Source organism: Rana temporaria, chromosome 12, assembly GCF_905171775.1.
Source record: "Rana temporaria chromosome 12, aRanTem1.1, whole genome shotgun sequence".
Lineage (NCBI taxonomy): Eukaryota > Metazoa > Chordata > Amphibia > Anura > Ranidae > Rana > Rana temporaria.
The window spans coordinates 15,989,606-16,061,694 of NC_053500.1; the positions used below are offsets into that span (position 1 = coordinate 15,989,606).

Consider the following 72,089-nt stretch of genomic DNA (forward strand, 5'->3'; position numbering starts at 1 on the left):
TGATCTAAACCAGGCATATCCAAAGTCTGGCCCACAGGTCAATTGCGGTTTCTAACGGGCCGGCCCTTCTGGTAATTTGGACATTTATATGTTTTTTGGCCCCCAACGAATCTCTGAGCGCTGGGGACCACAAAAGATGTATATGCTGGCTGCTTTGGAGGGGACAGGGATGAGTGCCGTACATGCAGGAGTATTTCCTGTTTACACCACGGCCTCTGTAATAGGAAGTCCTGTCTCCTGCGCTGCCATTGGACAACTGTTCTGTCCATCATAGGAGGCGGGACTTTGTATTAAAGTAACCGCCAAGAAAACAAATTCTCCTGTATGTAATGTGTTGGCGCTCGCCCCGCCACCCTGCACTGATGGCAATGGTGAGTCTGCATTCATGTCAATAGGGATGCTGCATTGATGGCAATGGGGTGCTGTATTCGTATCAGTGGGGGTGCTGCATTCATGGCAATGGGGGTGCTGCATTCATGGCAATGGGGGTGCTGCATTCATGACAATGGGGGTTCTGTATTAGTGTCAATGGGGATTCTGTGTGGATGGCAAGGGGGTGCTGCATTCATGGCAATGGGGTGCTGCATTCATGGCAATGGGGAGGCCACATTCATGGCAATGGGGGTGCTGCATTCCTGGCAATGGGGGTTCTGTATTAGCATACCTCCCAACTGTCCCTGATTTGAAGCAATGTCCCTCTGTCCCTCATTCCTCCTCATTTTAATCTGATCAATATAATTGTATATAAAATGCACTTTGTATCTATCAAAAGGTGTTTCCCAGCGCTAAACCTTTCATCTGATTTCTAAATTGCTGCATTTGTAAATTCCAAAAGCCAATATAAAGGAACAGCTGTAAAAAAAAGTACTTGTGGGTTTATCAAATCTTGTTTTTTTTGTACAATTCTCCTTTAAGGGGGCGTGACAAGGGGTGTGTCCTATGCTGGCATACTTTTGCTGATAGGTGTCCCTCATTCCCATCTCAGAAAGTTGGGAGGTATGTATTAGTGTCAATGGGGGTACTGCATTCACATCAATGGGGGTGCTGCATTCATGTCAATGGGGGTTCTGCATTCACGACAATGGGGGTTCTGCATTCACGGCAATGGGGGTGCTGCATTCACGGCAAGGGGGGTTTTGTATTAGAGTCAATAGGGGTGCTGCATTCACATCAATGGGGGTGCTGTATTCGTGTCAATGGGGGTGCTGCATTCATGTCAATGGGAGTGCTGCATTCATGTCAATGGGGGTGCTGCATTCATGTCAATGGGGGTGCTGCATTCATGTCAATGGGAGTGCTGTATTTGTGTCAATGGGGGTGCTGCATTCATGTCAATGGGGGTGCTGTATTTGTGTCAATGGGGGTGCTGCATTCATGTCAATGGGGGTGCTGTATTTGTGTCAATGGGGGTGCTGTATTTGTGTCAATGGGTGTGCTGTATTTGTGTCAATGGGGGTGCTGTATTTGTGTTAATGGGGGTGCTGCATTCATGTCAATGGAGGTGCTGTATTTGTGTCAATGGGGGTGCTGCATTCATGTCAATGGGGGTGCTGCATTCATGGAAATGGGAGTGCTGTATTTGTGTCAATGGGGGTGCTGCATTCATGTAAATGGGGGTTCTGCATTAATGTGAATGGGGGTGCTGCATTCATGGAAATGGTGGGGCGGCATTCATGTCAATGGGGGTGCTGTATTTGTGTCAATGGTGGTGCTGCATTCATGTCAATGGGAGTGCTGTATTTGTGTTAATGGGGGTGCTGCATTAATGTCAATGGGGGTGCTGTATTTGTGTCAATGGGGGTGCTGCATTCATGTCAATGGGGGTGCTGCATTCATGGCAATGGGGGTGCTGCATTCATGTCAATGGGAGTGCTGTATTTGTGTCAATGGGAGTGCTGCATTCATGGCAATGGGGGTGCTGCATTCATGTCAATGGGAGTGCTGTTTTTGTGTCAATGGGGGTGCTGCATTCATGTCAATGGGGGTGCTGCATTCATGGCAATGGGGGTGCTGCATTCATGTCAATGGGGGTGCTGTTTTTGTGTCAATGGGAGTGCTGCATTCATGGCAATGGGGGTGCTGCATTCATGTCAATGGGAGTGCTGTATTTGTGTCAATGGGGGTGCTGCATTCATGTCAATGGGGGTGCTGTTTTTGTGTCAATGGAGTGCTGCATTCATGGCAATGGGGGTGCTGCATTCATGTCAATGGGAGTGCTGTATTTGTGTCAATGGGGGTGCTGCATTCATGTCAATGGGAGTGCTGCATTCATGTCAATAAGGGTGCTGCATTCATGTCAATGGGGGTGCTGCATTCATGGAAATGGTGGGGCGGCCTTCAACAATTGTAAGGTTTCAAACAACAATGGGGTGGCCCCTAAAAGACGCACATCTAAATGTCCTGAAGTGGTGGTGAGTGGCAACCTCAGTGTGGTCTGGTTGGAGCCCAGGCTGAGGTTGCCACTCTACTCACCCCCACCCTCAGGACACCTAGATGTGCGTCTTTTAGAGGTCACCCCATTGTTCTTCCTAACAGGTAAGCTAAGTCGGAGGAGTTTCAGGAGTCCTTCTCGGCAGCCTTCTTGTGGGTCAGTGACTCCAGGCGATGAGCGTTTTCAGAAGGAGAGGACGGCAATGGTCTCTGTGACACATTTGTCCGCATTCTTCTGACGAGTCCAGGTCTCCGTCACATTGACCATGTTTATAATACGGCGAATGTTGCGTTTGCTCTTCAGGTTCCTGCCATCCTCCAAGCCAGCGAAGGAATTAAACAACCCCCCGGCCAAGTCATAAGACACAAAGGAAAGCGACTTAACCTCGCAGGAAGAGTTGTTAAGAAGTGGGCGCTAATTTATTCATCAAGCCGGCGAGGGCAGGAGAGGTGACATCTGGGAAGTGAGAAGGATTTTCATGGGAAACTCAACTCCCTCCGCCGCAGACAAACTCCTCCAGCTTGTCCTTTGATAGGACTTGGGGGGGGGGAGAAGGGGGGGGGACAAATGGTGTCAGGCCAGCTTCTGGCCTTTGGTGTGGACGGGGCAGCTCCCTGGGGTGAGAACTCCATCTCGCACAAATTGGGGTTGATCGGGGGGGGGGGGGGGGGGCAGACGAGTAAAACTGGACTCTAACGAGACAAACCTTTTGTTGGGAAGACACAGGGGTCTGTTCGTCAAAGTTCCATCGTTTCCATTTGCAGTGTCGGTATCTCGCTGTAGATTATCAAGTGGGATCGGTGGCTCGCGGTGTGATCGTTTCTGGTCAGTATAATGCCGTAGTTCAGTGTTGGGGGTCACCTAATCTAAAAAATTTGTACAATCAACTTTAGATTTACCAAAATGATGTAATATGTAGTGTTGAGCGGAATACGCCATATTCGATTTCGCGATATATCACGAATATATAGAAGAATATTCGTGAAATATTCGCTAAAATCGAATATTCGTGATATTTTATAAAAAAAAAAAAATTTGCGAAATTTCGCTAATGCGAAAATGATTGCGAATTTTTGATAACTGTGGTAGGAGAACTCTGATTGGCTCTGATGCAAAAGAAGGGCGGAGAAAGTATTCGCGAATATTCGGAAATCGAATATTGGTGATATTTTATCGAAATTTCGCTAATGCGAATACGAAATTGATTGCGAGATTTGACAACTCTGATTGGCTCTGATGCAAAAGAATATTGGTGATATTTTATCGAAATTTCGCTAATGCGAATGCGAATGCGAAATTGATTGCGAGATTTTGACAACTCTGATTGGCTCTGATGCAAAAGAATATTGGTGATATTTTATCGAAATTTCGCTAATGCGAATACGAAATTGATTGCGAGATTTTGACAACTCTGATTGGCTCTGATGCAAAAGAATATTGGTGATATTTTATCGAAATTTCGCTAATGCGAATGCGAAATTGATTGCGAGATTTTGACAACTCTGATTGGCTCTGATGCAAAAGAAGGACGGAGAAAGTATTCGCGAATATTCGGAAATCGAATATTCGCGATTGCGAATATTCGGCAACATAAAAGGATCGCCTCAGCTTAGCTACTCGGCCCAGGGTCTCTAATCATACCAGCAATGCTTTTAGACGTCGATAGGATGTGATCTGTTTTAAAAATAAAATTGAAAAAATGCGAATATTCGGAATAGCGAATATTGGCCGCGAAATTGGAGATATTCGCGAATACTCGAATATGCTCGAATATACTCAAATATGCAATACGAATATTCGTGAGCAACACTAGTAATATGAGGAACTACAGTGCCTTGCAAAAGTATTCACCCCCCCCCCCCCCCCTGACTTTTTACCTATTTTGTTCCATTGCAGCCTTTAGTTCTATTTTGGAAATCTGAAGGAAATTTAAGGGGCCCGGAACATTATGTTCACATTCTTCAATGGCAATTTCAGGTCTGTGCGTCATCCAATATGTTTATAACATGACCGATTTTCGACAATCGTAGCCAATAATATCCATGCTCAAATATTTGCCACTGTCAACTCAAATCGGTAACGATTCACAATGAAGACACTGCTCACTTGGCTACACACATATGCGGGTCTTTTACCAAAACTTTTTGTAGATACATAGCCAGATTCAGATAGACTGGCATAATTTTGAGGCGGCGCAGCGTATCGCATATACGCTACGCCGCCGTAAGTCAGAGAGGCAAGTGCTGTATTCACAAAGCACTTGCCTCCTAAGTTACGGAGGCGTAGCGTAAATGGGCCGGCGTAAGCGCGCCTAATTCAAATGATGAACAGGGGGGCGTGTTTTATGTTAATAACTAGTGACCCGACGTGATTGACGTTTTTTAACGAACGGCGCATGCGTGGACATATCCCAGTGTGCATTACTCCAAAGTACGCCGCAAGGACGTATTGGTTCAGACGTGGACGTAAATTACGTCCAGCCCTATTCACGAACGACTTACGCAAACGACGTAAAAAATTTCAAAATTCGACACTGGGAACGACGTCCATACTTAACATTGGCTAGGCCAGCTTTTTGTTCGACTAACTTTAAGCCTTACGTAAACGACGTAAAAAATGCGCAGGGCGCGCGTACGTTTCTGATCTGCGTATCTAGCTCATTTACATATTCTACGCCGAAATCAACGGAAGCGCCACCTAGCGGCCAGCCTAAATATTGCACCCTAAGATACGACGGCGTAAGAGACTTACGCCGCTCGTATCTTAGCCAAACACAACCGGAGCAACACCAGAGGCCGCGTGATGGATGGAGATCAGAGGTCTATGAGACATGACAATCACCGGGCAATGTTTGTGATCTGACCATTGCTCACTGATAGGCTGACTGACATGTGACTGACATGTGACTGACATGTGACTGACATGTGACTGACAGCGTGAATGGAAGCAGAGGTTTGCCGCGGCGGCTGCGGATCTCTGCAGACACACAATAGTCATCTCTTCCATTATCCTCATATAATGACTTCTCCATTGCCTGCCTTTGTGTCACACCATCTCTATTCTACTCTCAGGACATCATATCTGCCCACATTAAATTGCCTTTAGTATGAGGGGAAAAGTGGGAGAAAGGAGAGCTGGGGAAGGGGGGAGAAAAGAGAGAGAGATATGGAGATAGGGATATATAGTGAGAGAAAGATAGAGGGAGACAGTGGCGGCTGGTGCTCACAATTTTTGGGGGGGGCGCAAACGAAAAAAAACAATTGCAGCCTCACTGTACCTATCAATTGTCACCACTGTGCCTTGCCATCAAATGCAGTCACTGTGCCATCAAAACGCAGCCACCGTGCCATCAAAACGCAGCCACTGTGCCATGCCATCAAAACGCAGCCACTGTGCCATACCATCAAACGCAGCTACTGTGCCATCAATTGTCACCACTATGCCATCAAACACAGCCACTGTGCCCCCAATTGTCACCACTGTGCCCCCAATTGTCACCACTGTGCCCCCAATTGTCACCACTGTGCCCCCAATTGTCGCCACTGTGCCCTCAATTGTTGCCACTGTGCCCCCACTTGTAGCCACTATGCCCCCACTTGTAGCCACTGTGCCCCCACTTGTAGCCACCGTGCCCAGTACCCCCCCTGGCACTTACCTTTATGGCTTCTAAGTCCCTCGTCCCGCCCTCGATGACGCTTCAGCCAATCAGGTAACCTGATTGGCTGAGGACGCCTGTCAGTCTTATCCTTGGACGTATGGCTGGTACGCTCCCCGAGGGATGAGGCTTCAGGAAGTCCGACTACAGCCTCAGGGCTGGCCTGATAGGCACTTCCACACAGCCAGTCAGCTGCCGCTATTCAGCTGACCGGCGGCTCAACATCTCGGCCAGCTGAATAGTGGGCGGCAGCGGCGAAATATACAGATTCCATACAGTGAATGAATCTGTATATTTTACTGGCGCTGTGAGCCGTGGCCAGAGGGGGGCGGCGCTCCTGCGTCCTATGACGCAGCACGCCACTGGAGGGAGATATAAGGGGAGAAACATAGATGGGGCGAGAGATATATGAGAAAGAGAGTGATGAGGAGATTGAAAGATGTCAGGGGAGAGGAGAGATATATATGGAGAGAGAGATAGAGAGAGAGAGAGAGAGGAGAGAGAAGAGAGATATGGAGAAGAGAGGAGATATATGGAGAGAGAGAGAGAGAGAGAGAGCGAGTTATGGAGAGAGAGAGAGAGCGAGTTATGGAGAGAGAGAGAGAGCGAGTTATGGAGAGAGCGAGCGAGCGAGTTATGGAGAGAGAGAGCGAGCGAGATATGGAGAGAGAGAGCGAGATTATACGGAGAGAAAGAGAGGAGAGAAGAGTATATGGAGAGAGAGAGAGAGAGATATATGGAGAGAGAGAGAGAGAGAGAGAGAGATATGGAGAGAGAGAGAGAGAGAGATATGGAGAGAGAGAGAGAGAGAGAGAGAGAGAGAGATATATGGAGAGAGAGAGAGAGATATATATGGAGAGAGAGAGAGAGAGATATGGAGAGAGAGAGCGATATACGGAAGAAGAGAGAGAGAGAATATGGAGAGAGAGAGAGAGAGATATATGGAGAGAGAGAGAGAGAGAGAGAGAGATATATGGAGAGAGAGAGAGAGAGAGATATGGAGAGAGAGAGAGATATATATGGAGAGAGAAAGAGAGATATATGGAGAGAGAGAGAGAGATATACGGAGAGAAAGAGAGAGAGAGAGAGAGAGATATGGAGAGAGAGAGAGAGATATATGGAGAGAGAGAGAGAGAGAGAGAGAGAGAGATAGAGAGAGAGATAGAGAGAGATATAGATATATATATATATATAGAGAGAGAGAGACAGTGGAACCTCGGTTTAAGAGTAACTTGGTTTGAGAGTGTTTTGATTTGCAAGCAACTCTTTTTTTTTTTTTCTGACTTGGTTTTTGCGAGTGTTGACTCGCCAGACAATCAGAATTCAAGCTAAATCGGCCTGCAGTACCGCATTTGGCCTGAGGTACGGAGGCGCATAAGCCAAGAAAAGCCGAACATTGGCCTGCAGTACCTCATTTGGTCTAAGGTACGGGGGCGCAGAAAACGAGCCAATGTGTCCTCGGGCCTTTTCAGCCTTTTTCGGCGCTCTCTGGCGCCCCCCACCTCTGCCCGCATTTGGTATTGCATCCCATTGAAGTCAATGCAGAACAAATTATTTTCATTTCCATTGACTTCAATGGGAAAACTGCGGAGGAGCGCAAGGTCTCTAATAATCCACCCAGGGCCGATTTTAGGGTCACAGACGCCTGGGTGCAGAAATATTGCTGGCGCCCCCACATGGGCGTGGTCATCTTACTAACTCCTCCCCTTTACAAATGTTTCTATGGCTATGACTCAAACACCGAGATGCTCCCCTAAGAAGTCTTCATTAGTATCCCTCAGAGCCCCCCGCATCAGCTGTCCCCATCAGAGCCCCCCACATCAGGTGTCCCCCATCAGAGCCCCCCACATCAGGTGTCCCCATAGATCAGTACTTGTCCAATAGATCCCTGTAGCTCAGGCGCGCTGGGAGCAGAAGCACATTACAGGGGGCATACGTGGCATCTTTGGTTACTTGGAGGGTGGCACTCGGAGAGCATTTCTGGGCGTGCACGGATGATTGGTAGCAGCTCCGGCCAACCCAGAAGCCTCTCATCACACCGCCTATGGGAGAAGAGCCGACACACGCAGAGGGGGCGGGGCAGACAGGAGATTGCTCCACGCGCACCGCATATAATTAATTAGTGGAGCCTAGTGCCGAAACATGTTTCAGTACTAGGCTCCGCTGTGGTACCCAGCCCGGATTCCGGGGACAGTGGGAGGTATGCGCTCTTGTCAGTTGCCAGCGGAGAGAGCAAGCGGGATGGGGAACCGCAGCACCCGCTACATGCGCTCCGCCTCTGGACACGGACAAGGAGAAGGGAGGGGAGCACTTTGGAGCTTTGGCGCCCCCACCTCTGCGGCGCCCGGGTGTGGAGCACCCCGCGCACCCTGCCTAGGATCGGCCATGAATCCACCAGCTCCATGATGTCATCATGGAGGAGTGGAAGAGGACTACAGTGACAACCTGTGAATCTCTGGGGACCTCCATGCCCAAGAGGGTTAAGGCAGTGCTGGAAAATAATGCGGCCACACAAAATATTTACACTTTGGGCCCAATTTGGACATTTTCATTTAGGAGTAAATAGATACCTAACATATCACGCTTTAAAATTGCGCACACTCATGGAATGGCGCCAAACTTCGGTACTTAAAAATCTCCATAGGTAACACTTTTTTTACAGGTTACTATTTGTGGGTTACAGAGGAGGTCTAGAGCGAGAATTGTTGCACACACTCTAACGCACGCGGCGATACCTCACATGTGGGGTTTGAACGGCGTTTGTCGGCGGGACTTACATGCGTGTTCGCTTCTGAGCGTGAGCTACCGGGGACAGGGGCGTTTTAAAAAAAATAAAAAATAAAATTTTATTTTTATTTTACTTAATTTTTTTTATTTTTTTACTTTTTTTATCACTTTTATTTCTATTACAAGGAATGTAAACATCCCCTTGTAATAGGAATCAGTGTGACGGGTCCTCTAGGCTTGAAAGCATGAGATTGTGAAAAAAAATTCACCGATCTCATGCCGACAGCCGCGATTGCGGCTTTGTTTACTTCCGGGTACCTGGGTGTGACGTCATAACGTCGCGCCCGGGCCTCCGACGGGAAATCTCTATTGTCGGCGGATTCTTTCTTAGGGCCCCCGATGGCACGGGAGAGCCCAGAGAAGCACCGGATGGCGGCGGGAGGGGGGGATGTCCCCTCCCGCTGCCTATAAGAACGATCAAGTGGCGGAACTGCCGCCATGATCGTTCTTATCGTGCACAGAATCGCCGGCAGAAGACGTGATATCTGAAAGATGCCTGTAGATTAGGGTGACCACATTTCCAAACTACCATTCAGGGACACCCCCCTTCCCAAAAATCAGCTTGTGCTGTAACGAATCACAGCACAGTGATTGGACACAAGAGGCGGGATTTCTGATTTCTCCAATCACAAGCAGGGGGCGGGGACTGTGCTCCTCCAGGCATTCCCGGCCAGGACAAGTACTGTCAGTGAGTAAAGTGGTGATGCGGCGGCCTTTTTTGGGGGGCATCAGATTGGCCCCGGGGGGGGGGGGTGGCTGTGTCAGTTTCATTCCGGGACACTGTATTGTCCCGGAATGCGGGACTGTCCCGGGCAATCCGGGACACGTGGTCAACCTACTGTAGCTGCACCCACCATTCAGATATCACCGCACAAAGTTGAGGACGTCACATGACGTCCTCGGGGGACAAGCGGTTATCCGGTTGCTGATCGCCTGATTGCAGATTTACTTCTATAGGGCGGTCGCGCTGTGCAGGAGCCACGTATATAAGTGATCCTGCATTTCTGGGTATGGGAGCCAATCAGCGGCTCTGGCGGACTCGATGTCCACCGGTACCCGCTGATCGTTATGTACATAAGCAAAACGGTGGCCTGCTATGTAAACAACGCAGATCGCCGTTCTGTCAGTATGGAAGACATTGATCCTGTGTTCACAGGGATCTATTACTTCTCTTAGTAAAATCACCTCCCCCCCCCCACAGTGAGAAAACACTTGTTAGGCCCACATTTAACTCTTTGATTGCCCTATCCTGTTATCCGCTTCCCAGCCAGTGTCATTAGTACAGTGACAGTGCATATTTTTAGCACTGATCACTGTATTGGTGTCACTGGTTCCCACAAAGTGTCACTTAGTGTTTTCCGATTTGTCCGCCGCAATACCGCAGTCCCGCTATGGAAAATGTCCCCGGATTTCATTTTTGGAATCTGGTCACATTACTGTATGGTGTACATTTGGACAGAAGTGTACAGGACTGGATGAACACTGGAGGATAAGCAAGTTGAGAAGCGGGGGGGGGGGGGGAAGGGGGGGCCTTTACAAAAAAAAGAAGAAATAAAGAAAAATATATTTAAAAAGGGGGGGGGAGCCATCCGGGGCCCTGGGGACCTCTGGGCCCTTTAATAAAGTATATATATATATATATATATATAAAATATGTATATACAATCTTTTTTTATAAAAATTACAAAAAAGGGGGGTTGCCATCCGGGACCTCTGGGCTGTTTAATAATAATAACAAAAAAAAAAGAAACCTCTGGGCCCTTTAATAAACATAAATAAATACAAATATATAAAAAAAACATATAAAAAAAATTATATATAAAAAATAAAAATAAACATTTATAAAAAAAAGGGGGGGTTGCCATCCAGGGCCCTGGGGACCTCTGGGCCCGTTAATAAAAAAATAAAAAATAAATAAATAAACATTATAAAAAAAAGGGTGTTTGTCACATGGGGCCCTGGGGACCTCTGAGCCCTTTAATAAATAAATAAATATAATATATATATATATATATATATATATATATATATAAAAGAAAAAAAAAAGAAATAAAATAATATAATTTTTTTTTTTTTTATAAAAAAAGGGGGGTTGCCACCCGGGGCCCTGGGGACCTCTGGCCCCTTAATAATAATACATATATATATATAAAATAAATAAAAGCCCTGGGGATCTCCATGCCTCCGTACCCCTAAAAAAAAATATTGGCCCTTTAATAAAAAATAAAATAAAAATATATTGGAAAAAAAATATTTTTTTTTATAAAAAATAAATAAAAAAAAGGGGGGTTGCCATCCAGGGCCCCTGGGGACCTCCGGACCTCTTAAAAAAAAATTGGCCCTTTAATAAAAAATTAAATACAAATATATATTTTTTTTTTTAAAGGGGGGGGTTGCCATTCGGGCCCCTGGGGACCTCCGGGCCCCTTACAGGTGTACTGCCTGTACCCCCCTGATGGCGGCCCTGAGGATAAGTACATGGCCCTCCACACATCAATCCATTGATCCCGACAGAAGTGTATTTTCTACGGACTGTCCCTTTAAATTAAAGGTCCCCGCGAGCGCTGGACACGTGACTGCATGGGCGGCTCTCCCAGCGCTGCCGAAAGGGCGGGGTTACGGACCAATACAGAGCACGTGACACGTACACTGGCGGCGCAGCAGCAGCAGCTTAGAGGGGCGGGCAGGGGGCGGTGCCCGGGATAAAGAAGTCACCCCCTCCCTCCCTCTATAGCGTCTATAGTGACGTCACGGCTGGTCAGCTGGTGGAGAGTGGTTGTCGCTGTGCGGGCTGAGCTGAGGTAAGGAGAGCGCCCCCCCTCCCCCCCCATACACCCGGTACGGGGCCCACAGGGGAGCGGGGTGCGGGGACCGGGGGGGGGGAGAGGTCCTTCGGGTTCTAGCGGAGGGGGCGGGGCTTGTCTGTGTTGTTGTCTCTGAAGTAGTGAGCGAGGATGGAGGTGGGAGGAGCCTGAGGTCCCTTCTATGGGGGAGGGGAGCAACAACAAGTGTGAGAGACACCACTGTACTGGGAGGGGCCTGGACTGTACTGGGGGTGACAGTGAGTGGGAGGGGCCTGGACTGTACTGGGGTGTCAGTGAGTGGGAGGGGCCTGGACTGTACTGGGGTGTCAGTGAGTGGGAGGGGCCTGGACTGCACTGGGGTGTGTGTCAGTGAGTGGGAGGGGCCTGGACTGTACTGGGGTGTCAGTGAGTGGGAGGGGCCTGGACTGTACTGGGGTGTCAGTGAGTGGGAGGGGCCTGGACTGTACTGGGGTGTCAGTGAGTGGGAGGGGCCTGGACTGTACTGGGGTGTCAGTGAGTGGGAGGGGCCAGGACTGCACTGGGGTGTCAGTGAGTGGGAGGGGTCAGGACTGTACTGGGGTGTCAGTGAGTGGGAGGGACCTGGACTGCACTCTACTGGGGTGTCAGTGAGTGGGAGGGGTCAGGACTGCACTGGGGTGTCAGTGAGTGGGAGGGGTCAGGACTGTACTGGGGTGTCAGTGAGTGGGAGGGGCCAGGACTGTACTGGGGTGTCAGTGAGTGGGAGGGGTCAGGACTGTACTGGGGTGTCAGTGAGTGGGAGGGGTCAGGACTGTACTGGGGTGTCAGTGAGTGGGAGGGACCTGGACTGTACTGGGGTGCCAGTGAGTGGGAGGGGTCAGGACTGTACTGGGGTGTCAGTGAGTGGGAGGGACCTGGACTGCACTGTACTGGGGTGTCAGTGAGTGGGAGGGGCCTGGACTCTACTGGGGTGTCAGTGAGTGGGAGGGGTCAGGACTGTACTGGGGTGCCAGTGAGTGGGAGGGGCCAGGACTGCACTGGGGTGTCAGTGAGTGGGAGGGGTCAGGACTGTACTGGGGTGTCAGTGAGTGGGAGGGGCCTGGACTCTACTGGGGTGTCAGTGAGTGGGAGGGGCCAGGACTGTACTGGGGTGTCAGTGAGTGGGAGGGGCCTGGACTGTACTGGGGTGACAGTGAGTGGGAGGGACCTGGACTGGGGTGTCAGTGAGTGGGAGGGGCCAGGACTGTACTGGGGTGTCAGTTAGTGGGAGGAGCCAGGACTGCACTGTACTGGGGTGTCAGTGAGTGGGAGGGGTCAGGACTGCACTGGGGTGTCAGTGAGGGGGAGGGGGCAGGACTGTACTGGGGTGCCAGTGAGTGGGAGGGGCCAGGACTGCACTGGGGTGTCAGTGAGTGGGAGGGGTCAGGACTGTACTGGGGTGTCAGTGAGTGGGAGGGACCTGGACTGCACTGTACTGGGGTGTCAGTGAGTGGGAGGGGCCTGGACTCTACTGGGGTGTCAGTGAGTGGGAGGGGCCAGGACTGTACTGGGGTGTCAGTGAGTGGGAGGGGCCTGGACTGTACTGGGGTGACAGTGAGTGGGAGGGACCTGGACTGGGGTGTCAGTGAGTGGGAGGGGCCAGGACTGTACTGGGGTGTCAGTTAGTGGAGGAGCCAGGACTGTACTGGGGTGACAGTGAGTGGGAGGAGCCAGGACTGTACTGGGGTGCCAGTGAGTGGGAGGGGCCTGGACTGTACTGGGGTGTCAGTGAGTGGGAGGAGCCAGGACTGTACTGGGGTGTCAGTGAGTGGGAGGGGCCTGGACTGTACTGGGGTGTCAGTGAGTGGGAGGAGCCAGGACTGCACTGGGGTGTGTCAGTGAGTGGGAGGGGCCAGGACTGGAGTTGCAGTGAGTGGGAGGGGCCAGTATTGGGGGGCGGTATCTGTGAGGAGGACTGGGACTGCACAGTATTGGGGAGTTTCCTTTTCTGATGACCTCCCCCTCCTCTCCAATCAGAGTCCCCCTTAGCCTGTCTAGCAGTGTGTTGTGCCCGGTCATCAGTGATTGGAGGTTCCTCAGTCATGTGACTGGTCCTGGCTGAGCTCTCCGTCCTGTGTATATATATGTGTGTGTCCCCAAAAGCCCCCCCCCCCCCGGTCACCAGAGGACACCGTGCACTCCTCCCCTCCCCCATCCTGACACCTTGTCACAGTACAAGTGTGAAAACCAACATCAAGAACACCCCTCCCCCTTCCCCCCCCCCCTCCTTCCTCCCCCCCCCCCCCTCTGTAAATAGTCTGCAGACTTCATGAAGTGCTCAGTGTGGACTCTGCCCCCCCCCCCCCCCCCCCGGGATTCTTCTGCTTCCTGATAAAGATACATTGTTTTTATTTATTCTCTAATAATCATAGAGGTGACAAAGATTACCCCCCTCCACATACTGACACTGCACCCCCCCCCCCCCCTCCACATACTGACACTGCACCCCTCCCCCCCCTCCACATACTGACACTGCACCCCCTCCCCCCCTCCACATACTGACACTGCACCCAGGGACCCCCCCTCCACATACTGACACTGCACCCCTCCCCCCCTCCACATACTGACACTGCACCCCCTCCCCCCCTCCACATACTGACACTGCACCCAGGGACCCCCCCTCTTCCCACATACTGACACTGCACCCTGCGGGACCCCCCCTCCACATACTGACCACTGCACCCCCCCCCCCCCTCCACATACTGACACTGCACCCAGGGACCCCCCCTCTTCCACATACTGACACTGCACCCTGGGGACCCCCCCTCCACATACTGACACTGCACCCAGGGGACCCCCCCCTTCCACATACTGACACTGCACCCAGGGGACCCCCCCCCCTCCACATACTGACACTGCACCCAGGGGACCCCCCCTCCACATACTGACCCTGCACCCAGGGACCCCCCCCCCTCCACATACTGACACTGCACCCAGGAACCCCCCCTCTTCCACATACTGACACTGCACCCAGGGGACCCCCCCTCCACATACTGACACTGCACCCAGGGACCCCCCCTCTTCCACATACTGACACTGCACCCAGGGGACCCCCCCCCCCTCCACATACTGACACTGCACCCAGGGACCCCCCCCTCTTCCACATACTGACACTGCACCCAGGGACCCCCCCCTCCACATACTGACACTGCACCCAGGGACCCCCCCTCTTCCACATACTGACACTGCACCCAGGGACCCCCCCCCCCCTCCACATACTGACACTGCACCCAGGGACCCCCCCCCCCTCCACATACTGACACTGCACCCAGGAACCCCCCCCTCTCCACATACTGACACTGCACCCAGGGACCCCCCCCTCTTCCACCATACTGACACTGCAACCCAGGGGACCCCCCCCCCCCTCCACATACTGACACTGCACCCAGGGACCCCCCCTCTTCCACATACTGACACTGCACCCAGGGACCCCCCCCTCCACATACTGACACTGCACCCAGGGACCCCCCCCTCTTCCACATACTGACACTGCACCCAGGGACCCCCCCCCTCCACATACTGACACTGCAACCCAGGGACCCCCCCCTCTTCCACATACTGACACTGCACCCAGGGACCCCCCCTCTTCCACATACTGACACTGCACCCAGGGGACCCCCTCCACATACTGACACTGCACCCAGGGGACCCCCCCCTCTTCCACATACTGACACTGCACCCAGGGCCCCCCCCTCTTCCACATACTGACACTGCACCCAGGGGACCCCCCCCCCCTCCACATACTGACACTGCACCCAGGGACCCCCCCCTCTTCCACATACTGACACTGCACCCAGGGACCCCCCCCCTCCACATACTGACACTGCACCCAGGGACCCCCCCATCCTCCACATACTGAAACTGCACCCAGGGACCCCCCTCCACATACTGACACTGCACCCAGGGGACCCCCTCCCACATACTGACACTGCACCCCAGGGGACCCCCCCCCCTCCACATACTGACACTGCACCCAGGGACCCCCCCCCTCCACATACTGACACTGCACCCAGGGGACCCCCCCTCTTCCACATACTGACACTGCACCCAGGGGACCCCCCCTCCACATACTGACACTGCACCAGGGACCCCCCCCATCCTCCACATACTGAAACTGCACCCAGGGACCCCCCTCCACATACTGACACTGCACCCAGGGGACCCCCTCCACATACTGACACTGCACCCAGGGGACCCCCCCCCCTCCACATACTGACACTGCACCCAGGGAACCCCCCCCCCTCCACATACTGACACTGCACCCAGGGACCCCCCCCCCTCCACATACTGACACTGCACCCAGGGACCCCCCCTCTTCCACATACTGACACTGCACCCAGGGGACCCCCCCTCCCCCTCCACATACTGACACTGCACCCAGGGACCCCCCCCCCCCTCCACATACTGACACTGCACCCAGGGGACCCCCCCTCTTCCACATACTGACACTGCCCCCAGGAGACCCCCCCCCCCCTCCACATACTGACACTGCACCCAGGGACCCCCCCTCTTCCACATACTGACACTGCACCCAGGGGACCCCCCCCCTCCACATACTGACACTGCACCCAGGGGACCCCCCCTCCCCCTCCACATACTGACACTGCAGCCCCCCCCCTCCACATACTGACACTGCACCCAGGGACCCCCCCTCCCCCTCCACATACTGACACTGCACCCAGGTATTCACAAAGCACTTGCCTCCTAAGTTACGGCGGCGTAGCGTAAATAGGCCGGCCTAAGCGTGCCTAATTCAAATGTGGAACAGGGGGGCGTGTTTTATGTTAATGACTGGTGACCCCACGTGATTGACGTTTTTAATGAACGGCGCATGCGCCATCCAGGGACATATCCCAGTGTGCATTGCTCCAAAGTACGCCGTTTTGACGTGAACGTAAATTACGTCCAGCCCGATTCGCGTACAACTTACGCAAATGACGTAAAAAGATAGGCTTGTTCCGATGTCCATACTTTGCATGGGCTGCGCCACCTAGGGAGCAGCTTTTATCTTTATGCCGGCGTATATCTCTTACGTAAACGGCGTAACTAATTGCGACGGGCGCACGTACGTTCGTGAATCGGCGTATCTTGCTCATTTGCATATTCGACGCGGAAAACAACGGAAGTGCCACCTAGCGGCCAGCGTAAATATGCACCCTAAGATACGACGGTGTAGGAGACTTACGCCGCTCGTATCTTAGCCTAATTTAAGCGTAATCTGGTTTCCAGAATACGCTTAAATTTCCGACGGCGTATCTACTGATACGCCGGCGTAAACGTCTCTGAATCCAGCTAATAGAAACGAGACCAAAAAGATATTTCAAGGGTTCCTCTGTTAAAAAGGCTGCTCTAGGACCACCATGACTCTAGGCCTCCAAATTAAACCCCCCCACCAATAACTCGCTGTAATGAAATCCTATTGGTCGTTGGCTTACCTATATTCTCTTTTGCAGATTAGGCAAGTCACAAGTCTAATCGCCATGGGAGGGGCTGTGAGTGCCGGAGAGGACAATGACGACTTAATCGATAACTTGAAAGAAGCGCAGTACATTCGCACCGAGGAGGTGGAGCAGGCTTTTCGAGCCATTGACCGGGCCGACTACTACCTGAGGAATTTAAGGAGAATGCCTATAAGGACTTGGCGTGGAAGCACGGGAACATTCACCTTTCCGCACCGTGCATTTATTCCGAAGTGATGGAGGCGTTGGAACTCCAGCCAGGACTGTCCTTCCTCAATCTGGGCAGTGGGACCGGCTACCTCAGCACAATGGTTGGGTTAATCTTGGGTAAGCCAAACCTCTATTGGTCTTCAAATACATCGGTATCCTGTCCTGCCATCTTTCTATTCATTGGGCTGGCGGAAGTAGACCCATCCATAAAACCGTTTCATTTCCGGAATTGTAACACTCCCATTGGTTGTGCTCTCAACCAAACTGTCAAACCATCCAATGGCGGGTGTCATAACTGATCACATGTGCAGCATCATTAGGGTTGTACCGATACTAGTATCGGGACCGATACCGAGCATTTGCGCGAGTACTTGTACTCACGCAAATGCTGCCGATGCCCTGTCCGATACTTGTCTATTGACGAGAGGGGGGGGAGGAGAGTGGTCGGGGGGCGGAGAGCAGAGCGGGTAGCAAGCGGCTGTAATAAGTTCTTACTGTCTTCTCTCATGTCGCGCTGTTCCCAGTGACCCCTCCCCTCCTCTCCTCTCGTTGTATGCTTGTGACATCATCTGAGATGGACAAGAGGAGAGGAGGGGCCGCCGGGGAATAGCGCAACATGATAAGAGGATAGTAAGGACTTATTACAGATATGAGCCGCTTCCTGCGCTACTCTTCATTAAAGGAAACTGAAAGGAAAGTGTTCCCTGCTGTGAGCAGTACCCTGTGCCCTGCCGTGTTCAGTACCCTGATGTGCCCTGCCATGCCCAGTGCCCTGCCATGCCTAGTACCCTGATGTGCCCTGCCCAGTACCCTGTACTCTGATGTGCCCTGCCGTTCCCAGTACCCTGATGTGCCCAGTACCATGTGTTCTGCCGTGCCCAGTACCCTTATGTGCCCCATACCCTGTGCCCAGTACCCTTATGTGCCCCATACCCTGTGCCCAGTACCCTGATGTGCACCATACCCAGTACCCTGATGTGACCTGTCGTGGCCCAGCACCCTGATGTGCCCAGCACCCTGATGTGCCCGGTACCCTGTGTCCAGTACCCTGATGTGCACCATACCCTGTGCCCACTGACCACCAATGTAAGAGAAATTCTTAAATTTGAAAACTGTCACATGAAAAAGTATCGGTATTCGGTATCAGTGAGTACACGAAAAATAGTATCAGAACTTGTACTCGGTCCTAAAAAAGTGGTATCGGGACAACCCTAAGCATCATGGCAGTTGTACATGAAACAGAGGCCAAGATGGCAGCTTCCTTGGCTGAAAACAATTGGGGAGGGGGGGGGGGGGTTTACTTCCACTTTAAATCCTGAAATTCTTCCAAGGTCCCTGTAGAAGCAGCCCTGCGAGGCTTCTAATGAAGGTGGAGAATATTCTATCTGTAAGACTATATAAATGTCCAGTATCTAGTCTGTACAAGAAAATATGTGTATACTTGCCTAATCTAAAGCCTCATACACACGATCAGACTTCCGATTGACATTACCGTGGACCTTGGCCCAAAGGGGCGTTGACCGTGAACTTTTTCTGCATACACACGGCAGCACTTTTTCCGCCAACATTCACAAAATCACGTGTTTTTTTCAGCTCTTTACCGCCACACTCTGGGCAACTTCTGCTATTGTTGTCGGATGTTTAGCATTGGTTCTGAGCATGCGTGTTTGTACTTTTGGAATTTAGTCTGATGAACTTGTGTACACACGATCGGATTTGCTCCATCGGACATTGGTTGCCGGAAAGTTTGTCTTCTCTGACAGGGAACATTTGTCCGATAAAAAAGTTTGTCCGATGGAGCGTACACGCGGTCGGATTGTCCGCTAAAACAGGTCCGTTGTCAAAAAGTCTGATCTTGTGTATGGGCCTCGAGTGCTCTGGTCCGATCACATCCTTCAGCGAAGACGATAGAACCGTGATCATGGCTGCAGTGCCTGGACGGTGATGTCAACCATAGACTTGCTATGGGGCATCTATTGTCGGATGTCACTCCTCTACCCTGAAGCCGGCGCTGGGAGCCAATCAATCGCCTGACCTGATCCTTGTATCCTTGGATTAGGCAAGCATACACCTCTTTCATTTACAGCAGGGGTAGGCAACCTGGGGCCCTCCAGCTGTTGCAGAACTACAAGTCCCATCATGCCTCTGGGAGTAATTGTAACTGCCAACCTTGCAGAGCCTCATGGAATGTAGTTCCACAACAGCTGGAGGTCCTCAGGTTGCCTACCCATGATTTACAGGATAGTTAGTATAGTGCAGGGATAAGCAATTAGCGGCCCTCCAGCTGTTGCAAAACTACAAGTCCCATCATGCCTCTAGGTGTCATGCTTGTGGCTGTCAGAATCTTGCTATGCCTCATGGGACTTGTAGTTCTGCAACAGCTGGAGGTCCACTATTTGCATATCCCTGGTATAGGGCTTAGTATTATCCTGGACTTCTCTTGCATAGGATGGGGGGGGGGGGGGGGAGAGATTGTATTAGCCTGGACTTCCTTAACATAGGTTGAGAAAAAATGCCTGGGGCTCTGTTGGAGCAATTTCCCCTAACTTCCTGCCCAGGTGACACCGTCTTTCACAGACAGGAAGTGAGCGAAAATCTGCAACCGGAACGCAACTATAAAAAAATCTGGCAGGCGTTTTAGTTTTCCCCTGGTGCTGTTGGTGACTTTCTTTCACTTTCTGTCTCATAAAATGTCAGCAGGACAGGAAGTTAAGGGGAAATCTCTCTAAACTGAGCCCCAAGATTTTTTTTGTGGCTGGGAACACGCAAACATATTGTGGAAATACGCATTTAAAATATAATCTAAAGCCAAAGGGCCAGATCCACAAAGATCTGCCTATCTTTAAGGCAGGCGTAGCGTATCTCAGATACACTACGCCGCCGTAACTTACAGCGTAGTTTCCGTATCCACGAAGAATTTGCGGCGTAGTGTTAATGTGTCGGCGTAAGGGCGCGTAATTCAAATGACAAAAATGTGGGCGTGTTTTGTTAATTCAACTTGACCCCACGTAAATGACGTTTTTTTTTAACGGCGCATGCGCCGTCCGTGGGGGTATCCCAGTGCGCATGCTCGAAATCACGTCGCATATAGTCAGTGCTTTTGAAGTGAACGTAATTTACGCAAAGCCCTATTCGCGAACGTTTTGCGTAAACAACGGAAAATTCGACGCTGGCCCGACGTCCATACTTAACATTGCGTACGCCTCATAGAGCAGGGGTAACGTTACGCCGAAAAAAGCCTTACATAAACAACGTAAAAAAATGCGCCGGGCGGACGTACGTTCTGAGAATCGGCGTATCTAGCTCATTTGCATACTCTACGCGGAAAACAACGGAAGCGCCACCTAGCGGCCAGCGGAAATATGCACCTTAGATCCGACGGTGTACTAAGACGTACGTCAGTTGGATCTAGCCCACATTCTGGCGTATCTTGTTTTGTGGATACAAAACAAAGATACGACGGGGCATCGTAGAACTTACGCGGCGTATCAATAGATACGCCGACGTAACTTCTTTGTGGATCTGGCCCAAAGTGTTGTGTATTGTATTTAAATACACTTTTACGATCAACCTCAAAATCCACTTCCTAACAAAGCTCACGTGCCGCTTCCTTCTTCCTGTACCTTCCTATTTCGAAGTGTATTGTTTGCTCCAAAACAGGTGCTCTTTATGGAAGCTGGCGCTTGCTGGTATGATTACCATGTACACAACGCTTTGGTGTGAAATTGTGGGGAAAGAATGGGGACCGTGTGACAACATTAACCGTTCCTTCTGTGCCCTCAGGACCATTTGGCATCAATCATGGTGTTGAGCTTCACCAAGATGTCATTGAATATGCCAAGCAAAAGTTGGAACAGTTTGTCCGCACCAGCGACAGCTTTGACAGGTAAGGCTTCCTCGGTGAGGAGGAGGGATCTTCAAAGGGAACCTATCAGGGCAGAGGTAAGGTGGTGGCCGTTGGTGGTAGAGATGCAGAATCTAAGCCAGGGGTGGGCAACCTCGGGCCCGCCAGATGTTGCAGAACTACAAGTTCCATCATGCCTCTGGCAGTAATTGTAACTACCAGCCTTGCAATGCCTCATGGGAAATGTAGTTGCACAGCAGCTGGAGGGCCCCAGGTTGCCTACTCCTGATCTAAGCTGTTATGCTGGTTCTTGTTTAACTCCATAGTAAGTTCTGGACCTGGAAAAAGTACGCAGGTCATGGTTTCCTGACAAATCTATGGCTGCATACTTCTAGAACTGAGTATTTATCTCTGGCTTCACCTCCCTTAACAATCGGATCACTTGTGCTCAGCTGGTATCGGGTAAGGACTCCGCCTACACATAGCACTTGGTCACTTTGGCAGCAGATAAGGGATTGGGTCACCTGATGTAGCCTTGTGTGTGTGCGCTCCCAAACTTGGTTACAGAAACTCGGGGGGGCTCTGTATATCAGGGGGTCTCAAACTGGCGGCCCTCCAGCTGCTACAAAACTACAAGTCCCATCATGCCTCTGCCTGTGGGAGTCATACTTGTAACTGTCATCCTTGCAATGCCTCATGGGACTTGTAGTTTCACAAAAGCTGGAGGGCCACCAGTTTGAGACCCTTGCTGTATATAAATGCTAGCATCTATTCTCGAGTTTGCACTTGGGGCCCATCTCTCCTTTCTTACCATGTTGGACCTTCCTCTCCCCACACCGATCGGTTCACAACCACGCTGGATCATCAATGGGGAGGGAGGCAGTCCCATCATTTCTTGTGTCTCTCTCTCTCCTTTCCAGGTTTGAGTTCTGTGAGCCTTCCTTTGTGGCTGGAAACTGCCTAGACATCTCTCTGGAGTCGTCCGCCTATGATCGCGTCTACTGCGGAGCCGGCGTGCAGAAGGAGCATGAAGATTACATGAAGAATCTACTGAAAGTGGGCGGGATTCTTGTCATGCCGCTGGAGGAAAAGGTAGTTCCCATTTAACATTTACAGCTCATCAGATGGCTTTGTGAGAGAATCGGTTTATTGCTATAAAGTGGAACCCTCGGATTACGAGCATAATCCGTTCCAGGAGAATGCTCGTAATCCAAAATACTCACGTGTCAAAGCGAGTTTCCCCATTGAAGTCAATGGAAATGAAAATAATTTGTTCTGCATTGACTTCAATGGCATGCAATACCACATGCGGCCTAGGGGGGGCGCCGGAGAGCCTCGGAAACGGACGGAAAGGCCGAAGGACACCTCGGAAAGACTCCGTTCCCGAGGTCAGCCGAGCCTACATGCATACAGGAAATTGGTATAAAAAATAAAAGGGACCTAAATGTATTGGCGATACTACTAAAATATAAAGAGCACACCTAGAGCACATATAGCACTGGATAGATTAATGGCAGGGAGCCCACCCCTCCTTTAAAGGTTCCAGGACACCCAACAAGGGCACAATGACAGCTAAAGGTATCCTATAGGTATTGCTATATGTGCTCCAATTTGGGAGACTTTTAGAAATGATAGGACTGCAGTACATTGGGGTGTCTTGACCTGGCCCTTGCGGTATATACACACAGGTTTTCAAATGTGTGACTAAACCCATTGTTTGTAAGGTGAACTGTTAGATGGGGTTTTTTTTTTTTTTTTTTTTGCAGGCTAGCCGGTAAGTGTGCTGGGAATTTTAGTTTGTTTTTGATGTGCGTTGCCTTTCCATGTGCTCCTTGCTGCAAAGGCTAGTTATAGGTTGGGGTGGTTGCCTTTTGCCTGTACAGTTGGTTGAATTTGATGCAGGGATGCAATGGACACATTCAGCTGCTATGGTGTCCAGTGCGTCCCTTTATCTTTAAGGAGAGGAACTCCTGCCCTCCATCTATCCATTATTATTATATATGCGCTCCAATTTGGGAGACTCTCAAAATAATAGTTAGGATTGCAGTACACTGGGGTGCCTGGACATGACCTCTGCAGCTTAGACCTGCTTTCTTAATGTGTGCAACTAAACCCCCCCCCCCGGGGGTAAGGGGAACTGTGAGGGTCAATGTTTTTGCAGACTAGCTGGTAAGAGCTGGGAGTTTTTGTTTGTCCTTAAAGGGGAGTTCCACCCACAATTTCACTTTTTAAATATAAATACCCCTGTAATACACAAGCTTAATGTATTCTAGTAAAGTTAGTCTGTAAACTAAGGTCCGTTTTGTTAGGTTGTTACAGCATTTAGATAGTTTTTAATCTAGAAATAGACCGTGGCCATCTTAAGTGTGGGCATCATGAAGCCAGACTGTATGACTTCCTGGATTTCAGCTTTGCATATCTCGCACATGCTCAGTGCACAAGCAATGTAATAGGTTTCAGTCAGGTTTGCAAGGACTACTGGGAAACATGATGCCTATCCCAGAAACCCTTGCAAATAGCCTAGGCTAATAAGGAGGAGGAAGTAATGAAGGACTACAAAATAAAGGTATTTACAAGCAACAAATTAAATAAAAATTGTCCATTCTGAACACTATGAGATTAGAGCATGCAGCACAGACAAACATAAAAAAATGGGTGGAACTCCACTTTAAGATGTGAACATACAGTACAGACCAAAAGTTTGGACACACCTTCTCATTCAAAGAGTTTTCTTTATTTTCATGACTATGAAAATTGTAGATTCACACTGAAGGCATCAAAACTATGAATGAACACATGTGGAATTATACATAACAAAAAAGTGTGAAACAACTGAACATATATTTCATATTCTAGGTTCTTCAAAGTGGACACCTTTTGCAGCAGACACATCTCTAGAACTGTTAAGAGGAGACTGTGTAAATATTTGGATTTGGACTTGTTTGGTATATTTGGATAATATATGTGGATTTGTTTCGTATATTAGGATTCCGTTTCGTTTATTTGGATTCGTATTGTATATTTGGATTTAAAACAAAAAAGCCAGAAGACTTAGACGGCTAATCCCCCCCGTTGAAGTCCTGTCGTGACGAAACGATCGTAGGGTGCCGTGACGTCATCGCGTTCCGTCCTGAGCATCGGCGGTGTTTTGCCTAAGTAGCGAGAGGCATCGGAGAGGAGATACTACAGCTCCTCAGCACATGTTATGCTGTGTGAATCAGGCCTTCATGGTAGAATATCTGCTAGGAAACCACTGCTAAAAGGCAACAAGCAGAAGAGACTTGTTTGGGCTAAAGAACACAAGGAATGGACATTAGACCAGTGGAAATCTGTGCTTTGGTCTGATGAGTCCAAACTTGAGATCTTTGGTTCCAACCCCCGTGTCTTTGTGCGACGCAGAAAAGGTGAACGGATGGACTCTACATGCCTGGTTCCCACTGTGAAGCATGGAGGAGGAGGTGTGATGGTGTGGGGGTGCTTTGCTGGTGACACTGTTGGGGATTTATTCAAAATTGAAGGCATACTGAACCAGCATGGCTAACACAGCATCTTGCAGCGGCATGCTATTCCATCCGGTTTGCGTTTAGTTGGACCATCATTTATTTTTCTACAGGACAATGACCCCAAACACACCTCCAGGCTGTGTAAGGGCTATTTGACCAAGAAGGAGAGTGATGGGGTGCTGTGCCAGGTGACTACCTCTTGAGGCTCATCAAGAGAATGCCAAGAGTGTGCCAAGCAGTAATCAAAGCAAAAGGTGGCTACTTTGAAGAACCTAGAATATGAAATATATTTTCCGTTGTTTCACACTTTTTTGTTATGTATAATTCCACATGTGTTACTTCATAGTTTTGATGCCTTCAGTGTGAATCTACAATTTTCATAGTCATGAAAATAAAGAAAACTCTTTGAATGAGAAGGTGTGTCCAAACTTTTGGTCTGTACTGTATACATTTTTAGCTAGCCAGCAAATATTCTTGTATCTCAATGTTTCTCTTATTTCTGACCTAGCTGACAAAGATCACACGGACTGGATCTTCAAGCTGGGAGACTGAGAAGATCTTGGCTGTGTCGTTTGCTCCTCTTGTACAGCCCAGTAAATCCGACATGGTGAAGAGGCAACCTCTCAATCTCCGTAAGTTTAAAAATTGCAACTCTGTAAAACCTTGCCCATTTGCCATTGTTTTGCCCATTTGTTTTAACCTAAAATGGAAATCCAGATAGAACTTGGAGCTTGGTAGGAAGCAGAAAAGGGTTTGGAGGTCTGTCTGGTGGTTGTTGCTGTGTTCCTGTCCTGTAGATTGCCCCTTACATTGGTGGTCAGTGGGAAGAATGTCCCTTACATTGGTGGTCAGTGGGAAGAATGTCCCTTACATTGGTGATCAGTGGGAAGAATGTCCCTTACATTGGTGATCAGTGGGAAGAATGTCCCTTACATTGGTGATCAGTGAGAAGAATGTCCCTTACATTGGTGATCAGTGGGAAGAATGTCCCTTACATTGGTGGTCAGTGGGAAGAATGTCCCTTACATTGGGGGTCAGTGGGAAGAATGCTCTTTACATTGGGGGTCAGTGGGAAGAATGCTCTTTACATTGGGGGTCAGTGGGAAGAATGCTCTTTACATTGGGGGTCAGTGGGAAGAATGCTCTTTACATTGGAGGTCAGTGGGAAGAATGCTCTTTACATTGGAGGTCAGTGGGACGAATGTTCCTTACATTGGGGGTCAGTGGGAAGAATGCTCCTTACATTGGGGGTCAGTGGGAAGAATGCTCTTTTCATTGGGGGTCAGTGGGAAGAATGCTCTTTACATTGGGGGTCAGTGGGAAGAATGCTCTTTACATTGGGGGTCAGTGGGAAGAATGCTCTTTACATTGGTGATCAGTGGGAAGAATGTTCCTTACATTGGGGGTCAGTGGGACGAATGTTCCTTACATTGGGGGTCAGTGGGAAGAATGTTCCTTATATTGAGTGAAAATTCCCCACCCCTTACAGATTGCTATAAAAATCATTAGTGTCTTGTCAAAGGGGCAGCAATCACTCAAGGAGCCCCTAACCATTTGTGGTTGAACCCTAGTCTAGAAAAGTCTGTTCTAATGGATTCTGTCAGTATATTCCTTTCCTATTATGACATTTGACAAGTTGCAGTGGGCCCATAGTGGGTGGTGACTGAACCAGTGAACACACCATGTCATTTTACATGCTTAGTTTTTAGGCCCATTTAGTGGAAAGCGCTAGCAGGGCAGCCTGGTGCAAGCCATATCACGTTCTATCAAATTGTGTCTCCTCGTTCTTACTCCTTAGCCTTACCAAACGTGCGCACTCTGCAAGACCTGGCCCGCATTGTTATCAGAGGCCGCATTAAGAAGACCATCAACCAAGAAACCAGAACCAGAGGGAGCGCGGTGCTGAAAAGCCAGCCTCGTTACAAGCGCAAACGCCTACGAAGGCGCCGAATGGGGACCATCGTCTTCCTAGACAAAGAGGTCTTCGCCAGCCAGATCCCAAACCCATTCGACGACAACAACAATTATGAAGAAGCCGAAACCGATCTACGGGAGGAGGAGGAGAAGGTGGTCTACGACATGAAAGCCGATCCGCCGGTCAACTTTCTCAGAGAGAAAATCCTCAGCCTTCCTCTGCCGGACCCTCTGAAAAACTACCTGCTCTATTACAGAGAGAAGTGAATGCTGGGTATTTTTTTTTCTTTTTTTCTTGCAGGCCAAGCCTGAGGCCCCCTCATAGGGCTTTTGTAGACTTGTCATCTCCACCCCAAGATGTGCGTGTGGATGATCATCCTTTTCTGGTTTTGTGGAGTCTGACCAACGTTTTGCTCGTGTTTTTCCTGCCAGCTGAGTAATAAAGTTTTCACATTTCAAAAGGAAAAATGGCCGCAGACCCAGAGAATCTGTGCCTAAAAGATCCTTGCTTCCGGTGCAGGGTTTGGATCCTTCTAGAGTACGTTCTTCCAAGACCTTCTTGAGCATAGTGTGCTAATCATTTTCTGGAATTTAGCAAAGTAACGTCCAGCCAATGTTGAGGGTTGGGTGGCTGTGAACATCGTGGCGTCTTTCATGTCAAAGGACTTTGCGCTTTTTTTTTTGGAAGACCCTTTTCCGGATTTTTGGAAGACTTTAGAGGTTGTTCATGGGCTTGAGCCAAGGTGGAAGTTATGATTTTTGTCCCCAACTTATACTAGAGGTCAGTGCATGGAGCCTTCCATGGTAAACTAGTTTATTACTTCTGCATTTCCGACTCCTTTTGTTGCTTTGGACCAATGGCCTCCTGAACCTCCAACGAGGAGAATGGCCTCCTGAACCTCCAACGAGGAGAATGGCCTCCTGAACCTCCAACGAGGAGAATGGCCTCCTGAACCTCCAAAGAGGACAATGTTGAGACGCCTTCAAAGCAGAACTTTCCAGACCCAACATCCATGATACAGGAGTAAATTTGTTTAATAAGTAGAAGCTTCCTTGTGTCTTGCTTAACAGTAACACACTTTAAAGTGCCAGCCTTGCCAACTTTAACAAGTAGTGTGTGGTTTTTGTTTTTGTTTTTTGTTCTTCTGGTCAAAAAATGATTTTTTTTTTTATAGTGATTATTAGGTGTAAGGTTATACGGAAAACACCCCTCCCTCTATATTTATAAGAGCTGTTTAAATTGCAATTTTTTTTTTCTTCCTATACGAAGGGTGGGGTGCGACTTATTAATATTAGTTGGTTAGCTAAATGCAAGGTATGTTGCAGATGATAAACGAAATGCAGCTTATGGTGTGTCCCTTTTTTTTTCACTTGTTTATGGCTTCAAAAGTTCACAACAATATTTTGCGGTATGTTTTATTAATAATAAAAAAAGTTTTCCAATGTTTAATGTTGCCATGCTAGCTGCAGTGCTCACCAACTTGCAGTCTGTTGCAGTTCTCCCATCTAGCCACAAGAGGGGGGCGTGTCTGGAGTAATCTCGGTTCGGTATGTTGCAGATGATAAACAAACTGCAGCTCAACAATCATAGTGTGCCCTTTTCAGAGTCAGGAATGGCTTCAAATATTCACAACAATTTTTCGATGCATGTTTATTATTAATAATAATGATAATAAAAAGTTTTTCAATGTTTAATGTTGCCATGCTAGCTGTGGTGCTCATCAATTTGCAATCTGTTGCAGTTCTCCTGTCTAGCCACAAGAGGGGGGTAGGTCTGTTGTGTAACATGCTACATTGATGGATCATTTTCTGTTCTAGGACTTGGAACCGTTTTTTGCCAGCTGTTGTTGTTTGTGTGTTTTTGGCTTTTTTTTTTTTGTTTGTTTGTTTGTTTGTTTTATTTTAAGTCTGTGATGCAGAGTAATCGGTTAAAAAGCCCTTCTTTTTTTTTTTCCTGAACTCTCTAACCTATTCCGTTCCCAAAATGCTTGCCTTTTATTGGACGTGACTGACGGGCGCTCTTTCAGTGCCAAAGGTTCCATCGTAACTCTGTAATGTCGCATTGAAGTGTTGGGCTGAGGTTGTTTCTGAAAGCTTGATCTTATTATTTTCTCTTGTTTTATTTTTTCATAGTGTTTTTCTGTAGTGTTGTTTAAATAATACATGTTCGGGTTTTTTTTTTTTTTTTTCATAAGTGTGTTGTGTATTTATTTTTTTCTGTTCAATTGAATTGGTTATACCTCTTCTTTCTTTCTTTCTTTCTTTCTTTCTTTCTTTCTTTCTTTCTTTCTTTCTTTCTTTCTTTCTTTCTTTTTTTTTTTTTTTCTTTCTTTCTTTTTTTCTTTCTTCTTTCTTTTTTCCTTCTTTCTTTTTTACTTCCTTTTTTCTTCTTGTTTTCCTTCTCTTTTCTTTTCTTTTCTTTTCTTTTTTCCTTTTCTTCTTTTCTTCTTTTCTTTTTTCCTTTTCTTCTTTTCTTTTTCTCCTTTTTTTTTTTTTTTTCTTTTCTTCTTCTTTTTTTTTTTTTTTCTTTTTTTCTTTTCTTTTTTTTCCTTTTCTTCTTTTCTCTTGGCCACCTCTGCTCTCAACAGAAGCAATCCACTCCTAGTGTGTAGTCTGCAGCACAAGGCTCGTGTGTCTTCTCACACTAAACACAATATAGAAGAGTCGACAACTCCAAAGACCTTGATACATTTTTGCATTTGCCAAATATGAGCATTAAAAAAAAAAGCAAATCCTGGTGGGTTTTGGCATCAGCCATAGCCATTACTATCTATGACTAAGGTTCACGCCGAAACGCGTCAACTGTTGTTGCTTTTTAATGCTCATATGTAGCATATGTAGCATATATATATATATATATATATATATATATATATATATATATATGTTTTTTTTTTAATGCATCAAGGACTTTGGCATTGCCAGCTCATCTCTCCTATACCTCCTCTTTCAATACTTTATTCTAGAGATGCCTTGAAATTTCAGAGCTGCAAATTGTGTTATCAGCATTTTGCCAATAAGAGAAAAAGTGCTGATAATGGAGCTTAAGCCGCATGCGATTGTATTGTGCTTATGGTGTGTGTTTGTTTTTTTTTTTTTTTGTTTTTTTATTATAGGTCATGTGACTTAAAACCTGCATTAAAATCATAACTTGGGTTTGTTCTTGCTGCGTTTTTCAATGCATTTTAAGCAAGATTTCTAACTCCACAACAGGAAGCGCAATGGACCAGTGTGAAGTCATACATAGAATTTAAAGCGGAGCTCCGCTAAAAAAAAAAATATTAAAAGCCAGTAGCTGCTGACTTTTAATATTAGGACACTTACCTGTCCTGGAGTCCAGCGCTGTCCGCAGCAGAGGATGAGCGATCGCTCGTCACTCTGCTCCCCCCCCCCCTGCCATTCTCGGTGAGGGAACCAGGAAGTGAAGCGCTCCGGCTTCACTGCCCGGTTCCCTACGGCGCATGCGCGAGTCGCGCTACGCCTGCCGATTGGCTCCAGCTGTGTACTGGGAGCCAAGTGTTCCCAGTACACAATGGGGGGGAGGTGACGTCATGCCCGCAGTCTGCCCGAGACTGTGTGGCTGGAAGTGGGTGCAAATACCTGTCTTTACCTGTATCTGCACCCCCCTCCTGAAAGATGTCAAATGTGACACCGGAGGGGGGGGGGAGGGTTCCGATCAGCAGGAGTTCCACTTTAGGGTGGAGAACCGCTTTAAAGGAATACATTTTTTCGTGAGCTTTTCTTGCGCTAATAAATTCATATTAATTACAAAGTTGTGTATGTAATAAAAATGTTATATATAATTATATTCATGATATTAAATTAAGTGTCAATTTATTGTCGGAACCCTTTTTAGTGCGAGAAAGGCTCAAGAAAAATGCATCCTTTTTTAAATTCTGTGTCTTCATACTGGTCCTTTTTGTGGTGTTTAAAAATCTTGCTTGCTGCATCTTTGGTCAGTTAAAAAAAAAAAAAACGCATTTCCCCTGTGGAAACGCATCAATAACGCATCTGTGTTACATTTTTTTTTTTTTTTGGATGGGGTTCTTGAGTCACATGACCTGTGAAATCACAGCAAAACTGCACGTGATTTTAGCACCATTATAGCCACCTTTTACTCGCAAAGCGCCATTTTAATTTTTTATGTTTTGACTGACGAAAATTTCAGTGCATCTCTGCTAATGCATCTAACAACCCCCCCCCCCCCCCCCCCCCCACTTTGTGCCTCCTGTGCTCCTTACACTAGAGCTGTGTCGCTCCAATAGCAGAGGTGTGTTACTGGCCAGATTACCAGGTGAAAACAGAGGGGGCAAAAAAGAAGAAAACAAATGTAGCCGCCACATCTAATGATTGGTAAACTGTAATATGTTACATTTTTGGTTTTGTGTGTAATACCACTTTAATAATTTTGGCCTCTGAAGCCTAATTCCCCCCAGATTTTTAGGTGAGCCTAAAACATCACCGATCGCTTTGCTGCAATGCATAAGTATACAGAGAGAGGAGGAGGAGGATATCTGTGGATTCGCCATGGCTAATCGTTTTGAGGAGGTACGATCATTGGCAGAGGTTTCCTCGGCTGATATGAGGGGGTCTGGTTGCTTCAAAAATCAAGAATATTCAACCATGGAGCGTCCCCCGTCATGTCTATTCTCTGCTGGCAGCCATATTTGAGGGGATATAGAGTGTGTGTGTGTATGTGTATATATATATATATAGTGTGTGTGTGTGTATGTGTATATATGTGTGTGTGTGTGTGTGTGTGTGTGTGTGTGTGTACACACATACACATACACACACTAGAGAAAAATCAGTGGTTCGAGTTTTTTTTATGATGGACACCGCGCCAGTCCTAAGGAGCTGCGGGCAGGAGTTATCAGGCGAGGCCGCGGCTTCAGCCTAGTCCGCTGCGATCCTGGGACTAGGCCAAAGCCACGGCCTCGCCTAAAAAATCCTGCCCGCAGCCTGCCGCGATCCTGGGAAAAGGCCGTGGACTAGGCCGAACCCGCAGCCTCGCCCAAAAAATCCTGCCCGCAGCTCGCTGCGATCCTGGGAAAATGCCACGGCGTCGGCCTAGTCCGCGGTGCCCGGCCTTGCGGCCTTTTCCCACGATCGCGGCAAGCTGCGGGCAGGATTTTTTTTTTAGGCGAGGCTTCGGCCTAGTCCGCGGAGGGCCGGTCCTATGGAGAAAAAGAAACATCTAAAAAATCGATTTGGTCAAAATCTGAATCGATTTGACCTCCCAACTCGATTCAAGATCCTAATCAATTTTTTTCCCCCCAGCCCTACTATATACACACAACTGTGTAAGTGTTTTAGGCCGGTGTGAAGAAATACTGTAAATGAAGAATGTTTTCCGAAATAGAAGTGTTAATAGTTTATTTTTATCAAAATGGAAAGTAAATGAAGAGAAATCCAACCAATATTTGGTGTGACCGCCCTTTGCCTTCAAACCGGCATCAGTTCTTCTAGGTAGACTTGCACACAGTTGTTGAAGGAACTCGGCAGTTAGGTTGTTGGAGAAATAAGCACTGATCTTCTATGGATGTCGGATACCTCAAGTCCTTCTGTCTCTTCATGTCATCCCAGACAGACTCCATGATGTTGAGATCAGGGTTCTGTGGGGGCCAAACCATCGCTTCCAGGACTTCTTGTTCTTCACACTGAAGATAGTTCTTAATAACATTGGCTGTATGTTTGGGGTGGTTGTCCTGCTGCAGAATACATTTGGGGCCAACCACACTCCTCCCTGATGTTATGGCATGATGGATAAGTATCTGCCTGTATTTCTCAGCATTGAGGACACCGTTGATCCTGACCAAATCTCCAACTCCATTTGCAGAAATGCAGCCCCAAACTTGCAAGAACCTCCACCATGCTTCACAGTTGGCTGCAGACACTCATTATTGTACCGCTCTCCAGCACTTCACCAACAAACTGACAAATATTTCACATTTTGACTCATCAGTCCAGATCACCTGATGCCATTTTTTTCTGCACCCCCAGTTCATATGTTTTCCTGCATAGGATGTGGAAACAAGGCTAAGATCCTCAACGCTTGGGGGAAGAAAAATGGCAGCAGGCGCTCTGGCCTGATGAGTGAAAATTTGAAATAGGTTTTGCAATCCCTTGGGCATTTATACAGCGGTTGCAAATAGTTTTAAAAAAAACACACTATGGGATCTATTTATAAAACCATTCACACTGTTGTTAATAATCTCACAGTGGTGTAGTGGTTATCACTTTCACCTAGCAGCAAAAGGGTCGCTGGTTCGAATCCCGACCACGACACCATCTGCTTGGAGTTTGCATGTTCTCCCTGTGCCTTCGTGGGTTTCCTCCGGGTACACCGGTTTCCTCCCACACTCCAAAGACATGCTGGTAGGTTAATTGGATCCTGGCCAAATTGGCCCAGTATATATATGTATATATGTGTGTACGACTGTGTGTCCCAAGCAAGTCAAGCTCCTACGGGGTAAAATGACCGCACCAGCCAGGAAGACACTGGCTGCAAAAAGCACCTAGAGGCGATTAAGTTCACATGTGTAGCCCTATACAAGTCATTCATTCATTCGTCTCTGTAGTGTCTAATATTTGTATTTCCTATGATTGTCATCTCCATCTGGTGTCCATAATGCAGTATTATCCTGAGTTTACACAATCGGGAAAATACTGCATTATGGCCACTAGATGGAGCTGACAATCATGGGAAATACACATATTAGACACTATGGGGATCCTTCATGGCAGCTGGGTACTTATTTTTATATAAAAAATATATATATAATGGAGCCAGTAGGGTTTTTTTATTTAGTATTCCCGTATCAATTTACAACTGAGGACAAATTTGTTGGTAACCCTACAGCTCCTTGAATGCTTAATTTCTCCTTTAGAAGTGATAAAAATGAAAATAATTTGTCTTATGTATCCACGTGCCTTTTGCGCAAAGCAAAAAAGTGTGAAAATAGATAATTAATTGCTTATTCTACAAAGCTATAAAAAAAAAATGTCCGCAGACAGATTTCTTGGTCCCCCGAAGAAAAGTTTTTATAGTTGAATCCTTTTATTTCAATTGGTTTTCTCTAATCCATAACCTCAATCTTGTAATCAGTCAATCCGCCTACCTTGGCCTCGAGGCGATGCGTGAGATCCCAGCGCTTTGGTGCGGATGGAAGGTCTAAGTAGATCCACCATCCAGCCTGTAAGTGTCTGAGAGGCTGAAAGCTGTTGTGGTGGAACGGTGCACCAAGTGGTACTAACGTTTCGGGGCAGTATGTGCCCAGGGAAAAATGCCCAGAAAGCAAACAGTCTGTGTTCCGGACATTCGTCCCTGCCCTAAATGTTAGTCGTAGCAGCTTTCAGCCTCTCATAGACTTTTACAGGATACTGGCAGTAGGGCTGGATGGTTAACTTGTGCATTCCACCTACACCAAAACTCAATGATCTGATGGACCGGGGCTAAACAACCAATGTGTGTGAGGCCTTCAATGGAGAAAAGAGGTCACTCTGCTGTTTGGTATCATTTTGTCCATCACACTGACCATGGACCAAAGAAAGCAAAGGAGAGCGTATGAGAGAAAGTTTTAGATCAGCATGTCATGGGTAATGCCACGTACACACCATCACTTTATGTGATGAAAAAAAATGATGTTTTCAAAAACGTCACTTTAATTGACCGTGTGTGGGGGGAAAACGTCGTTTTATGTCTTCTAAAAAACGACCAAAAAAAATTGAAGCATGCTTCAATTTTATGTGTCTTTTTTCAAAACTTTGTTTTTTACTTCACAGAAATTGACCGTGTGTAGCAAAAAACGTCGTTTAAAAAGACGTTTTTACACCCGCGCATGCCCAGAAGCTAGTTATGAAGCGAGCTTCAATGGAAAAACGTGGTGGAACGTAACCTCGCTTTGCTAGAACATTGTGAGAAAAACGATGGTGTGTAGGCAACTTCATCTTTGAAAATTGAAGTTTCAAAAACGTAATTTTTTACTTCACAGAAAATGTCGTTTTTTAAAGTGATGGTGTGTACGCGGCATAGGGCCTGGGTTCACATTGGTACCACAAACCTTAGGAGCTCATGTCGTATGATGTGTGAAAATCAATGTTTCCCTATGGGGGGAGTCTTAACTGATCTGACACAAGTCGGTCCGACTTTGAAAATGCTCCCTGTACTACTTTGGTCCGACATTGATCCTACTTCAGCCCATCGAATATCATTGAAGTCGGACCAAAGTCGGATCCTTGTCCTAACCATCCGACTTTTGACATCCGACATGTGATTACAGCAGCAGTAAAAGGAATTTATCTCACTCTGGGATTGTTTTGATTGGTCAAAAGACAAGTCAGACTATCACAAAGTCGAATCAAAGTAGTATCCTGTATGAACAGTCTCCCAAGTGTAAATAGCAAATCCACACAAGAAAGTGCTTGAAAGGAAAGAACCTCCACCACAGTCAAATCAAGGCTCTTACCGAATGGAGTTGATCTCCAAATTATAAGAGATCAAAAACAGCCTGGTAAGAGATATGGATAGATGGTGTCCGATATGAAACCCAGATGATGGAAACCTCGTAATTCGTATCCTTAGAAGGACTCCCGATATGCCATCCGAGGGTGTGTAGGAATAAAAGGGGCTCACATAGTGTAAAACCTTAATTTATTAGTTTAAAATAAGTGAAAATACACTTACAGTTCGTTCAAGTTTGCAGAGCATAAAAAAAGCCGGCCAGCTTAAGCATACACAGCCCGTATCCGGGTAGAGGAAAAACGCGGTGACGTCAGAACGCCGCCTCCCTACGTTTCGTCACGACAGGACTTGGTCACGGGATCATCTTCTTTTTGCATATTGTTTGTGGTATAACACTTTTTTGATCGCTGCTTTTCTCACATTTAAATAAGCACAATATTTTTTTCCTTACTAAAGTAGTATCCTGTTCATGAAAGTCTGATGGATGTTGGACCAATGTAGGACTGACGCTACACTACAGCAGTACTTTCATACTACTTTGCTCTGCGACATCTGTCCTACATTGGTCCTACATCCATCCGACTTTCATGAAGAGGATACTACTTTGATTCGACTTTGTGATAGTCTGACTTGTTCTTTGACCAATCAAAACAATCCCAGTGTGAGATAAATTACTTTTACTGCTGCTGTAATCATATGTTGGATGTCAAAAGTTGGATGGTAAGGACAAGGATCCGACTTTGGTCCGACTTCAATGATATTCAATGGAGTGAAGTAGGATCAAAGTCGGACCAAAGTAGTACAGGGAGCATTTTCAAAGTCAGATCGACTTGTGTCGGACCAGTTAAGACAGCTCTCATAGGGAAACATTGATTTTTCACACGTCATGGGACATGAGCTTCCAATGTCGGAGTGTTTCTCGGACCAGTGTGAACCCGGCCTGAATGTCGTGTAGTATCAGTGTGAACCCAGCCTCAAGGTTTGAAGACCTCCTCCAAGCAGGTTGATGTTCCTGTGACTACAGTTTGCGAATATTGAGAAGTTTAAGGTCCATGGGCAAGTAGCCAACCTCCCTAGACATGGCCAAGAGGAAAAGTGACCCCAGATTTAACAGAAGGATAGTGCGAATGGTAGACAAAGACAAGGAAAATGTCCAAAGAGATACAAGCTGACCTTTGAGGTCAATATACATTATTATCAGGGTTGGGTGGCACCATGCATCACCTTTTGGGTGACCGTGTGCTCAGAGTTAGGACTCCACTATTGAAGGAAACACAGAATTTTGTAAAAAAAAAAAAGCATATTGACAAATGGGCAAACGTCTTTGGACAGATGAGCTAAAACTGGAGCTTTTCGGGAATGCCACATCAGATCACGAAATGAAGTGGTTGGACACCGCGCTTAGTTTTTGCAGCTTGGGACACGCCTTTAACACTCAGTTTGAAAATGCTCAGGTGGCCTTTTACACTTCAAACCTGGAGAGATCGGGTCCCGCGGCCGTGGTCACGGGGGTTCGGACCGGGTCACGGGCGCGCCCGCGACCCACGGCTGGGCACTTAAAGAGGATGTACAGGTACGTGCTTGTGCCCAGCCGTGCCATTCTGCCGACGTATATGTGCAGGAGGCGGTCCTTAAGTGGTTAAGTACCTCGTGTTTTTTTGCCAAGGTCTCGTTTACACGTGGGTCCTTTTTTTAGAGGGTCCTGTTTACATTTTGTTTTATGTCAGTGTCCCATATACACGTAGGACCCCTTTGTTATGGTGTCTTGTATACATTTAGACCCCCCCTTTTTTTTTTTCTCCAGGCAGTGTCCTGTATACATATAGGTCCCCCCCCCCTTTTGTTACAGTGCCTTGTATACATTTAGGTCCCTCCTGTGTGTTTTTTTTTTCTCTCGCCAGGATCCTAAGTACATGTAGGCTCCCTTTTTATCGTGTTCTGTATACATTAAGTACCTTGGGGTAGATTCACAGAGCAAGTACGCCGGCGTATCTACTGATACGCCGGCGTACTTTCAAATTACCCGCGTCGTACCTTTAGTTTGAATCCTCAAACCAAGATACGACGGCATCTGGGTAAGATCCGACAGGCGTACGGCTTCGTACGCCTTCGGATCTTAGATGCAATACCGCTGGGTGGAGTTTGCGTGGTTTTCCGCGTCGGGTATGCAAATTAGCGATTTACGACGATCCACGAACGTACACGCGGCCGACGCATTCTCTAACGTCGTCTCTAGTCGGCTTTTTTCGGCGTATAGTTAAAGCTGGTATTTTGCGGCGTATAGATAGACTTGCCATGTTAAGTATGGCCGCCGTTCCCGCGTCGAAATTTGAATTTTTTTTTTTTTTTGCGTAAGTCGTCCGTGAATCGGGACAGACGTAACTCACGTCTAAGTTAAAAAAATGACGTCCTAGCGTCATTTAGCGCAATGCACGGCGGGAAATTTCAGGACGACGCATGCGCAGTTCATTCGGCGTGGGGACGCGCTTCATTTAAATGAAACCCGCCCCCTAATCGCCGATTTGAATTCCGCCGCCAGAAATACACTACGCCGCCGTTACTTACGGCGCGAAATCGTTGAGGATTCGAAATTCCGCCAGGTAAGGTACGGCAGCGTAGCGTATCTAAATGTATGTGGATCTGGCCCTTTGTGTTTTTTTTTTGCCAGGGTCTCGCTTACACGTGGGTCCTTTTTTTAGAGGGTCCCGTTTACATTTTTCTTTTATGTCAGTGTCTCATATACATGTTGGACCCCTTTATTATGGTGTCTTGTATACATTTAGACCCCCCCCCTTTTTTTTTCTACTGGCAGTTTCCCATACACATATAAGTTCCCCCTCCCCCTTTTGTTACAGTGCCTTGTCTACATTTAGGTCCCCTTTTTGTGTGACGTTACCCCATATATATTTAGGTTCCAATCATCTTTTTTTTTTTTACCCTCTCGTTTAGCTGTGTAGCAAGGGGGGGCTTTTCTCATCAATAAAAAAACTTGACTCCCATCCAAGAGCAGATTAGGATATTAGGCGCTCAGTGGGACACATTAGGAGGAAGGCTGCGTCCCGGCTGAGGGGTGTGTGAGTGACAATAATGAGAACCACATGTCCAGCAGCTCCCTCCTACACAGGCTGGGAGTCGGGGAGGGTGGTTGGCTCGGCAGAAGCTGCACAGCACACACTTGTCACCATGCCTTGGCCGCTCTATTGCCTGCTCTTCCTTCTTCTCACCCCCCAGCAGGTCCTGTCCTGCCCCAGCCGATGCCTGTGCTTCCGCTCCACCGTCAGGTGCATGCATCTGATGCTCGACGCCATCCCGGAGGTGCCCGTCCACACCAGCATCCTGTAAGTCCCATTCTCATTTTTATTGTAGAATTGTACGACTTTTACGAAAACGCGCGCAACCGATCTGTGCAATCCGGTTGGCGAGCACTTTTTATTACGCGTCTGCGCAATTGTCGGTTAAAGTAATGTGTTGCAATTATCAGAACTGCAACTAGGGGCAGATTCACATAGAATTAGAACGGCGCAGCGTATGAGAGATACGCTACGCCGCCGTACCTTACCTGGCGTAATTTCGAATCCTCAACGATTTTGCGCCGTAAGTTACGGCGGCGTAGTGTATTTCTGGCTGCAGAATTCAAATCGGCGATTAGGGGGCGGGTTTCATTTAAATGAAGCGAATTAACTGCGCATGCGTCGTCCCGAAATCTCCCGCCGTGCATTGCGCTAAATGTCGTCGCTAGGACGTCATTTTTTTTTAACTTAGACGTGAGTTGCGTCCATCCCGATTCACGGACGACTTACGCAAAAAATAAAAAAATATTCTAATTTCGACGCGGGAACGACGGCCATACTTAACATGGCAAATCAACCTATACGCCGCAAAATACCAGCTTTAACTATACGCCGGAAAAAGCCGACTAGAGACGACGTAAGAGAATGCGTCGGCCGCGCGTACGTTCGTGGATCGCCGTAAATAGCTTATTTGCATACCCGACGCGGGAAACGACGAGAACGCCACCCAGCGGACGCCGAAGTATTGCATCTTAGATCCGAAGGCGTATGAAGCCGTACGCCTGTCGGATCCAGATGCCGTCGTATCTTGGTTTGAGGATTCAAACTAAAGATACGACGCGGGTAATTTGAAAGTACGGCGGCGTATCAGTAGATACGCCGGCGTACTCTGTCTGTGGATCTGCCCCCTAGTGTGTATATATAATACACAGTAAAACCTTGGATTACGAATATAATTAGTTCCAGAAACACGCTTGTAATCCAAAGCACTTGTATATCAAAGCATTTTTTTTTACAGAGTATAAAAGAGAAGAGAGGCGCCTCTAAGTGTAGCAATAAGTTGCTAAATGTTGTACCTTCATTATATGTAACCATATTGCTGCACTTAGAGGCGCCTCTTCTCTTTTATACTCTGTAAAAAAAAAATGCTTTGATATAGTTGTGACATGACGCTACTCTTATATCAAGACATCGCTTGTATATCAAGGCAAAATTTATTAAAACATTTTGCTTGTCTTGTAAAACGCTCTCAAACCAAGTTACTCTCAAACCAAGGTTTTACTGTATAATAAAGATGCATAATTTTTCTTTTGTTTTTGCCAAAAATGTTATATCTCATTTTTAATAACAGTCATATTAGTTGTGTTTTTTTTTCTGATCTTAACGTGTATGTAAATCCCGCTACAAAATCGCTGATCCCCCGCCGTTACTAGTAAAAACTATTATATAAAATATATATTTTTATAGCACTGATCACTGTATTGGTGTCACTGGTCACCAAAAAGTGTCACTTGGGGTCAGATTTGTCCGCCGCATTGTCGCAGTCCCGCTAAAAATCGCTGACCCCTTTTGCTAATAAAAACAGTAAAAAAAAAAAAGTCCCTAAATCTTTCCCCTATATTGTAAACGCAATAACTTTTGCACAAACCAATCAATATACACTTATTGGGATTTTTTTTTTACCAAAAATATGTACCGTATATACTCGAGTATAAGCCGAGGCACCTAATTTTACCACGAAAAACTGGGAAAACGTATTGACTCGAGTATAAGCCTAGAGTGTCCATGCCCCATGCCTCACTGTGCCTCACTTTGCCTCACTGTGTCCATGTGCTCATGCCTCACTGTGCCCATGCCTCACTGTCCCCGTGCCTCACTGTGCCCATGCCTCAATGTGTCCATGTGCATGCCTCACTGTGCCCATGCCTCACTGTGCCCATGCCTCACTGTGCCCATGCCTCACTGTGCCCATGCCTCACTGTGCCCATGCCTCACCGTGTCCGTGACTAGACTTACGTTTAACATGGCAGTCTATAGAAGGGGTGCCCAGCTTTGAAAAATCAGTGCTCCCCGGCCGTAGGTGCCCCAGACAACAAACTTTGCCCTATAGGTACGGATCATATTTTAAAACAAATAGCCGGTTCCCCTAGACAAAACGAGCATCCATCTATGGGGAAAATGTGTTCTCCATGGGTGAACCTCCGCTTTAACATTGGATACGCCTCATATAGCAGGCATAACTTTACGCCGGAAAAAGCCTTACGTAAACGACGTAAAAAAAGCTAATTTGCATATTCTACGCGGAAATCAGCGGAAGCGCCACCTAGCGCCCAGCGTAAATATGCACCCTAAGATACGACGGCGTAGGAGACTTACGCCGGTCGTATCTTAGCAACATTTAAGCGTATTTCAGTTTGAGCATACGCTTAAAGTTGCGACGGCGCGGATTCGGACTTACGTCGGCGTATCTACTGATACGCCCGTCGTAAGTGTTACTGAATCTAGCCCTATGTTTTTATATATATATATATATATATATATATATATATATATATATACACACACCCTTTCATTGCCCCCAGAGTTTCAAGTTGCACATTGTGGGAGTTCCCATTACAAACATTGGGCCAGATTCAAAAAGCAATTGCGCCCATGTAACCATAGGTTACACGGCACAATTGCTTACTTGCTCCGGCGTAGCGAATGCTCCTGATTCAGGAACATCGCTACGCCGACTGCAGCCTAAAATCTGCGCGGCATAAGGCTCTTATGCCACGCAGATTTTAGGCTGCATTCTAGCGAAAACCGCTAGGGGGCGCTCCCATTGTGATCTGTGTATAGTATGCAAATTGCATACTAACACTGATTCACAAACTTGCTCTGGCCCTGCGTACGCAAATTACGTAATTTGCGTACGTCGGGTTTCGCAGAACGTTACACATCCTAATAGCAGGCGCAGCCAATGCTATAGGATGGCCACGTTCCCGCGTCGTGACGTTCAAATTTTACGTTGTTTGCGTAAGTGGATCTTTGAAGCAAATGACGTCCTTGTGACGTCATTTGCCGCAATGCACGTCGGGAAAGTTTCCCGACGGAGCATGCGCTCTACACTCGGCGCGGGAGCGCGCCTAATTTAAATGATTCCCGCCCCCGGCGGGGTCATTTACATTAGGCGCCCGTACGCCGGGCAAGTTAACACAGCGCCCCCGCAATTTACGGAGCTTCTGCTCCGTGAATCGCGGGCAGCGCAGAAAATTTGCGCGGGCGCAGGGCAAAAACGCTGCCCTGTGCCTGCGTAAGAAAGGCGCAGATTCTTACTGAATCTGGGCCATTATGTTTGATCTAGGCTGAGTGGTATGTGGAGTAGTGGTGGAACCCCTGTAATGGTGTACATAGCGAGACGGCAGCGTTCATAAGTTCAGCACCTGCGTAGCGTCTCCTCTCTCCAGCTCCATAAACATGAGTCTCTGTGAGAATTCCCGGCGGGTTCGGCGCTCTGTACGATGATTACAAGCAGACGGACTGGAGACTGGAGCGCAGCGCTTTTTGTCCGCGGGCCAGACATGTTCAGGAATGCATGATGTAAGGCAGCGACAAGTTCGCCTGTCGTCATCTGAATGCCTTCCTGGGATGGAGCCACGGCGATTTGCGTAAACGCCGCTGACAGTGTGACATGTGTAATCGCTTGGAGCTGGCTGGAGGAGCTGTGAAGAGGACCGGTCACTGCCGGGTTCATGGATATAATAGAATCTTCTACTTTCCATTATTATCATTTATGAAAGTTGACATTTGGGGCCAGATTCACAAAGAGATACGATGGAGTATCTACAGATACACCATCGTATCTCTGACTTACACTGGTCCTATCTATGCGCCTGATTCATAGAATCAGTTACGCATAGATAGGGATAAGATCTGACCGTGTTACACTGTGTTACACTGTCGGATCTTTTTTTAAATTTAAAAATGGCGCCGGGGGCGTTCCCGCTGATTTACGATAAATAATATGTAAATCAGCGAGATACGCAAATTCACGAACGTACGCGGACCCGTCGCATTGTTTTTACGTCGTTTCCGTAGTGGTTTTCCGTCGTATACTTACCCTTTCTTTTATCAGGCGCAGCCAATGTTAAGTATAGCTGGCGTTCCCGCGTCAAATTTGAATTTTCCTACGTCGTTTGCGTACGCCGATTTACGAACACGCGCGTCGCAAGTCCCGCTCACGTCGCAACCACTGACGTCCTATTGACGTCAGTGGGAGCAATGCACGCCGGGAAATTCCCCGGACGACGCATGCGCATTTAAATCGGCGCGGGAACGCGCCTGATTTAAATATGACACTCCCCTAGCCGCGGAATTTGAATTCCGCTGGGGGATTTAGGATCCGCCGTCGCAAGTTTGGAGGTAAGTGGTTTGTGAATTAGCCACTTGCCTCCTAAACTTGCGGGAGCGGATCTTAATTCACGTAGATCGAGCAGATCTATAGATCCGCTGAGCTACGTGAATCTGGCCCACGGTGTCTACTTTGTGTGGAGAAGACTCTGAAGCTGGGAGTTTTCGCTGCGTGACCCATTGAGATCGGACAGTTACTGGCCCTTCAACTAGCTGACCACACATGTCCCCAGGGCTGGTGCTACCACTAGGCAAACTAGGGAGCCACCTAGGGCGCCCGGCCACTGGCGTTTCTCTCTGCAGCAAGCAACTATGGTCCGTGATACCTCTCTCCTCCTACATGTCCTCCTTAATATAGATATATGTGTGTATGTATGCACATGTGCAAGGGCGACCCCCAACGCTAGTGGGCACTAATTAGCAGGCCCCACCCCTTTCTCGGAACCCCACCCATCCAGGCTGTCACCCCAGGAGGGCGAGTACAAGTGTGGTATAGAGAGGCACAATGACAGACAGAGTCATATATATTCAATTATTTTATCATGGCCATAGTATGACTTGTGTGTACAGGGGAGGAGTGCAGAGGGTGTGACAGTGGGCAATGTGGAAAGTATCATGGGTGTAATATGTGCAGGAGAGGATTGTGGGGGTATAACAGTGGGCAGTATGTACAGGAGAGGAGTACAGAGGGTAGGACGGGGGCAGTATGTACAGGAGTGGGGAGTACAGAGGGTATGATTGGGACAGTATGTACAGGAGAGGGGTACAGAGGGTAGGACGGGGGCAGTATGTACAGGAGAGGAGTACAGAGGGTAGAATGGGGGCAGTATGTACAGGAGAGGAGTACAGAGGGTAGGATGGGGGTAGTATGTACAGGAGAGGAGTACAGAGGGTAGGACGGGGGCAGTATGTACAGGAGAGGAGTACAGAGGGTAGGACGGGGGCAGTATGTACAGGAGAGGAGTACAGAGGGTAGGACGGGGGCAGTATGTACAGGAGAGGAGTACAGAGGGTAGGACGGGGGCAGTATGTACAGGAGAGGAGTACAGAGGGTAGGACGGGGGCAGTATGTACAGGAGAGGAGTACAGAGGGTAGGACGGGGGCACTATGTACAGGAGAGGAGTACAGAGGGTAGGACGGGGGCACTATGTACAGGAGAGGAGTACAGAGGGTAGAACTGGGGCAGTATGTACAGGAGAGGGGTACAGAGGGTAGGACGGGGGCAGTATGTACAGGAGAGGAGTACAGAGGGTAGGACGGGGGCAGTATGTACAGGAGAGAGTACAGAGGGTAGAACTGGGGCAGTATGTACAGGAGAGGAGTACAGAGGGTAGGATGGGGGCAGTATGTACAGGAGAGGAGTACAGAGGGTAGGATGGGGGCAGTATGTACAGGAGAGGAGTACAGAGGGTAGGACGGGGGCAGTATGTACAGGAGAGAGTACAGAGGGTAGAACTGGGGCAGTATGTACAGGAGAGGAGTACAGAGGGTAGGATGGGGGCAGTATGTACAGGAGAGGAGTACAGAGGGTAGGACGGGGGCAGTATGTACAGGAGAGGAGTACAGAGGGTAGGATGGGGGCAGTATGTACAGGAGAGGAGTACAGAGGGTAGGACGGGGGCAGTATGTACAGGAGAGAGTACAGAGGGTAGAACTGGGGCAGTATGTACAGGAGAGGAGTACAGAGGGTAGGATGGGGGCAGTATGTACAGGAGAGGAGTACAGAGGGTAGGATGGGGGCAGTATGTACAGGAGAGGAGTACTGGGGGTAGGATGGGGGCAGTATGTACAGGAGAGGGGTACAGAGGGTAGAACGGGGGCAGTATGTACAGGAGAGGAGTACAGAGGGTAGGACTGGGGCAGTATGTAAAGAGAGAAGTGAACAGAGTATGGTGGAAGGCAATCTGTCTCAGAACCTACACATATTTTTTCTCCTTGGAACCCGTCGCTGTTCTCTGACCTTCTGTATGGCTTTTGCTGCCAGCGTTTCGTGCTGCTAGGAAGAAATTGATGGAGTTCTTTATCGGTGATGTCACCGAATGTTTTCATGTTCGCACGCATCCTTCTCATGCACACATTGTGTGCTCGGCGGTGTTCCCGCGTCCAGCATGGCCGGATTCCAGGAACAGTTTATTCCGTGTGGATGGAGGTGAAACCTAACTGGACACCAATGTTCCATGCAATACATCCCGAACGTTCTCTTATGGTCCGCACGGCCACCAAGTAATTTGGCACAATAAAGTAAATCCAAACCCAAAACTTTATTTTTCATTTTGGATCGAGTCATTTTACAATTGTCACTGGAACAGGAATAGAGGAGAACCTTTCAATGGGGGGGGGGGGGGGGGGGGTGACAACTGTCTAAGAGAGGATTGTGTCTCCACAAGTATAACAAAAGATCTAACCGATCCAAAACTCTATCCAAAACGAAAAAAAAGTTTTGTCTTGAATATACTTTAGGAAAAAAATCCCTCTGAGCTTTATGGGCCGGATTCAGAAAGGACTTACGACGGCGCCGTCGTATCTATACGCGTATTCTGGAAAGCAGATACGCCTGAATTTTGCCAAGATACGACCGACGTAAGTCTCCTACGCCGTCGTATCTTGGGGTGCATATTTACGCTGGCCGCAAGGGCGCTTCCGTAGATTTACGCGTCGAATATGCAAATGACCTAGATACACCGATTCACGAAAGTACTTGCGCCCGTCGCATTTAGCTACGTCGTTTACGTAAGGCTTAAGTCCGGCGTAAAGTTACCCCTGCTATATGAGGCGCAAGTAATGCAAAGGTATGGACGTTGGAACAGCCGTCGTATTTTACATCGTTTACGTAAGTCGTACGTGAATGGGCTGGGCGTAGGTTACGTTCACGTCGCATGAATGGACCCGGCGTATCTTAGGGAGTAAATTCAACATGATTCTGAGCATTCGCGCGCATGCGCCGTACGATCGGCGCTTCATTTGCATGGGGTCACAATTAATTTCCTTACAACACGCCCACTACCTGCCTACTTTGAATTACGCGGGCTTACGCCGGCCCATTTACGTTACGCCGCCGTAACTTAGGGAGCAAGTGCTTTGTGAATATTGTACTTGCCTCTCTATGTTACGTCGGCGTAGCGCATATGAGATGCGCTACGCCCGCATGGAGATACGCCGATTTCTCTGAATCTGGTCCTTTATGTCTCCTTCGTGCAGGTCTAGCCTGTACTTAACATTGCCATTGCTGTCCAGGCGCTGGTGACCACCTCTAGAATGTACGTTCGCTGTGGTGAAAGGGCTTGGGCACCGATGTCCAGGGTTTGCTACTGTTGGCCATCTTGAAGAATGCAGAGTCCTGATTGGACTGGACTTGCGTCACGTGCACGTTACACCCGAGTAGTGCTTAGCAGAGGTTTTCCATAACCACTTCCCTACCGCTGGACGTCATATGACGTCCTGGACTTTCAGTGGGGATATCTGAATGGGTGGGTGGGTGCAGCTACAGGCATCATTCAGATATCATTCCTTGCAGCCGCCGATTCTGTGCACCATAAGAACGATCATAGCGGCAGTTCCGCTGCTTGATCGTTCTTATAGGCGGCGGGAGGGGACGCCCCCCGCCGCCATCCGGTGCTTTTCCGGGCTCTCCCGTGCCATCGGAGGCCCGGAGAAGAAATTGGCCGGCACCAATTGAGAAGCCAATTAAGAAGGTGGGGGGGGGGGGATGCTGCCGCCGCAAATTAAGGTCGGGGGGGCTTTGGATGCTGACGAACCGAAAAAAAGGGGGATGCCATCCGGGGCCCTGGGGTCCATCGGGCCCCATAGAGGTCAGGAGAGCTTTGGGGGCTGCCGGAAAAAAAAGAGGGGATGCCATCCGGGCCCCTTAAAGGTCGGGGGGGCTTTGGGTGTTGATGGGGAAAAAAAAAAGGGGGATGGCATCTGGGCCCCTGGGGACCACCAGGCCCCTTACAGGTGTACTGCCTGTACCCCCCTGATGGCGGCCCTGGCTGCAATGTTACAATGCTTCAGTCTCATTAGAGGACAGAAGATGGAGGAAATGTCCCTACTGCCTTTAGCAGGTTGGTGACATCTCAGCCTAGGCAATGTCACTGAATAAAGCTCATGGATTGCTTTTTTTTCTATACTGTTGCTTTGTATTTTATTGTATTTTGACAAATCAGGAATTTTTTCATACCAATGGCGTGCCTACAGAGCAGATATTGGTTTGGTGCACAGATAAGTAGATACCCCGACTTTATACAGGGTGATGAAGCAGAGGGTATGCATGGTAATTCAGAGCTTCCATGGTCACAAAGGTGGTATGCCCCAAACCAGTGGGCAGAAAGCTTATATCATACAAAGCAGCAACATACAGTGGAACCTCGGTTAACGAGCATTTTGAATAACGAACAACTTTAAAAAAAAAAAAATCTGACTCGGTTTGCGAGGGTTGTCTCGCAAAACAAGCAGAATTCAAGCTGTACCGCATTTAGCCAGAGGTGCGGGGGCGCCGGAGCCGTTTGTAAATTCTCTGAAATCTCAGAAATACTCCGTCCCCGAGGTTTTCCGAGTTCAGCCGAGCTGTCCCTGAGCCTTTCCAAGTATTTCAAAGGCTCTCCGGTGCCCTCCCACCTCTGGCCACATGTGGTATTACATGCCATAGAAGTCAATGCGGAACAACTTCTCTTAGTTTCCATTGACTTCTATGGAGAAACTCGCTTTGATATGCGAGTGCTTTGGATTACAAGCATTCTCTTGGAATGGATTATACTCGTAATCCGAGGTTCCACTGTACTGTATAACCCATTCTGAATTTTGTCTTCGCAGGGACCTGAGATTTAACCGTATCCAAGAGGTCGATTCTGAAGCCCTCCAGAAGCTGCCCAACCTTCACACTCTGTAAGGCAATGCTGATGTTCTTTCTCTTAATTTAATGGACAGGAGGTAGGATTGTGTGAGCCCACGTGGAGATGAGCGGTGGGCAGGGTTCAGGGTATTACCAACCGGGCATGTAATAATGGGAATTCTAGTAATGGTGATCAATCCGTCGCCATTTTCCCCAATTTGTAGGAGAACTTTATGATCACTTGTTGCTCCATTGCACTGTGACCCTACCTCTCACGCTGACTACGTTCCACTGCCTGCAGCGGGTTTACACTGACAGCGGGGCCGTCTTTAATGTTGATTGGACCCTGGGCAAAAATTTTCTTGGACCCCCCCCCCCCCCCCATGCAATTTTGCTCTCCACCTGCTCTGAGACATACAACAAGTATCAGCTAGACTTAAAATCAGTTTACTGTATCAGATCAGGCAGTGATTGCGATTGGTTGCCAGAGGTTACAGCGTATCATTACCACTTACTGACTGGTTGCTAGAGGTTACAGCACATGATTTCTTCTTGTTGATTGGTTGCTAGAGATTACTGTACAGTGAGGTTACAGCACATCATCTCTTCACTGCAGAGGGGCATGATATACATATGAATACCACCTTGATTTACATATGAATGCCACCGGCCTCATCTATTTACATATGAATGCTCCCATTATTTACATATGAATGATGTTTATTTACATGTAAACACAGGTCTGCAGGTGAGTGATCAGTACACAACAATAGGGCAGAGCTGGGCAGCATTAATAGCAGCACTTCACACTGAGCTATCAGGACACAGCACATGACTAAAACTTCAAGGGACGAGGGAATTTAAACTGGGATAGTTGGCAAGTATGAGACAGCTGCTTTGGGCCCCACAACAATGACAGGGCCCAGGGCAGCTTCCCCTTTTGCCCTGCCTTAAAGACCTGAATGACAGGTGGTGCTTCTCGATGCAGGGCCTCTGGTGGCTATGTGGGGTCTCTGGTGGATATGAACAGTCTCAGCATAGCCATGCAGGGTCCTTGGTGGCTATGCAGGGTCTCTGATGGCTATGCAGGGTCTCTGATGGCTATGCAGGGTCTCTGATGGCTATGCAGGGTCCTTGGTGGCTATGCAGGGTCTCTGATGGCTATGCAGGGTCTCTGGTGGCAATGCAGGGTCTCTGATGGCTATGCAGGGTCTCTGATGGCTATGCAGGGTCTCTGGTGGCTATGCAGGGTCTCTGATGGCTATGTGGGGTCTCTGGTGGCAATGCGGGGTCTCTGGTGGCAATGCAGGGTCTCTGGTGGCAATGCAGGGTCTCTGGTGGCAATGCAGGGTCTCTGGTGGCTATACAGGGTCTCTGGTGGCTATGCAGGGTCTCTGATGGCTATGCAGGGTCTCTGATGGCTATGTGGGGTCTCTGGTGGCAATGTGGGGTCTCTGGTGGCTATGCAGGGTCTCTGATGGCTATGTGGGGTCTCTGGTGGCAATGCGGGGTCTCTGGTGGCAATGCAGGGTCTCTGGTGGCAATGCAGGGTCTCTGGTGGCAATGCAGGGTCTCTGATGGCTATGCAGGGTCTCTGGTGGATATGTGGGGTCTCTGATGGCTATGCAGGGTCTCTGGTGGCTATGCAGGGTCTCTGATGGCTATGCGGGGTCTCTGGTGGCAATGCAGGGTCTCTGGTGGCAATGCAGGGTCTCTGGTGGCAATGCAGGGTCTCTGATGGCTATGCAGGGTCTCTGATGGCTATGCGGGGTCTCTGGTGGCAATGCAGGGTCTCTGGTGGCAATGCAGGGTCTCTGATGGCTATGCAGGGTCTCTGATGGCTATGCAGGGTCTCTGGTGGCTATGCAGGGTCTCTGATGGCTATGCAGGGTCTCTGATGGCAATGCAGGGTCTCTGGTGGCAATGCAGGGTCTCTGGTGGCTATGCAGGGTCTCTGATGGCAATGCAGGGTCTCTGGTGGCAATGCAGGGTCTCTGGTGGCAATGCAGGGTCTCTGGTGGCAATGCAGGGTCTCTGGTGGCAATGCAGGGTCTCTGGTGGCAATGCAGGGTCTCTGGTGGCTATGCAGGGTCTCTGATGGCTATGCAGGGTCTCTGGTGGATATGCAGGGTCTCTGATGGCTATGCAGGGTCTCTGATGGCTATGCAGGGTCTCTGGTGGCTATGCAGGGTCTCTGGTGGCAATGCAGGGTCTCTGGTGGCAATGCAGGGTCTCTGATGGCTATGCAGGGTCTCTGGTGGCTATGCAGGGTCTCTGATGGCTATGCGGGGTCTCTGATGGCTATGCGGGGTCTCTGGTGGCAATGCAGGGTCTCTGGTGGCAATGCAGGGTCTCTGGTGGCAATGCAGGGTCTCTGATGGCTATGCAGGGTCTCTGATGGCTATGCGGGGTCTCTGGTGGCAATGCAGGGTCTCTGGTGGCAATGCAGGGTCTCTGATGGCTATGCAGGGTCTCTGATGGCTATGCAGGGTCTCTGGTGGCTATGCAGGGTCTCTGATGGCTATGCAGGGTCTCTGATGGCAATGCGGGGTCTCTGGTGGCAATGCGGGGTCTCTGGTGGCAATGCAGGGTCTCTGGTGGCAATGCAGGGTCTCTGGTGGCAATGCAGGGTCTCTGATGGCTATGCGGGGTCTCTGATGGCTATGCGGGGTCTCTGGTGGCAATGCAGGGTCTCTGGTGGCAATGCAGGGTCTCTGGTGGCAATGCAGGGTCTCTGGTGGCAATGCAGGGTCTCTGGTGGCTATGCAGGGTCTCTGATGGCTATGCAGGGTCTCTGGTGGATATGCAGGGTCTCTGATGGCTATGCAGGGTCTCTGATGGCTATGCAGGGTCTCTGGTGGCTATGCAGGGTCTCTGGTGGATATGTGGGGTCTCTGATGGCTATGTGGGGTCTCTGGTGGCTATGCAGGGCTGAGGACAGCGGTCAGCTGGGCAGAGGTTGGGGTAGCAGAGCATGAAATAGGGGTCAGTAGGGCAGAGGATGAGGTCATTGCTGGCAGAGCTCTCGGCAGTGCTGCTCATCCCCAACTGCACACAGCCAAGGGTGGATTCTTTTACAGACACAGCCTCAATCTGCATAGTGTGTAGCTGACTATTGCAGCTCTGCTGCCTTTCTGATCTGAGGATTTCATTGGTCATAACTATAAACAGCAAGCTACACACTCTGCAGAATGTCTGTACAAGAATCTCAGCTGTGTGCAGCGTGGGTAGGAGCAGCCCTATGGCATGTGTTGTGTGAGATTACGTGCAGTCTGAGGATGGGGGAGGAACTTTTACTGACCCATACACAGCATCCATGTGAGGGGGAGAGGTGCACCAACCCCTACATCCAACCATACTCCACACTGCTTACTAAGAGAGGAGGGTGGCAATGGAGGCAGGCGGGACACTCCTGTGTAGCCAGCCACACCTCTGGTCGGCATTGTGGATGTCTGGCATGATTGCCAGGGGGTTGGGGGACTCCTGCTGAGTAGATGAAAACCTAAGTGACCATTGTGACCCCTGATGCTACGCCCATGCTCCTAGTGTCCCTTCTGCCTGGGGGCAGCATCGCCCCCCTAAAAAATGCCACCTGAAGCATATGCCCTGTTTGCCTCGTGGTAGATATGCCCCTAATTCCTGCTTATTTGTTTAATAAATGACATGTGCATTGTATCCAGGCTGAGAATGTTAGTCCTGGCCTGTGCTGTCATTGCTTTGCATTATTTCTCTTTTGTTTGTGCTTATTGCAGATTGCTGAACAACAACCGGATCCAGCGTCTCTCTCAGAAACCATTTGAGAAATTGGAAAATTTGAAACATCTGTCAGTCAGACCTGTTCTCTGATACTTCCCTTTCCTCCGCTTTCTGCTTTACTATTATCCCTATTAAGATAACTCTGATTAAGTGTAGTGGCTACATGCTGTATTTATTTTATTATTTAAGATTATTAAATTATTTTGTATTTTTTTTTTTAAGTGACAGAACACAAATAATGACCAAATGCAACCAAAGGGGGGAAAAAACAGAAATATTCTGTCCTGGTTCATCTTTTCTGGTCTTAGCTTTCCTCTCCTCATTGTCCTTCTAGTCATATCCTGTCCTGGTTCTTCTTTTCTGGTCTTAGTTTTCCTCTCCTTGTTGTCCTTCTAGTCATATCCTGTCCTGGTTTTTCTCTGGTCTTGGCTTTCCTCTCCTTGTTGTCCTTTCAGTCATATCATGTCCTGGTTCATCTTTTCTGCTCTTGGCTTTCCTCTCCTTGTTGTCCTTCTAGTCATATCATGTCCTGGTTCATCTTTTCTGCTCTTGGCTTTCCTCTCCTTGTTGTCCTTCTAGTCATATCATGTCCTGGTTCATCTTTTCTGGTCTTGGCTTTCCTCTCCTCATTGTCCTTCTAGTCATATCCTGTCCTGGTTTTTCTTTTCTGGTCTTGGCTTTCCTCTCCTTGTTCTTCTAGTCATATCCTGTCCTGGTTTTTCTTTTCTGGTCTTGGCTTTCCTCTCCTTGTTCTTCTAGTCATATCCTGTCTTAGTTCTTCTTTTCTGGTCTTAGCTTCCCTCTCCTTGTTGTCCTTCTAGTCATATCCTGTCCTGGTTTTTCTTTTATGGTCTTAGCTTTCCTCTGCTTGTTGTCCTTCTAGTCATATCCTGTCCTGGTTTTTCTTTTCTGGTCTTAGCTTTCCTCTCCTTGTTGTTCTTCTAGTCATATCCTGTCCTGGTTTTTCTCTGGTCTTGGCTTTCCTCTCCTTGTTGTTCTTCTAGTCATATCCTGTCCTGGTTTTTCTTTTATGGTCTTAGCTTTCCTCTGCTTGTTGTCCTTCTAGTCATATCCTGTCCTGGTTTTTCTTTTATGGTCTTAGCTTTCCTCTCCTTGTTGTTCTTCTAGTCATATCCTGTCCTGGTTTTTCTCTGGTCTTGGCTTTCCTCTCCTTGTTGTTCTTCTAGTCATATCCTGTCCTGGTTTTTCTTTTCTGGTCTTGGCTTTCCTCTCCTTGTTGTCCTTCTAGTCATATCCTGTCCTGGTTTTTCTTTTCTGGTCTTGGCTTTCCTCTCCTTGTTGTCCTTCTAGTCATATCATGTCCTGGTTTTTCTTTTCTGGTCTTGGCTTTCCTCTCCTTGTTGTCCTTCTAGTCATATCCTGTCCTGGTTTTTCTTTTCTGGTCTTAGTTTTCCTCTCCTTGTTGTCCTTCTAGTCATACCCTGTCCTGGTTCTTATTTTCTGGTCTTAGCTTTCCTCTCCTTGTTGTCCTTCTAGTCATACCCTGTCCTGGTTCTTCTTTTCTGGTCTTAGCTTTCCTCTCCTTGTTGTCCTTCTAGTCCTATCTTGTCCTGGTTTTTCTTTTCTGGTCTTGGCTTTCCTCTCCTTGTTGTCCTTCTAGTCATATCCTGCTCTCGTCTCTACCTTCTCTAGACTCCTTGCCGTTCTATTCATCCATATCCTCTCCTGGTTTTTCCATCTTATACTCTGGTTTCTGTCTTCCTCTCCCTGCTATCTCTCTGGTCATATCTTCTCCTGGTTTTCCTTTCTCTACCCAGCTACCTGACTTACACTTTTTGTTATCCTTCTAGTTACATCCTCTCCTTGTTATCCCAGGTCTCTGGCTCTTTCTGTCATCATCACTATATCTAAATTGGCGGCTTCTTCTTTCTGCTATCCTCCTGATTCCTGGCTCACTTATTTTGCTCTCCTTCTAGTCCTATGCACTCCCCTTTCCTTGGCATACACCTTTTTGCTGTCTTTCTTTCCTGTCCTTGTTTTCCTCCCTCTACTTAGCTTCCCTTTGACTTTAAATTTCCAATTTACACATTCACATACTGGGAGAAAAGGGCAGGTTAATAAGGGCTACTCCAAAGTATTGCCCAATAACACCTGTGATGTTTGAAGGACTATCTCAGAACCCAGAAAGTGAAACAGGTTTTGATAAAAGTTATACATTGATTAAGAAAAAATACATAAAATGCCAAACCAACAAGACAATAATGGCATCGTTGTAAGTAGTTGTGTTACACTAACGAAGCATAGAATCCAACTGGTAGGTGGGAACACAGAGATGTAGGTATAGGCGTGCTCCTCTACATGTTTCACGGCATATGTTGCTTCTTCAGGAGGAGTCAACCAAAACATCTAAAAAGAGATACAATCTCATAATTACAATATCAAAGAACCGATGAAGAACATGCACATATCCAGAAAGATAGTCCCTGTCCTGTCCCCTTTTTATCTCACTACCCCATCCTTCCCCCTTTAGTGCCCCTGATCATGTGAGTTTGTTGCTCCTTATCTCACTAAGGTCCTGGTCTCCAACACACCCTTCTTCTTTGCCAACGCCTCTTACTGCATCCCATTCTCTATCTCCTTATTTATTGGCTTTCTTGCTTGCATGTAGACATCATTCTTCCTACTGATGGTCACATATCCAGACTTTTCATCTTTTGTTTTCTCACAGATACCTGTACAAGAATGAAATCCGTAGCATACAGGGGAATGCATTCCATGGACTGGGCTCGCTAGAACAGCTGTGAGTATTGCAGCCAGCCTCGGCATTAATATAATCCTAAACCACTTTCAGCCTAGTATTGTTCATTTTCAAGTTTTTATTGTCCTATGGCAAGAGTGGTGCTAGGCCACATCAATATACTCAGTCGTTTTTGTAATTGAAAGCTTGTTGAATGTGGTTGCAAGTGCTAGAAAGTTACCTCTCCACATATTACTTGTGGCTGGACCAGGGCCGTCTTTAATGTTATTTGTACCCTGGGCAAAATTTTTCTTGGGGGGGCCCCCCATGCAATTTTGCTCTCCACCTGCTCTGAGACATACAATAAATATCAGCTAGACTTAAAATCAGTTTACTGTATCAGATCAGGCAGTGATTGGGATTGGTTGCCAAAGGTTACAGCATATGATTTCTTCTTGCTGATTGGTTGCTAGAGATTACTGTACAGTAATACTGCTCACTGATTGGTTGCTAGAGGTTTCAGCACATCATCTCTTCACTACAGAGGGGCATGATATACATATGAATGTCGCCTTTATTTACATATAAATGTCGCCGGCCTCAGCTATTTACATATGAATGGCGGTTATTTACATGTAAACACAGGTCTGCAGATGAGTCATCTGTACACAACAATAGGGCAGAGCAGCATTAGTAGCAGCACTTCACACTGAGATAGCAGGACACAGCAAAGGACTAAAACTTCAAGGGACAAGGGAATTTAAACTGGGATAGTTGGCAAGTATGAGGCAGCTGCTTTGAGCCCCACAACAATGACAGGGCCCAGGGCAGCTTTCCCTTTTGCCCTGCCTTAAAGATGGCCCTAAAGGCTAGGTGGGAAATTGATCCACCACTGTTCACTGATCAAAGAAACCCTACCAATCTTATGAGGAACCCTAGTGTTCTACAGAACCATGGTTGAGAAACACTGGCCTAGAGTGTGGAAGAATTAAAAACCTCCATCAAATTGTTACTGCTGTCTTTTTCCCCGCTGTGTAGAACCCATCTCTGTATTTATCTCTGCAATATTGCCAAGACAGAACGCAATAAGGAATCCAACATTTTAGAGTTGTCACCAGAACAAAAGGCAAGAATAAATCTGCTAATGGAGGGCAACTGATCACCTCTCAGTCCCTCTGTTGCATCTCCAAGAGGACAATAAAAAGTAAACTGATGGGTTCTAACTCTTCCCTACTCTATCCAAAACTAAAAAAGGAACCTTCTGGGTATGCATATACTTTAATGAAGTTGTCATTCTCTGCACGAGAGTTCCAGTTCTACAGTTTTTATAAACCGGAGCTCGGCCTTTGCAGACCAGTGGACATGCACAGACAGGGCAGGACTTAGGGTGGTGGGGGCCCCTGGGCTTAATAATCGAAGGGGCCCCCTGGAGCAGAGAACCGGGGGGGACCGATCATAGTTCGGGGGTTGGATCCACCGGCCGACCTATCAATGTTATTGAGCAGGGGGGGGGGGGGGGGGGCAGTGTGCCGACCGATCATACTTGTTGAGCAGGAGGGGGGATCCACCGACCGACCAAAGTTGTTGAACGGGGTGGGGCTGCCTTCAGTAATCTTGGGGTCCCTTAGACAGCTGCAGTGAAGGGGGCATCAAAGTTGTTGAGCGGGGTGGCTGGGGGCTGCCGAGAATGACATCCATCCGCCAAAGTTGTTGAGCTGAGGTGCCGAGAATGCAGCGACCAGCTGATTGCCGAGGGAGGGGGTTGCCGCGATTGCCGCAAAATTGCAAGAGGGGTTTGCCGCGATTGCCGCAAAATTGCAAGAGGGGTTTGCCGCGATTGCCGAGAACGGGGGGGTCGCCGTGATTGGGCCCGGGGCCCCCATTGGGTGGGGCCTATGGGCTCGAGCCCAGTCAAGCCTAATGGTAAGTCCGGCCCTGTGCACAGAAACAATTTGACAACAGTTTGAACTTTTTGCCCGTTTACACCAATTTTTCACTTGTAGAAAGAGTTGTAGTATTTCCTTGTTATGTTGTGTGGCAATTGTAGACACATATCAGAGTTTGGCCACTGTCATAGCATGGTAGGCGAGACGTTCCCCCCAGCCCATGCTCTGTATCTGTCTTCCCCTGTTCCAGGTATCTCCACTTCAACAGCCTGGAGGTTCTGGACGTTGACACGTTCGGGGATCTGCCGAAGCTGGAGAGACTGTAAGTGGTTGGAATAGCTGAGGTCTTGTGAATTATTTTCTCCCTTTGGCTCGTCTTTATGTCGTGTTTCTTTTGCAGGTTCCTGCACAATAACCGAATCGCTAGGATTCATCCAGGAACCTTCTCTCAGCTCCCATCATTGACCCGTCTGTAAGTTGTTTGTTGCCCCAAAAGGGTCCTAATGGTTGACTCCACCCCAACTGCTAAAGAGCACCTACCAGCTTCTTTCTGACTTTAGGATCCCATAATAACCCCCCCCCCCCCCCCGTGTCATCATCATATAGAGAAGGCTCTGCCACCACCAGCCAGAATTACATTTTTTATCTAATGTGTGTTAGTATTTCTATAGCTAAAGGGAAAATAGATTTCCTGGATGCCCCTGGAGTTGTTCTTTAATGACATCCCATACTCCCGGGTGCATAAATGTGTAAATTTAGAGCTGCACCAGAAAGGATTTTTACAGTTTGTCTCTGTGTGCGTCCAGGCGCCTGGACTCCAACCCTTTGGTGTGCGACTGTGAGCTGGTGTGGTTGGCGGACCTCCTGAGGAAGTTCACGGAGAGGAGCAGCACGCTGACTGCCGCCACGTGCGAACATCCGACGCATCTGCGAGGGAAGTCTGTCAGCGCCCTCCCTGAGGATCAGTTTAACTGCGGTGAGCCGAGAGCTATGGTTTGGGGAATAGAAACATTTTACTCCATCCACAATTTTTTTGGGAGTATGAATGATTTGTTTTCAATAATGAGAGCTCGGAAACCTACCATTGCGCAATTCCTCTCCCCATTAGCCATGGCCGGGACACTGTGGTATCATGTGAGATGGGGGAGGGGATTTGTGTTGGATGGGAGAATTTGGGGAACTGCAGGGGGTAATAATTGTTCTAAGAGAGGAATTTTTTTTTTGGGGGGGGGTGTTAGGAAAGGTGATTTGGGGGAATTGGTGTTGGGACGGCAGATAGGGGAAGAGAATTTGTGCTAGGAGGGGGGATTTGTGCTAAAAGAGTTGATATGGTAGAGGAGGGAGGAGATTCGTGCTAGGAGGGGAAATCTTTGCAGGGAGGATTTGTGCCAGTAGGGACGATTGGGAGGTATTTGTGCTGGGGGGGGGGGGGGAATTCGTGCTAGGTGGGGACATTTTGGGGGAAGGATTTGTGCCAGTAGGGACAATTGGGGGGTATTTGTGCTAGGAGGGGAAATTTGGAGGGGGTGGGAAGATTTGTGTTAGGAGGAGGGATTTGTGCTGGAAGGAATGGTGTAGTACTCGTTGGGGTTGGGGGGTTAGGAGTAGAGGATTTGTGCTATGAGGAGTGATTTTTTTCCGTGGGGGGGGATATGTGCTGTGGGGATTTGGAGGGAGAGAGGACTTGAGCTGGAATGGGGGGGGGGGTGAGGGGGGAGGTCAAAGATGTGTGCTGGCATGAGAGGGAATATATAGGAGGTAAGCATACAGTGCTTCATTTTTTGGGGGGCTATTTTTGCTGACACACATTGCTCATACATCTTGAGGGGGGGGGGGGGGGGGCAGTTTGGCATGTTCACCCTGGGCACTAGATGGCCCTGTCCCCGATGTAGTAAAAAAAAACTCCTTCCAGGAGAATATAACCCTAAGGTCAAAGGCTGCTGTGTCCGTCCATGAACTTGGAGAAATGGATTTTACGGTGAGTACAAAAATCCTATTTTCTCTTCCGTTCATGGATGGACACAGCAGCCTTTGACATTAGGGTTATATTCTCCTGGAAGGAAGCGGATATAACCCTAAGGTCAAAAGCTGCTGTGTCCGTCCATGAACTCAGAGAAATGGATTTTACGGTGAGTACAAAAATCCTATTTTTCTGGACTAGTGACTGCAGGGATCTGATTGGGTAAACAAGCAGGGAAATATCCTCACTTCCTGTCCCTGTGACATCAACACAAGTAATCAAGCAATCAAAACACGATAAGATATTTTATCCTTTCATCTCTCTACTAACAACCTGTTTTTTGTATTTGTCCACATTAGAGAGAGTTCCCATCACTTCCTGTCCTGACAAGCAGTGAGGGCAAATCTCCCCAACGCAGTCAAAAAGAGCAGTAAAATCTGGACAGAGGCTCAAACACATTCCCCTCTTTTCAAAACAAAATAAACCCCTTTCAGAATCGCAAAAAAAATGGCTCCACCATAAACATGGACCTGTCATTTGATGAGGTCTCCTTTTCTTCCAGAGATGCCTCGCATTTTATCGGAACCTAGAGATGCCGATGTCGTCCTTGGAAACACGGTTTATTTTATCTGCCGAGCCGAGGGGAATCCCAAACCTGACATCAGATGGATACATAACAAGTGAGTGTTCGAGGTTTCCCAGTCTTGACTCCCCCCTTTGTCCTCCTCCACTCTCTGTCCAGAGCTGTCCGGCCTCCAACTGTTGGCTCTGTGAGAATGGCCACGGCAGCGGGGATGGCTGTGGGCAGAAAGGTTCCTAAAGGGTCCGCAGCGGTCCAGATTAGACATCGACTCAGTCCGGATCCAGACCGTGGTCCACCATTTAGTGATGTCTGTGCTTTTCTGAGTTACTTTATTGGACAATCCATGATGGCTATGCAACCATAATGTCTCCACCCCAACCAAAAATGTCCTCCTTGACACATTTCTCCACATTCATCACAAAGGATGCTTATGGTCAAGCCACAACGTGATGAAACGCGTTAAGCCTGAGTTTTTTTATATATATATATATATATATATAAGAGCTCATGCACAGGGGCGTATGAGGTCATATAATGTAAAATAACGAGCCACAGGTTTTGGGTACAGCCAACTGTACAAATGGGCATACACGTTTCCAACTCTGTCCAAAATTAGATTGGGTTTTAGAGGACCCAATGGGTGTTTGTCTTCTTTTAATCTACTTAATTATTTCGGTGTATGTACTACGGGGCATCGAGTGACCAAATATCCATGTTTTATGAAAATTTCAAAAAATGCTAATAAAGGAAAAAAGGAATGGCGGCACATATATTTTCATGTTATTACCTGTAACGGTCACCACCGTTTACGATTTTCCATTCCACCAACCACGACAGCTTATCCGACAACCCAAAATCCAGCAGACAGGAACCATTGGATTTTCCCCAGAAATAACGAGACACACGCTCTCTTACTGGTTCCAAAATGAATGAATACTTTTTTTTATACACCAAAAAGCATGCTACAGTAGTTACAGGGACAATGAAACTCTCCACCCCCCCTACATCACACAATGGGGCTTCAATTACACATTCAGATGGGCTAATTCCTAATCATTATCCAGACAGCCTGGCTCCGCATTTAGAGGAGGTAATTACTACAGTTGACAGGTCACATTCCACATCTTATCATCAATAGACTTTTCACACAAAACAGTGGGGTAGATTCAGGTACCTTTTGCGCCCTCTTACGGAGGCGCAGCGTACCGTTTTAATGCTGCGCCTCCGTAAATTACGTGCGCTACGCTTCATTCATGAAGCAGTAGCTACGTAATTTGCGTGGGCGCTCCTTAAAACTGCCCGGCGTAAGGGCGCGCAATTTAAATGATCCCGTAGGGGGCGTGGATCATTTAAATTAGGCGCGTTCCCGTGCCGAACGTATAGCGCATGCTCCGTCGGGAAACTTTCCCGACGTGCATTGCGGCAAATGACGTCGCAAGGACGTCATTTGCTTCAACGTGAACATAAATGGCGCCATTCACGATTCACTTACGCAAACGACGTAATTTTTAAAAATGGCGACGCGGGAACGACAGGTATACTTAGCATTGGCTACCCCTGCTAATAGCAGGAGCAGCCTTACGCGGAACCCGACGCACGCAAACGACGTAAAATGCGTATGCAGGGCTCGCGTAGGGTTGTGAATCGGCGTGAGTATGCAATTTGCATGCTCTACGCTGACCACTACGGGAACGCCACCTAGCGGCCAGCGTAAAAATACAGCCTACGATACGATGGCATAAGAGCCTTATGCCAGTCATATCTTAGGCTGCAGTCGGCGTATCGAGCTCTCTGAATCAGGAGAAGTCGATACGCCGGCGCAACAAAGCAATTGCGCTGCGTATCTATGGATACGCAGACGCAATTGCTTTCTGAATCTACCCCAGTGTCATTAGCATACACAATGAAAGGTCTTAGGAGCCAGGCTTAATTAACACAATAGACCATAGAATGCAATCACAGCTTTACACTTAAAACATCCCATAATATCCAGCCAGGCTGGCTCTCAAGCTTCAATCCACATCACCACAGTAGCAGACTTAATTAGCATCTCAACAGTCTATGTTAAGCATCGAAGGAGACACACTCTATTGACCTATTGTGGACAGAATTAACAACCTGTAATATGTCCAGATCTCCTGCAATACATGAATTATCATTTCTCAGTCATCCTATGCCCATAAGGGACATAGGATGACCCTAGACCCAAGAGTCATTAGTGAAGCTGGCACAGGAGTACCCCCCATCCTTCAAAAGTCTCTGGGTATCAAGGGCCATTCCGTTACATTACCCGACACTCTTTTTTTTCCCTCCAGCAATGAGATCGATATGAGTTTCGATGGGAGGCTGCATCTGTTGCATGATGGGACATTGATGATCCAGAACACGCAGGAGTCGGATAAAGGGATCTATCAGTGCGCGGCCAAAAACATCGCCGGGGAGGTGCGCACTCAAGAGGCCATCTTGCGCTACTCTGGCAGCCGATGTGAGTAACGCGCCTTCTTCACTTATGAGTCGCTTAAAAGACGCAGGTGCACCCGTGATTGTATTTTTCATGGGTTCTGTAATGAGGTGGAACATCCACTAGAGCAGCAATGGGAGAAAGAGGTCCTTTTCACCGCATAACAAGGTTAGGTAATACCGACATCTGCCTCATTCAGATTCATTTTAATGACTCATGCCTCCCTGCCAGTCAATATGAATGTCTGAGAATCATCAACGGAAATAGTTTCAGGTGGGGAACATCAGCCAGTCCTGACCTTGGTTGGATCAACCATTAGAGCCAGGCAGAAGGGGCGGCTGCCCTGAGCACATCGTGTATTGTAGGGATGGAGGCGCCGCAAGTTTCTTCTACTATAAGGCTGACAGGAGTAGTGAGAGTGACATCACTACTTATGTCAGCCCAGTGCTGGAAGCAGCAAGGAGAAAAGAAGAGAGCTGGGAGGAGGTGCAGGCTGTGCTCTCGCTCTCCTCCTCATAAGCTTGCACATCTCGAGGGGGGCAGGGCAGCCATCAGAAATTTTACACAGCTTCAGGCATGGGCCCCCTGGAGCCCATAGGGGGGGTGCTCAGTGTCATCTCACCCACCTCTTCCTCCTCCTGCCGCGACTTGAGAACCGGGGGTAGCTGCCGAAATAAAAACCTAAGAAGGGGGGGCTGGGCCCCTGGGAACATTTGGGCCTCTAATGCCTGTACCCCCCTGATGGCGGTTCTGGAGGGGGGACACAGTTTGTCATCTTTGCCCAGGGCACTGGGTGATCTTGTCCCAGCACTGTTTATATGTCACAATCTAATTGAACAATCCCTGTACAGTCCCCTTTAAATTTCCCAAACTTTTGGTAACGTGAGGGCCTGAACCTGAATATGTGTACCTATAGATTAGTGTTTTCCAACCTCAAGTACCCCCAACAGGCCATGTTTTGGAAATGTCCCTTGGGTAAAATTGGTCTCGTACATATCAAGCCATGGACATGGATTGTTAAGTGGGCCATTTATTTTAGTGCTCCCCTCCCTCTTTTCAAGGTTACTTGCCTTGGTAAGGATAACACATATGGGCCACCCACAGCCTCCTGTGATATATACACTATATTACCAAAAGTATTGGGACGCCTGCCTTTACACACACATGGGCCCCGATTCAGATACAATAGTGTATCTCTCGGCGGGCGTAACGTATCTCAGATACGTTACGCCGCCGTAAATTAGGGCGCAAGTTCCGTATTCAGAAAGAACTTGCGCCCTAAGTTAAGGCGGCGTAACGTATGTGGTACGGCGTAAGCCAGCGGAATTCAAATGTGGATGATGTGGGCGTGTTTAACTAAATTAATAGTGACCCCACGTATTTGACGTTTTTTACAAACGGCGCATGCGCCGTTCGTGAAAGAATCCCAGTGCGCATGCTCGAAATTACACCGCAAATCGTCATTGCTTTAGACGTGAACGTAACTTACGCAAACTACGTAAATTTTTCTAAATTCGACGCGGGAACGACGTCCATACTTAACATAGGATACCTCTCATATAGCAGGGGTAACTTTACGGCGGAAAAAGACGAACGTAAACGACGTAAAAAAAAGCGCCGGGCGGACGTACGTTTCTGAATCGGCGTATCTACCTAATTTGCATATTCGACGCGGAAGTCTTGGGAAGCGCCCCTAGCGGTCAGCGTAAATATTGCACCCTAAGATACGACGGCGTAGGAGACTTAAGCCACTCGTATCTAGGCAACATTGAGGCGTATCTGATTTTATGAATCAGACGTCGCAAGGCGACGGCCTGCATTCGGAGTTACGACGGCGTATCTGGAGATACGCCGACGTAACTCCTTTCTGAATCTGGGCCATGAACTTTAATGGGATCCCAGTCTTAGTCCGTAGGGTTCAATATTGAGTTGGCCCCGCCCTTTACAGCTATAACAGCTTCAACTCTTCTGGGAAGGCCGTCCACAAGGTTTAGGAGTGTCTATGGGAATGTTTGACCATTCTTCCAGAAGAGTATTTGTGAGGTCAGGCACTGGCTGGACTGGCCTGGCTCACAGTCTCCACTCTAATTCATCCCAAAGGTGTTCTATCGGGTAGAGGTCAGGACTCTGTGTAGGCCAGTAAAATTGCTCCACCCCAAACTCACTCATCCATGTCTTTATATTTGGTGTACAGCCAGCTTTGATGCCCAAGCACTACACTTTATAAAACACGGACCGTACATTTATATTCTCAATGTAGGCACTGACTGCCCTGCCTTGGAAGGTTCTCAGTCGAATCTTTCTGTCTCCTCAGCCAAGCCGGTGTTTATAATCCATCCACAAACCACGGAGGCGCTCGTAGATGGAAGCGTCACCCTGGAGTGCGGCGTCTCTGGGGACCCTCAGCCAAAAATTGCATGGACCACGGAAAACGGAGAAGCGATTCCCAATAACGGGCGCTTTACCATCACAAGCTCTGGAGGTCTGTACATTCGGAACCTCACCGCCGCGGACCAGGGGCTCTATCAGTGTCACGCCAGCAATAGCGAGGGCAGTGTCCAGGCCTCTGCGTCTATCATCGTACAAGGTGAGAAAATACAAGGCCATACGGCAAATATATTGATTACAGTAATGATCTGAAGAGATATTCCAGTCTAGCTCTGCGGCGGTGTCAAAGTTAAAGAGGTCATCTGGTCTTCTTCTAAATGGTCTTTCTCTGTGTTTTCTATCCTTCGATTTCCTCACTTCACTTTCAGATCCTCAGAAGTTCTCCGTGGTTCCCAGAGACCAGACCGTGACTGAAGGACGGGATGTCGAATTTCTTTGCTCTGCCAATGGGCAACCAGCTCCAGTCATAACCTGGACTAAAGATGGTAAGACCCTCACCTTCCCACCTTGGTTATTTTACCCTTCCCTGAAGAGCATGGACCGGAACAGTCTCTACATTTCTGGGGTGGGCCTATTACATTGGCAATGGGGAACCGCGCCGTTTTCAGGAGGATTGAAGGATCGGGTGAGTATAAGCTCTGTGTTCACACCTAAAGAAAACGAGCAGTTAACCCATGCAGTGCAATTTTTCCCCGAGTTCTGTTTTAACCTTTTGGGTTTGGGTGGGGGGGGGGGGGAGCTCACTGCAAGGGTACATTCTGTCTAACTCTAATTCCCATTTAAGGGATGATTTGTGATCGATTTCATTTGAATGATTGCAAACTAGCCTTCTATTATTGATTTAATGGTACTGGGCTAGATTCTGGTAGGGGCGCGCATAGTTACGGCGGCGCAGCGTATTGTATTTACGCTACGCCGACGCAACTTACAGGATCAAGTGCAGTATTCACAAAGCACTTGCTCCGTAAGTTGCGGCGGCGTAGCGTAAATGGGGCCGGCGTAAGCGCGCGTAATTCAAATGTGGAAGGGGGGGCGTGTTTTATGTAAATATATGATGACCTGACGTGATTGACGTTTTGTATGCGCCGTCCGTGTACATATCCCAGTGTGCATTGCTCCCGAGTACGGCGCAACGCCGTATTGGTTTCGACGTGAACGTAAATTACATCCAGCCCTATTCGCGAACGACTTACGCAAACGACGTAAAAAAAAATTCAAATTTCGAAGCGGGAACGACGTCCATTCTTAACATTGGCTGCGCCTCCTAATAGCAGGAACAACCTTACGCCGAAAAAGCCTGACGTAAATAAATTGCGCCGGGCGTACGTACGTTTGTGAATCGGCGTATCTAGGTAATTCGCATATTCTACGCCGACAACAACGGAAGCGCCCCTAGCGGCCAGCGGCAGAATGCATCCTAAGATACGACGGCGTAAGAGACTTATGCCAGTCGTATCTTAGGCTAATGTCGGCGTATCTTGCTTTCTGAATACAGAAAGTAGATACGCCGGCTCAGCTTTGAAATTACGCGGCGTATCTATGGATACGCCGGCGTAATTCTTTTCTGAATCTACCCCATTGTTAAGTATTTTGCCATCTAGTGAATTTTTTTTATTTCCACCCCGTGATTTTAGTTTGACTTGGGTACATTGGTTTCCAAAGCCAAAATCGTGTCTCTGGTAGCTTTTTGCATGAAGATTTCAGGGCTGACGATAAATGAAGCTGCATCGTCGTCGTGTATGATTCGGCCCTCATATAACAAGTAGACAATCCTGATTGTGTGCAGGTCCTCTATAACCTTACTTGGCTCCGTAGTCATGTGATAATTCCTCTGATTATTTTGCCGCCAGATTTGGCATTGAGCCCGGCTCAGCCGATCGCCGATTGGTGGAGTTCTCTGACAAACCTTGTACAGATGCCAGCTCTCGGTGGGGAGCAACAGCATGACGGCTTCTGATGTCCTTAAAAGACTTGAATTGAAAAGCTTTGTATGGACTGCTAGAGCCCGAGGTCTTCATCTCTTCCTCTTGGCTCATCTAATGGTGGCCAGAGGTCATTGTAGCCGTATCGGTGCAAGAACAATTGTCTACCGTTCATAAAGCTTTTTTGATTTGCAAGAACATCAAAATTTTCAGGACATGCTTTCGGGGTGTACCCACTTTTTCAAGGTCCAGGCTGTACTAATGCACATTGGGGTTGATTGACTAAAACTGGAGAGTGCAAAATCTGGTGCAGCTCTGCATAGAAACCAATCGGCTTCCAGGTTTTATTGTCAAAGCCTAATTGATCAAGCTGAAGTTAGAAGCTGATTGGCTACCATGCACAGCTGCACCCGATTTTGCACTCCAGTTTTAATAAATCAACACCAATGTATAGTTACATAGTTATTCTGGTTGAAAAAAAGACACACGCCCATCTAGTTAAACCAACAAATGGGGGGGAATTTTTTTTTTTTAAATCCTATCAGGGGTGTCCGGAGGCCCGGGCTTGGGAGGCTGGAGCCCCAAATGGGTCCCCGAAAAGCACCAAGCCTCAGGCATTTAGGTCTCCATTATTATCCCCGAGCGGCGAGCGCCGGGACCAATCTGATCCCGAGCGCCCCGGAATGTGGCCGAGGGCAGCCGAGTCGCCAGGACCGAGCTGATCCGGACCAGACCCGAGCCTTGCCGAATGTGGCCGAGTCCTGCCGACTCGATGAGTTTTATAGCAGGTTCCGCCCTTTGGAGCCTGGGCAATGCCTATGATGGACGTCCCACTGGTCCAATGCCGGGACTGCAGGACGTGTGACGTCCATCATAGACGCTGCAGAGTCCTTCAGACTTTAGGGGGGTGGCAGACTGTGCCCATCATGAGTAGAAATTGTCCCAGCACCAATGCCCCATTTTTGGTGTCAGTGAGTGCCCCATTGTTGAGGTCATTGGGGGGGAACTGTGCCCCATCGTTGGTGTCATTGGGAGTAATATTGCCTGATCTTTGGTGTCATTGGGAGGATTTGTACCCTATTGTACAAATAGCTATTAAAACGTATTTAGTCACAGAACATGAGAAGATATTGGTATGGGATAAAAACGTCCATTTTGGTTATGGAACTGAAGCTGAAATGTGATTGGTTGCCAAAGGAATGAATGTTCTCATTTGTGGCTGAATGATCCTCAGTATCGTTTGTTTTACATTAATCTATGTCTGTTTTTGTGTCTTTAGGAGAAGAACTGCCCAATGATGGGCGTCACACTGTTCTTGAATCGGGGGCTCTCTATATCCAGAGGGCTGTGATGAAGGATAGTGGGCAGTATCATTGTCATGCCACCAGCTCTACGGGGGTCAGCTCTGTGCCGGTCCAGCTGCATGTGCAGCCACAAGGTAAGTACACTTTGTGAGCAGGCAACCTAGGCCTAAGCCAGATGACTGTCTCCTATCTCAAGTTTTATGTTGTTCTTTGAGATATACAAACCCATGCAATCACAAAGTTCTCTGGTCATAGGAACTCTGAAATACAGTTGCAAGAAAAAGTATGTGAACCCTTTTGGAATGATATGGATTTCTGCATGAGATCCATTCTTGTTTAGTGTTTTACGTATCGTAAATTCGCTAACAGGGATGTTAGCATATGCCAGAGACTTTTGTAAGTCTTTAGCTGACACTCTAGGTTTCTTCTTCACCTCATTGAGCAGTCTGCGCTGTGCTCTCGCTGTCATCTTTACAGGACGGCCACTCCTAGGGAGAGCAGCAGCAGTGCTGAACTTTCTCCATTTATAGACAATTTTTCTTACCATGGACTGATGAACAGCAAGGCTTTTGGAAATACTTTTATAACCCTTTCCAGATTTATGCAAGTCAACAATTCTTAATCGTAGGTCTTCTGAGAGCTCTTTTGTGCGAGGCATCATTCACATCAGGCAATGCTTCTTGTGAAAAGCAAACCCAGAACTGGTGTGTGTTTTTTATAGGGCAGCTGTAACCAACACCTCCAATCTCATCTCATTGATTGGACTCCAGTTGGCTGACACATCACTCCAATTAGCTCTTGGAGATGTCATTAGTCTAGGGGTTCATATACTTTTTCCACCTGCACTGTGAATGTTTACATGGTGTGTTCAATAAAAACATGTGTTTATTAGTTTAAGCAGACTGGGTCATATTCTCAGAAGAGTTACGACGGAGTATCTCAGGAAACTTCGTCGTATCTCTCTTTTTTGACCCGCGTATCTATGCGAGTGATTCCTAGAATCATTTTCGCAAAGATACGCTGAAGATCCGACATGTGTAAGTCACTTACACTGTCGGATCTTAAATGTAATTCGCCGCTGGCCGCTAGGTGGCGTTTACGTTCAGGTCTCATTTGTTTATGCAAATGAGCCTGATACGCCGATTCCCGAACGAAATCGCGTTGCGTAACCGTCGCTTACGTCGTTTGCATAAGCGTAAGGTTACCCCTGCTATATGAGGGGTAACCTTACGCCAGTCCCACGTATGCCATGTTAAGTATGGCGTCGGGTCCGCGTCGTCTTTTCCCGTCGGGTACGTCGTTTTCCTAAGTCGTTCCTGAATACGACTTTACGTCAATGACGCACACATCGGCGTCATTGACGTTTTCCGCCGAGAACTGGAGCATGCGCACTGGGCTATTTTTAGCCCGGCGCATGCGCAGTTCGATCGGAACGGGGGCGCGCTTAATTTAAATATAAGCCGCCCCTTTTGAAATACGCGGGGATACGAGGGGCCATTTACACTACGCCTCCGCAAACTACGGAGCAAGTGCTTGAGGAATATGGCACTTGCTCCAGTAAGTTGGGGTGGCGTAGTGTAAATGGCTTACGCTATGGCCGCGGAAAAAGTACGAGAATCTGGCCCACTGTGATTGTCTATTGTTGTGACTTAGATGAAGATCAGATCACATTTTATGACCAATTTGTACAGAAATTCATATCATTCCAAAACGGATCACATACCTTTTCTTGCAACTGTACCCAAAGTGATTCATTTACTTCAAATGGAGAGTGCAAAATCTGGTGCAACTCTTCATAGAAACCAATCAGCTTCCAGGTTTTTATGTCAAAGCTTCATTGAACAAGGTGAAGTTAGAAGCTGATTGGCTGCCATGCACAACTGCACTAGATTTTGCATTCTCCAGTTTTGGTAAATCAACCCCAATGTGTCATTTTGTAAATTTTGTCCTGTGCAAATGATGACGACTGCGACTGATTATCTGCATCTCCCCAGATACGGCGCGACTCGGGGACGCCTTTGTGGAGATGTCCTTGCGAGAAGCCATCCAAAGCGTCAACAGCAGCTTTAACGCCACTCACAGATACCTGTTCAGCAGGTGAGGAGTCTCACTGGTACAGGTGGCTGCCCTGTAGGTAAGAAGCCCTTCCTTGTGCAAGCACCAGTGCTGTGTCAAAAATAGGAACTGTCAGTGTTACCCCACATTCAATGACAGTTGGTTATGAAAATGATGGGCTTGATCTGAGATGGAGTAATACAGCACAAGAGAGCTTTTATTTCTGACACCTTGATGAGTGTTTATTCCTGCAGATGCTTGCTCCTTGGGGGATGGACAATCTTTTGTTCCTGCTCAGGGAAGGTGGGAATCATTTGGAAGTGTTAGTAATGGAGGGACCACTTGTGACTGCAATGCAGGGAAGGAAACACTTTAAACTGCTCATTGGGGAGGGATCAAATGTAACGGCTCAGTTGAAGAGGAGTTACCTGTAACTGCTGAGCAGGGGAGGGATGAATTGTAACTGCTCAGCAGGGGAGGGATGAATTGTAACTGCTCAGCAGGGGAGGGATGAATTGTAACTGCTCGGCAGGGAAATATTCACTGGAAACTGTTCGTACTGCTCAATAGGGGGAGGGATCATTCGTAAAAGCTCAGTGGGGGAGATATTCTAAATAACTGTTCATCAGGGAAGGGATCACTATTGGCTGCTCAGTGCAGGATGGATTACTCATAACTGCGCTGAAGAGGAGGAGTCACTCATAATTGCACAGCAGGGGAGGATTCACTCATAATTTCTCAGCAGGGGAGGGATCACTTTTAAATTCTAAGCAGAGAAAGGATTATTACTAACTGCTCAGCAGTGGAGGAATCACTCATAACTGTTTAGCACAGGATGGATCTCTTGTAACTGCTCAGCAGTGGTGGGATTACTCATAACTGCTCAGCGGGGGGAGAGATCCCTCACAACTGCTCAGCATAGGAATGATCACTCATAAGTGCTCAGCGGGGGAGGGATCAGGGGAGCAGGAACTCATAACTAACTGCTCAACAGTGGAGGGATCCCTCATAACTGCTCAGTGGGGGAGGGATCCCTCATACCTGTTTAGTGGAGGAGAGATCCCTCATAACTGCTCAGCGGGGCAGTGATCCCTCATAACTGCTCATCAGGGCAGCAGTAACTCATAACTAACTGCTCAGCAGTGGAGGGATCCCTCACAACTGCTATGTGGGGGAGGGATCCCCCATACATGTTTAGTGGAGGAGAGATCCCTCATAACTGCTCAGCAGGGGAGAGATTCCTCATAACTGAGGACATCGCTGAATTTTTTTTTTCTTTTCTTTTTTTTTTTTAATAAGAGACTGTCTACTGTGCAAAAAGGTGGAGTATGGCTTCACTTAGGGAAGAAAGAAAAATATGTAAAAACGTACCATCATCCAAATGACTACAGCAAGATAAGGGAGGGTGGGGAGGACGGGGTAGTGGCTGTAACTACACCCAAATCATCCCCACTCAAAGGGATTTCCTGGACTATGTCGGTACTGGTAAAGATGCAATGTAATGCATATAAAAACGATTTATTAAAGAAATCAAATATACACTTGATACAATTAAAATTGAACAAACAATAAACAAATGCTCAGGTAACCCCCCATGGACATCTGTAATTGTCAGTTGCTGGATTGGTCGAATTCTCGACTAGTTTCGTGGTTGCCCACTTCCTCAGGAGAACCAATCTCTAGAACAGATATTATAAAACACATAAACAAAATATTTACACAAACAGCAATTCATAAATACATAAATATTAATTAGTAGCTTACCCACTGAATAGATATACAGTGTGTGAACCAAGGACGCTATGCAGGATCCCCTGCGGCGGACAAAGGGGATATGGGTGGATTCCTGGGGTATGGAATATAATTAAAAACCAGATGAAACAAGGTTGTGAGCTAGGCATAAGGGGGAGGGGGAGGGGCATGGAGGGGAATGAGAGGAAAGGGGGGGGAAGAGGAAGGAGGTAAAGAGGAAAAAATCGGGGGGGGGGGGGGGGAGGGAAGGGTTGAAGGGGGACCAAGAAGGGGGGGGGGGGGAGAGAAAAGGAAGGGACAGAAATGGGGGGGGGAGGGTAATAGAGGATAAATAAGGGGAGGAAAAATGAGGGGGGGTTGGGGGGGGGGGGAGAGGGGGAGAGGAAGGACAAGTGGGAAAAGTGGGGGAGGGGAAAAAAGGGGGGGGGGATTTTTTGCCAGGCTGCTGAATAGTAACAAGAATATAAGGATATAAAGATGTAGAGAACTCACCCAAACATGCATGTCGGGAGTTTGGTACAGCACCATGGCAAGATATTATGGCCGTGAGAGCTGAGTAACAGGAGGGGTGTCACTGATGTGGCTAGCAGGGGGCAGTAGGGGATAAAATTGCACATAATGAGTTGCTGGTAATGACCAGCGATGACTCGAGGGGTGCAGTTAAACAAATAATTAGCCCCAGTGGCATGGTAATGCCAGTTACTGGGACAATGGGATACAGATCCCCGAGAGTTACTACCTACGAATTTATTCAGCACAATCTTTTTATACAACTCTCCATCACCCCGACCCTGATCCCACTTTGGGACGGACAGCCACTCACCCTATGTATTCACATTATTTTTACTATCTTACTACTTTATTTACATCCACCTATCCTTCACTGCCTCACACCTTGTGTTTGATAATTTCCACACCACACACCTTTCATCCTTGTTCACACGTGTACACCATATACCCATTCACTTATTATTGGTTGCACCTTAGTGCCACCTCCTTCCAATTATCACCAACTTGTATTGTTTAACGTCACATGCCCTGGGTTGTCCCATCCTCACTGATACCTCGTCGTTCTACGACGTAGATCTAGCCTTGTGCTCTGAGCTGTCAGATCTGTGACAGTTGCACTGAGTCAACTAATACAGTGATCATTACGGTGAGCACTACATATGTTCACCTGTTTATTCATTACCCATGTTTTCTTAATAATTGTACTCAATGTCTTTATTTGTTTATAATCTTTATCCCTGTTTAGTTTGTGTGAACCCTGGTCGCTTATCATTTCCCCAGTGGCGGACATGTGTTTCCTCCTGATGTGGTCGGAATAACTTTCCTTCCCATCTAGCTCCGTGTGCGCCGTGGGCTAATTGCCCATTGGCTCGCCCTGGATGCACATGCGCGGTAGCGCTCCACGCACCTGCCCTGTGTGGGGAAACACACCTGGTGACGTCAGACGCTGATCGTTGGCGGCGCTCCTGACGTCCCATGGTCGGGGAGCTCATTTAAGGTGCCTCGGCACCCATGGTTGAGCATGGTGGATCCTTTCCCTGGCGACTGCCGTGGTGAGGCACACACAGGCTACATGTGGCTGCCCGTAGGTAGTAACTCTCGGGGATCTGTATCCCATTGTCCCAGTAACTGGCATTACCATGCCACTGGGGCTAATTATTTGTTTAACTGCACCCCTCGAGTCATCGCTGGTCATTACCAGCAACTCATTATGT

At 48.0% G+C, this 72,089-nt stretch overlaps 2 protein-coding genes across 2 annotated transcripts in view; both read left to right on the top strand.

The window, feature by feature from the left end:
- The first annotated feature begins 11,568 nt into the window (after positions 1 to 11,568).
- On the top strand, positions 11,569 to 28,320 carry PCMTD2 (protein-L-isoaspartate (D-aspartate) O-methyltransferase domain containing 2). The gene is given in 7 exon segments (XM_040331667.1): positions 11,569 to 11,674; positions 17,149 to 17,299; positions 17,302 to 17,481; positions 21,148 to 21,250; positions 22,129 to 22,300; positions 25,220 to 25,343; positions 26,510 to 28,320. Coding segments are annotated over 6 exon segments (1,086 nt in total). The 5' UTR covers positions 11,569 to 11,674; positions 17,149 to 17,175; the 3' UTR covers positions 26,893 to 28,320.
- A 9,870-nt stretch (positions 28,321 to 38,190) lies between these two features.
- The window catches only part of LOC120919469 (peroxidasin homolog), a 57,213-nt gene continuing 23,314 nt past the window's right edge, over positions 38,191 to 72,089 (top strand). The window contains exons 1-13 of the mRNA XM_040331651.1: positions 38,191 to 38,427; positions 47,582 to 47,653; positions 51,353 to 51,424; positions 54,046 to 54,117; positions 56,191 to 56,262; positions 56,341 to 56,412; positions 56,747 to 56,916; positions 58,463 to 58,580; positions 60,799 to 60,968; positions 63,259 to 63,531; positions 63,701 to 63,817; positions 66,534 to 66,692; positions 68,553 to 68,655. Coding sequence (XP_040187585.1) covers positions 38,273 to 38,427; positions 47,582 to 47,653; positions 51,353 to 51,424; positions 54,046 to 54,117; positions 56,191 to 56,262; positions 56,341 to 56,412; positions 56,747 to 56,916; positions 58,463 to 58,580; positions 60,799 to 60,968; positions 63,259 to 63,531; positions 63,701 to 63,817; positions 66,534 to 66,692; positions 68,553 to 68,655 — 1,625 coding nt within the window. The 5' untranslated portion in view covers positions 38,191 to 38,272. The remainder of the gene's footprint in view (positions 38,428 to 47,581; positions 47,654 to 51,352; positions 51,425 to 54,045; positions 54,118 to 56,190; positions 56,263 to 56,340; positions 56,413 to 56,746; positions 56,917 to 58,462; positions 58,581 to 60,798; positions 60,969 to 63,258; positions 63,532 to 63,700; positions 63,818 to 66,533; positions 66,693 to 68,552; positions 68,656 to 72,089) is intronic.